Raw genomic sequence first — 72089 nt, 5'->3', positions numbered from 1 at the left:
ATAGTCAAATAAAATTTCACATGCTTCTTCAATTATAGAATAACACAAAGTAGAGAGAATTACATTTGCTGTTTTTTTTTCTTAGATGTATTTTTTAAATCCCTTATGCAGTATACAATACAATGAAAAATAAGTTAAACGTGTGTAATTTTTAAATGAAATTTATTCCTAAGAGATTATTCGCAAAAGTTGGGAGAGTAAAAATGTAATTTTTTTTATTTGGGTAGTATATATAATATTCTTATTTATATATAAGTGGACCCCCAGAATACTTAACTGGAGACCCTACGAAAAAAAATGGAAAGTAGAGAGACCACAAAGGAGATGGACTGATGACGTCGTCGAGCTCGTGGGCCATGGATGGAAACAGAGTCTACGACAGAAAAACATGAAAAACTTTGGAAGAGGCCTATTCCAGCAGTGAAGAGAAACGGGTTGATAAAAATAAGAACATATTTTATTCCCGACACATGCGGGCATAGGTGTGTGGTATGTAGCATTACTTGAAAACAAAGAAAAACTTGAAAACTTCCCTATTTAACTGCAACAAGATAACCTTTTAAACAAACTAAGCACATTAATATAACTGAACTTTTTCAACTAGAATCATTAAAATTTATCCATAAATTAGCCACTAATGTAATTGTAGACGAAGAACTAAAACTTGTAAAAAATTGTAGTCAACATGGACATAATACGAGAATATCAGACAAATACCATATACAACTTTCTAAAACAAGACAAGGACAATCAAGACTAATGAACCAGGGACTGAAATTATACAATAAACTACCAGACTAAACAAAAGACTCAGACAATCTTTTCAAAAGATGTAAAAAATATTATTTTGAACAACAGAGTATGAATGAAAAATGTATATATTATTTTATGTAAAATAAATGTAATAATCCGTAAAGGTTTATAAATAAATTTTCAAATAAAAAAAATTAAAAAAATTAAAAAAAGGCAGTTTAAATATGTCTCGATGTCTAAGCGTTCTTAATCCCGGATTGTGTGTATGTGTTTTTTTATTAAGGAGGTTAGTATTAACTTCATAGTTTAATATTTTATACCAAAAACAGCGCGGTGTTTTGTCACGGAATCAAAATGAAAAAGAGTTAGAAGTTGCTGGTAATTTAAATTCGAATGTGGGTTAGATTTGAGGTTAGATTAGTGAATTCAAGACTTATATAAAAGGTAATTTAAGAATTTTTTTTTAGAGATTCTATCGAGTTTATATAATTTCGATATTACGGACTCCACACGCATGAGTTATACTCAATATTAAATTCATATATGGACATATTTATTCATTTTAAATTTATTTTGTTCATATACGCCCAAAGGGCTTTTACAAAAAATATAAATAAAATACATGCTAACATACTAAAGAGTAAACACAGAATATACAGAAAAAATATGTGAAATTAGTTAGAAAGGATATACTAAAAAGTTTTGTAAAGTAAAAAAAAACAATAATAACAAATGTATGCAAGAAACAGTAAGCATATAAACAAAAAATGCAAAGATATAAGCTTATGAAATAAATTCTGTAAAGCAAACAAAGTAAATAAAGTGTTACGGTCAAGAGAGACACATTTAAGTTAAATTAATAATCAAGCAAGCATATATTATCGCGAAAAAAGAAGAAATAAAAATATGTTTATATGAAATGCGTATCTGCCAATACTACAATGCTATTTGATATGTTAGTAAAAAATAAAAAACAAGAGTAATGTAATCAAAATTAACAAGTAAGTAATTTATTTTTTATTTATATAAGAGTTTCCGTTTTTTAAAGGGATTGGTTACTCTTTTAAGGAATCCCAGGAGTTGTATTGTCCTGGCGATCTGTCTTTCGCGGTCGAGGCTCTTCACGGAGATAAAAAAAGAAAATATTATCCTATATATTGTATAACCTATGTTATAATACGTAGACGTTCTAAGAAGCTTGCTTAGCATAAGTAAATAAATTTTCTAAAAATGTGTTATGATTATATAAAATAGAAGTAATTGTACATTTAAACATTTAAGCAGTTGTTTGTATGAATTATTTTTTAATTTAATTTAAATGCTAATTTGGTAACACCAGAAACTATTCTATAAAAGAAGTGTATCGATTAGTAATTTCCAACGAAATGCATAGGTGCCTATTACAAATTATGCAAACGTGTTTTGTTTTATCAAATTGTAAACCAAGTGTCATGTTAGTCGGTTAGTAATTTTATTACAAATTTATTTATATCTCAAATCAGTGAATTAATAATAACTGCGATATATGATTTTCAGTTTGGTTAATCCGCGGGGCTTCGCGTAGCCAGCCACATTATAATTATTACAAGTTTCATTTACAGCATAAACTTTTTTTGAAGTACACTGGAACCACTTTTTACACGGCTTTGAAATAATACAATACAAAAATGAAATGATTTATTTTTTGTCATTAATTTAACAACGCGTTATAGTATTATAATTATAATAATCATTATTGAATTTCCTACATTGCTCTTTAACTGACTAGGTGTATAATATATAAAGGTGATCGTGAATAATCTGTGTAACGATTTAAAAAAAAAAAATCAATAAAATATTCTCCATCTCTGTTGTAATTTGTTAATCTTAATGACTCCCGAGGGGGTGAAATCCAGTCTTTTGTCGACGAACATTTGGACAAACTTAAATATTGTAATGAAACCAACTGGTCCAAGAAGAAGTTTAAAAATAAAAAAAAAATGATTTCAGGCGTTACCTAGTCTGTGAAATAATTCAGTCTGATAAATCTCTTCACAACAATAAAGGTTTCAGCTCTTTAACTTCACTTAAATCAAGAAATGGAAGAACTGAAGAAATATGGATGTTCAAACATAGGCAAAATGGTGAATGTTACACAGTGTGTAAAGTGGCCACTTAAACCAGCCAATGACAGGTCATAGGCCCTGTAAATGCCTAGACTTCCATAGTCCCTTATTTAAGGTATTCTCCATCACTGTTGTAATTTGTTAATAAAAATAAGTTAAATGGTAGAAACAGTTTTTTTTTAAATCCCGAAATTATTTTTATTTAAGGAAACCTATCCACTATTATTAATTTTTAGCATGCTTTTTTTACGAATATATGTTTTATTTTGCATCTTCGGGTAAAAACCTCTTTATATTTTTCCATTGTGATTTGAAAAATATTAGCATTGTCTATCGCTGACTGTTATATGCTTTAAAATTGGCCCTTCGAACTTCATCAGACAAAGTTATTTTTCTATTGTTTAATGAACCTTTTTAAATATATTTTTTTAAAAGAAATATTAGCGTTCTTATAATTTACCCAAATATTTAAATTTTGGCAGCCATTTTCAACGAGTTGTAAAAATAACTTTTTATTAGAAAATGGAAATCAATTCAGGGTAGAGTAGGGTTCAAACCTCGGATCTCTGATCCGCGAGTTCGCAACACAAGCCACGGGACCACAACCCGATTCACAATTACATTACAATTTTGCAAATACTATTCATTAAAACCACTAACTAAGTTTTGAAACATGCATGAATTCAACGTAATATTAATTTGTGGTATCATTAATCCCTTTATCCGGTATATTAAAGTTTTTTTTTTAGAACACTGCGTTGAAACGATCTAAATCCCCCGACAGATAAAAACATTGCATTCATTTGATTCCATTATACCACATGCCAAATTCGTAATATCTTAACATATTACAACAGAGATGAAGAACATTTAAAAGAAGGTAATATGGAAGTCTAAACATCTACAGGGCTTATGACCTGTCAATGGCTGGTTTAAGTGGCCACTTTACACACTGTGTAACATTCACCATTTTGCCTATATTTGAACATCTATATTCCTTCAATTCTTTCATCTGTTGATGTTTGTGAAGTAAAAGAGCTGAAACCTTTATTTATGCGGGTGAGATTCATCTGATTGAATTATTTCACCTACATACTAGGCAACGCCTGAAAATATTATTTTTTCAATTTCTGTACTTCTTCATGGATGGTAATATGTTAAGGAATTAAGGATTGTCGCCGTTTTTAAATTTTTGTAACTATTTATTTTTTCATGAAAAAAAAAATATTTCCTTAACAAATAAATATTATAACAGCAACAATCCAGAAATTAAAAAATGAACTAAAAAATATGGTAAAAACCAATAAACTTACCGGATGATGTATAATAATAAACCTCAAAGTTTTTTATGATATAATACATTTTTAAAAATACACATTAAAAAAAATATTTTTTTAATGTATTTTTTTTTAATATTCAGAACTCAATTGAAATAATTGATTAAATTGCCCATAGATATTCATGATAACACGTCAGTATTTCGAAAATAGAACGCGGCTTTAAATACTGGAATATTAGTTCAAATACATAAAAAAGTATAGGCCATCACGCCATTGGTAATTGAAAAATAAAACGTTCGACGTAGGTAAAACAATTATAAAAGTCGGTACATACAGTTAATAGCATCATGTGCTAAGTAAAAACAATGTTAACGCTAAAATCAATAATATGCATTGTTTTAACATTATGTAAATATGGTAACCCTACAAATTGGAACCCAGAATATAATTCGCTATATAACAAAATGTTTTATGCTGATAATTTTTTGGTGAAACTTGAAGCAAAATATATTTTTGGTAAATATTTTGGAAGGATATTCAAAACCAGTCAAAAAAATTCTTGATAATAATCCAATTCACCCTTAATAAGCGCATTGAAAATTGTATTATTCAGAATAAAGAATAAGTCAGCATTTGATTCATGAAGAGGAAAACTTGTAGAAATTCGGCGTTGCCTAAACACTACATTTGGAGATGTTCTTTTGCCGTTGCCATCCCCTCTGCCTGAAACCAATGGCCTTCACATTTAAGAATCATCGAAAGTCTCAGTCAGCTCAGATTCCAACTAAAATCTAACTTCTTTAGATTATCATACCCTCAATTTTAAATCAGAAAATATAATACGCCACTTTGGCTTAGTAAAAATGTAAGTTTATGTGTATAATTGTAAAGCCTTAGGTGATTTTTCACAAAAAAGGCGCTTCATGAATCAGCCAAATATAAATATTATTATTATTATTCAACACTTAAATGGTCAGCGCGTTTGCGTACTATGGTCTCGGATTTGATTTTTGATATTTTCGATATGATAAATTTATTTTAAAAGGTGCTCCTACTCTAGATTATTTTATAGTCATGGACTGGCACCCGAAGCGTTAGAATGATCATCTTATCTTCATGTAACATAAATCATCAAGGCACGCTGCGATGCATGTACCAATGCAGTACCCCATGCACCGTTGGTACTGAAGGGAAATGATGATAATGATTCAACATCTAGAAAATCAATTATTTAATTTTTGTAAAGCTTAAAAAAGTAGCGAGTTTTATAAAAGTTTTTTATTCCTTTTAGTAAATAATTTATTTTGATCTCTTTATTATACATGGAATAAAGTTTCTATTAACTATTAAAACGTCAGCACCGTAACGTACTAGCTATTAAAAATCGTTTACAAGTTGTACGACTTGTAAACAAAAAAAATACTATGTTTTTGTTTGGAATAAAGATAACATCGCTTGTAATAATATACCAGCTTAGTGTTACAGCCAGTTAGAGTTCTGTTTCACTTGTTGCAATACGTATTGTGTTCGGATTTAAAAAACATTTTTGAATACATAAAAATGTTGACATTTCTAATTCTTATATTACTAGTTATTGTAAAAGTCGATGGTAATGGAATGGAGAATATTTTGAATATAAAGGGAATCCAACTTAAATTAAACACGGCATCTTGCGTATTGAACATAATAGAAAAATACATTGGGCGCAGTGCTGCGCATAAGTTTACCGGTAACATCATCCAAGTCAAAATCGGCACAAGAACCATAACTACACAAAGAAATCTTCTCAGAAAAATCCACAAAAATGGACATATATCAGTAATGACAAGAGATACCAAAAAACCAATAAAAAAATCTCGTTTCACGTTTTCCACAACTGCCAGCGTCTTACTGATGGAGGAACCGAGTCAAATAGTTCGAGATATACAAGCTCTGAAAGACGACAGTAGCTGGAATCCAGAATCGAAATTCTTCATCATTATCGACACAGCGAACTTACCATCTTCTGAATTGATGATGGTGTTCAATGCTCTGAGGAAACAAAAAATCTTTGACGCTTTCGTAATTCTAACAGACGAGGAAGACAAGCAAGTCCAATCGTTCACTTGGTTTCCCTATCATGGTCGAAATAATTGCGGAAGAACCTGCGAAGAAGTAACTAAATTAGACGTTTGCGTCGACGGAATTTTGGAACAGCTAAACCCAATCCAAAAAAAGATCCCAGATCAGTATCACGGATGTCCTCTTAATCTTGTTGCAATTATTAATGAACCTTTTTTATTACCTACAGTGGAAAATAATGCTTCAAATCATAAAAATAAAGGTATAGAAATCACACTTTTGCAATCCATGGCAGAAAAACTCAATTTGTCACTTATAATCTCTCAATTTTTTTCATATAATGGTGGCAAGGAACTAAATTTCTACAATTATTTATTATCAGAAGAAGCAGATATCGTTGCGGGTAATTTATCTCCCCAGGGCAATTTAAATTCTTTTGGAAAATTAAATTATTTTTTACAGGATAAAATAATGTGGTGCGTACCGTTGGCAGAACCCATACCACTTTGGGAAAGTTTCAAATATATATTTTCGTACGGGTCGTGGATACTTATTGGATTCACAGCGATTGTTGTCAGTTTGATAATTAGTTACACAGATATTAAACCTTCAACTGGAATGCAATTGATTTCATTTGCGACGACTTTCACTGTTGTCTGCACTTTAATGTTGGGAAAAATTATGAGGTTTAAGTCCAAATTACCTTTCCTGAGAGTGACGTTTAGTTCCTGGTTGATCCTTTGTATAATAACAAACGTAATAATACAGAGTTCACTGAGAATCGACTTAATACATCCGCCTACCAAAATGCAAATAGATTCTGAAAAAGAATTGCAAGAATCTGGAATGAAGTACGGAGGCCATTTTTCGTATGTTTTCGATATGAAGATCAGGAATTACTCAGATTTTTTTATTAAAAATTACCACAACTGTAGTCCTGTTTCGTCCTGCATTGAACAACTTGCTAGAGGTGAGTTTGGAATAATTACTCCATTAAGCTTCATAAGGTATTATCAACAGAAATATATGCTCAGTGGATCAGGAATTAAAATACACTGTTTCAGAGAAATCTGGAAGACCTATACTCCTATAATGATGACGTGGAAATATTTCCCCATCGCAAATCAAATAAAAATCTTAAGGTCAAGGATTTTTGAAAGCGGTCTACTCTTCTTGTGGTATTCGAAGATCATCTATTTGAAATTAGACAAATCAGAAAACTTTTTCCTCAGGTCAGCTTCCAAACCAATAGACATGATTGAGTTTCAGGAAGTGTTATACATGTATTACATAATGCTAATCATTTGCTCTGCAGTTTTAATAACGGAATTAATTTATTTTTATATATCAAAAGTATTCAGGGACTATGGATTTTTGTGATTGATTTTACACATCGATATGAATTAAATTTCATCACCATACACATACACCCTCACCATATAGCACTAACTAGCAGGTGCACTGATTGCAGCGTTACCTTTGGTCATTTGTCACGATAAGAAAAACAGTCTCACGCTTCTAGAACCAATTATTGGTAGCATTATTAAAAAAACTAAACTGTTTAATTAAAAATATATGGATTGTAATGGCGTGTTATTCAATAATCAATAAAGAATTCATAAAAATAAACAAAAAAATTACTTTAACCCAGATTAACTATGGTGTTTTATTTAAAAAATAAATAAAAAACAATTGAATTTTTATTTCATAGTGTCTATTTTTTATCAATAATGACACATTAAACAAGGCACAGTCTGAGCAAAGTATATCAATACATGACTAAAGAATCTAGATAAGGACTATATTGTATCTTTCGTAAGCGGGAAAAAGGTCTTAAGTCATAAAATTTTCAAAATTAAATTTATAAAATTAAATGCGAAATTTAAAAAACCCAAAATGTTACACATAGTTTTTTTAGTATGTAAAACAAAAAACATTTAAAACATACCCTTTTGATTTGGCAGCTGTTATTTCGATTTTAAGACACACTCAAAGCTTTGATTGGCTCTCCTGAAAAACCTACTTTTTTTATTTAAGCCCTTTTTCCCGCGCACGGAAGATATATTCCGTTATTTCACCGAGGATGTAAAGTCAGCTGGACAGTTCTTTGAAAGCCATGAACAGCTTAAATATGCTTAAGGTCAATGTTACCAAATGGATAGCACTACAGGACTACGAAAAAGGTTTATGATTTACTCTGGGTGATGCAGTGAAACAATTACTGGAGAAATATTTTTATCTTTCTTTTTGACGTTAAATATGATTTTTCTTTCTGCATTCCTACATGTACATTATTTATTTATTTTATTTTATTTGGGATTTTTACAGCTATTACATAAACAAAATAAGTAGAAAAATCTTAACAATGCTAAAGCCAATTAAAAAATCCACTGTAAATATAATGACACATAATATATAAGAAAAGAAGTTTAGTAATTGTATTTGTGTGACGTTTGTATTCATGTGTATGTGAATGTGTGTATGCGTGAATGAATGAGAGAGGGGATACATGTGCGTGTGGGAATGAATGAGGAAGAGGGCGCGTGTGTGTGGGTGCGTAAGTATAAAAAAATAACTGTTTAAAACTTGTAAATTGTACTAAAAATGTTACAATAAAGAGCTGAGTAAAAAGTTAGAAACCTTTTTGTTAAAATTTAAATGACGAAATGATATAAATAGTATTTTTATTTTTTTAAGTATGTTAGATTTCAAAACCGTATTCCGAAAAAAAGAAAAAAGCATTTTATTTTAAAATTTAACTGATACACATCGAATGAATAATGTGCGACGAGTCTTATACAATACGGTAGGTAACCACAAAATGCAGTAAACACGAAATAATGACAACAATAAAATAAGGTTTGACAATACGCAAACGTTGATTCAAAACAAACACACAAATGCATATTATATGCACCTACATAGTATATAAATAAGAATAACATACAATTTTAATAGAAATGATTCGGATTATAAAAATCAGGTGTCACAAACAGTTGGCCCGCAGTACGGGGATACATAATTATATTAAAAGATCTTCTCACTATAAAACTTATATTTGTTCAGGGATAGAGAGCGACGGAGAGGAGGATGCGGACCAAGACAATTTATTACCTATGGCAGTTTTGATAAATTTAATATTTTTGGTAAATATATCTGTCGTTAAATTTCCTTTTATACGTATCCATAATACGGTTAATCGTAGCGTTTTTTGACGAATTTGTTCTGCATTTAGGTATGTGGAAGAGTTGTGTATAACGCGTTTGTCTCTGTGGTACCTTAAGATGAATGCGGGTAACCAATTCGGGGAATCTATTTTATCAGATATTATGTTGGTAAGTGACACTATATTAGCCGTGGTTCGTCTATCAGCGAGAAAAAAATCGGCGTAAAATGAACACAAATATAATAGAAGATATAAAGTTAGGCTTCGTGTCAAAATTTTAAGAACAATCTAACATGTTTATTTAATACGTATTTCAAATAAATTGTAAATGTATTAAATAAAAGCAGTTTAAATTCGTTTACAAAATAAATAATAATCTCTTGATAAAAATAATGCTATTTTTTATAATAAATACTAACAAGTTCGTTGGTACTAAATTAAATTCTCTTATTTTTTGAAAAAAAGCATCCAATTTCATTCGCTTTGATTGTTTCTACCTTTATTGCAGAATCATATCATAAACTATAAATATTTGAGTATTATTTTAATTTTGATAATAATAAAATAAACTGTATTATCATACTTTTTTATTTTTCTGAAAAACAGAACGAAAAAAACTCAGAAACAATTTCACATACACAAAAGACTGCTCGCGTATACGGTGATAGAATAAAACAATGTGTAAAAGTGTGCCTGCTATTAGAATCGCGGCGCCTACTTTCGTCTGTAGCTCAATCACAAATAACTATCGACGTGCTTAAAAACATGCTAAGCATTTTAGCGATCACAATAAACAATAATGAATATGCTGAAGTTATCGCGGTCATAGGTCAACGCTCGTGTCGGTTTGTTTTTTTTTCCTCGTAAATAAATACAGTTCACTGGTGAAAAATCGGCGTTTACTCTAAAAAATAATACAATTTATTGCATTTGCAAAATAGTAAGGAGTATCTTATACAAAAAAGTGTTTTTCTTTCTTTTCAATGGTTCTCTTAAATATAAAAATACATAAGTTGTTAAAATAATACAAAAACTTTGGGAAATATTTTGTAACTAAGTAAATTGCCTAAGAAAGCACTTGAATGTTTGATTGTTGACAGTAATATTATGTACCTGAAATAATAAATATATGTTAGAATATTTTATTTATGTTTCTTACTTCGGCGTTCTCTGATTGGATGCGCAGATATAACTTTGTAAAGTATCTGAACCCTCTAGAACGGACGTTCATATTTATTGGAACCTCACTGATATTTCAATTTCAAAATCCGTACAAAAATATGAATACATAATTCATTTTGAGAACTATTAAAATATATTCGATAAGTGGTTACGTACAATGTGAATGCTTGAAATATAAATAATTTAAAAATAACCAATCGACATAAACGCACATTTACTTGTTCTTTTACGCCCAAGGAGCATTTATTGTTGTGAATGGACGTATTATATGCACAATACCTACCTATTACAATTAAGAAAAAAAAGGTATATAAATTACAACTTGTGGGAAAACAGTATTATACAAATAAAAATAACGCATAAAAACAAGCAATAAAATGAAAACTTATCACAAAGTAGCAACAATAAGTTGACCTTAAAAAAATACGATGTTTTATACAAACCAAATATTTTAATCAACAACATTTGCTGAAATCCAAAGTTAACATCATATATTTAATAAAATTATAAATACGAAAGTGTGTTTGTTTGTTTGTGTTTCCTTCACGTCGCAATGGAGCGACCGATCGACTTGTTGTTTTGCAAAAGGATAGCCAGAGAGCTAACAAGTGAAATAGGCTACTTTTCATCCCGAAAAAATATCACTCTCTCGAAAAAGTTATTAGTAGAAAAATGAATTCTTAGTGGAAAATGAGTTTATTAAAACAATTTGTAAGACAAACGGGTAGTGTTTTTTTGCATAGTGGTAAATGGAGAGCCGGTATTTGATACAGACTACTTTTTATTTAGATTTTGTAAATAAAACATTGTAAGAATACTTAAAATTGACTGATAGCAATACAATTTTTTTTGAAGACAAAAAGTAGGAAAAATGATCATGAAAATAAAGTCACGTAATAAGAAAAATGCTAAAAGTTGTTTTTTAACCAGTATTTGTCTAAAACAAATGTTTACCTTTAATGCATTGTTCAGTCATTGATTTACATTTGAAAATCAAAAACTGAAGTGGTATTCTTTTGTCTCCGTGTTATGATTGCACTGATCAATATTTCCACGAGATACGTCACAATACACGACCCGTACCCAATGGAGAGGAATATAAATGCACCCAGCACATGATTGATCCCTAGGGGAACCATGTCACTTCGCTCTCCCGATATCGAGGGCTGTTTATTTACTTCATTGTTCCACTTCCAGATCAGTCCGTTTTCTGTTACGCTTCGAATGATCCTGTCGAATTTCCGGACAAAGGGAAACCATTTGCGGTACAAAATAACAGCGCTGTACTTGTAAATGATATCAGAATCTTCGAAACAGAAAATCACGGATTTACCTTTACCGAGGTTCTGGTCTTGGTATTTTACTTGCATTTTGGCTCCGGCGATCGCGGTGTCTCGCCTGTTCCTTACTTTTTCAACACACGTTTGAAACACGTCGCAAGTCTCGAAACGCTTCTCGAGAAATTCTTCGAAATAAATGTTCGTCACCTCGCTTTGGAAGTATTCCAGAATTTCGTGTTTTCCGAGCGCAAAAAACTCCGCTTTCAATATGTCTTCGATTGTTGATACTTGTTTAGTATATTTTGGATGAATCAAGAAACTTCTCAAAAAGCTTTGGTACGATGTGTTAATATTTATGCAGAATTAAGAGCCAGCTTAAAAGCAGGACTCTGGAAAGCGATGTTTTTGGGTTTAAAGAGCGAACCCCAACCGAGAACCATTCCTACCGTCATCAGAATGGAACTAGTGGGCCATTTTGTTATCTTCGGGGATTCCCTGTATTGTAGCCAGTGGAACAGGCCTGCTACAAGTAAAATTGCAGAAAATGTTGTGACCCACGTGGATACAGTAAATATTGTTATCAAATTAGACCACGTTAAAGCTGCACTAGCTTTCGGAACACACCACGTCATTTCATCTTGTATGTATGAATACGACGAATCAAATACTTTTCTCTTTGTTTTATCAGTTTGTATATTCCCAATTATGGCATCGACATCTTCCTTCAAAAGTTTATCGTAAATGCCCGATGCGGAACCGTTTGTGTAAATTTTCCCTAAATCCTCCGATTCATTCGAAAACCGGATGATTAACGACATGTTTGTAATTTCGGTAATTATTTTCAGCAGGTTGATTCAATCCCATAATCGAATTCGTATTCGTCATTGTATACGGAATTGATTGTTTTTCTCTCTGGCGGCATGACGTAAGGTTCACTAATAACAGTGTAAACATTCAACGGACAAGATTTCAAATTTAATAAAGAAGTCATGTCAGTAACAGTGCTGATTTCATTTACTTGTTTATTTGCACATCTGTCCAAAAGTTGGATTTGCTTACAAATCTTCCCGCAGTTATTAGCATCGCTGTACGGATTCCAAGAATATGCTTTTATTTCCTTCGTGTCTGGAAAGTCCACGCATACTATCGTATTAAGTAACTTATGATTTCTCAATTCATTGATCATTTCCGAGACTATCTTCTCGACCGTATCTCGATCTTTGATTTGTAAATAAATGACCGCTCTCGCGTGGGGTTCCAAGTCGGTAGCTTACGTAACTGTTGGATATTCGAACAGAGCTCGGATTGTGCGTCCAAATCATCAAATAGTTTTTGCTTTTTCGGGGAAATGCGACGCGTTTTATGGAAAAAATGCGAGTCTTTCACCATAACTGAATACTTTTTACCACTATTGATGGTTCTAGGATAGTTTGTTGTATGCGCGAAGCATTTGTATTGATATTTATTATAACGATACTTCCCTTGAGTTTCTTTTTATCAACGAAGTATTTTGTCGTTAGTTTAAGAACACATTTAGCGGTGTTAGTGGTAGATTGTCTCCGCTTGTGATTTTGGTCAGGATTTTTTCGACCCATTTTCTGCTTGGCATTTGTAAAACATAAACGTCAAAAGCACAATAGAAGAGGATTTCATATTTGTTCCGGATGATTATGGTTTGTTTCTTGTTTCTGCAGGAGTATGTTAAATAGTTCGCTGTGTTCCCTCGTACAAAGCGGGTAGGTTTGTTGCGGAATAATCCCCGGCGGGAGCAACTGACACTATTTGACGAGGCCACAATTCGGGTAAGTTGCGACTGAAATGTTTCGGTTCCTTTTGACAATTGGACTGCCGGTATCGCACTAATTCGGCAAAACCAGCCAACCTTTGGGTCGCCTCCGGAGTAAATTGGATTTCGTGTCGTGCTTTGGAGAAAGCGACTGCGAATATGAACCAGCCTGTGAATAAATAGAGAACTGTTGTGGCTTCAATATGGCTGTGCAAATTGGGGTTATATTGTTTCTCTTGCATTATTTGCGACTTAATCCATAATGGTAGCGATTGACATGCACTTCACTTGTTATTTTAAGAATTTATATCATTTTAAAGATGTACAGAAAGAGGCCAAACAAAACTCATACTTTGAAATGTAAAAGTATGCATATCATTTGTTTTATCGTTTCAATTTTTGTAATATACTTATATCTACTTCACTGTTTTTTTTAATCAGTTGAACACCCTCACCACCCTCACCACATTTTTGTTTAACTCATTTGCAAGTTCATATTCAAGATCACGGTCATCAAGGTATGCAAGGTCAATGATTTTTAATGTTTTCAATAAAGTAAGAAGATTCATATTTGCAGATGTCACCGCATTGGTCATTTCTATAAAAACTCTTAAGAATCTCAAAATATAACGAAAAATAATGTTAATACATTGTTAAAGTGAGCTTCTGACTACGGTCTAATTATAAATGCAAAAAAACAAAATGCTTGTACATAAAATCTCCACACGAAAAAAAAATGTTTTGCCTAATATTAAGGCTCATTGCACAAATTGCTAACAGAATGATATCTCTAACCCGTGTAATTTCGTACTTATAGCATTTGTAGAGGAGTACAAGTATTTAGGTATTTTTATTGACCATAATTTTAAATGGGGTTGTCAAATATTTAAACTTTGTGATCGATTGCGGACTCTTATGACTAATTTTTATAAGTTATCTTTTATTTTGCCTGGAAGCACTAAACTTTTTTTATTTTTCCTTAGTAGAAACGATTATAATATATGGCATAAAGTCGTGGGGACATTCAACTAAAACTAAAGTAAAAATGATCTAGGGTCCACAGTACTGTATAGTTAAGAGAATTGTCCAGCAGAGATTTACAGACAAAGAAGTGATAAAGTTTTTCTGTACAAAACACTTAGAACTCAGACAATTCAAGGATTACTGGGGGTTTGCATCATTTTAGAACAATTTAAAAATAATAATTTCTAAATTCCTCTCAAACATAACGGTAATACACGATTAACGTAAGTATAGTGATGGTTAAGAAGTCCCAAAAATATGTGGTACACAAGGTAATAATTCTCGTTTCTTAGTTTTTTAGTATCTAGTATTTTTAATTTATTACCAAAATTACTTACATTTAACACACAATGTAAAAGAGCAAAATAAGAGAGTAACTACCTGATCAAAAAATTATTTTTAAATAGTTATTAAACTAGCTTAGGTGTACATATTTTTATTTACATAGCAGGAATAAAAACAGTTTATTTAGATCAATATTACTGCCGGCTGCTAATCATATCTGTATATTCATTGTTTTATAAATTAAGGTAGTATTAAATAAGTTAGTATCAATATAAATCTCCACCAACAAGCCACAGAAAGTGGCTTGGTGGGATTTGAGTGACTGTAAAAATTCTTTTTTTTTTTAAATATGTAAAAGTGTTGATTATTTATGTAAATAAAGGAAATATTGAATATGAAAAAACAAATATTCAGTATTTTTTTTACTACAGCGACAATTTTTTTATTGTAATACTATTTAAAGTAGCGTACGATGATTTGTTGTGCATTTTTTGTAAATTCGTTTTATTGTATTTTGAAATCGCCAAAATATCCCATAAAAGTGTTTTTTGAATTCACAAATGAATATCAATTCATATTAAAACACAGAACACCTTTTACAACTTATAAAACACTTTTGATATAAACACGTTAATAATTTATTATGATTAGTTTAGAAAATGCACATCTAAAACGGCGTCTCTTATTTTAAAAGATTTTTAATTATTATATTATTAATTTAAAAGTTTAACAATAATGATAACATTTTTTAAGTGCCAATGGTTTTAATATTTAAATTTTATTTTTAATTTTCCGAAATATTTGTAATATAATAACTTGTAACCATAAGAACGAATAACGAATTTTACGGGTTAAAACAAGGGATTTAAAAATACCTTCATTTTTCTGTATCCACACACCATCGCTATTAAATTATGACTAAAAAGCTTTGAATTACGTACTTAAATTTAGAGTAACCACTTGATGAAATATTTTATATATTATTCTCACATTCCCTTGGATAATATGCATACATTATTATTATACTTATTTATTTACTTACAGCTTATGATGCATTTTTTCAGACATAAGTCCCATTCCATGGTGCATAGGTCCTGTTTTGAGTTAAAAAGAACATGACCGCAAAAATTATATAAAATCAGAAAAATAATAAAAGCCATTTTCAGGAGAAGTATACGAGTTTGGATTTTGTCAAAGGAAAAAGACCATTGCAGAAGACTGCTGCGAAACATTGCATAGATTTATATATAGTACTACTAAGCGTGTTGTCTGGATGTTTATTAAAATATATTTTTATATAATAATTTTTATTTGTTATCATCATCATCATCATAAATTACAATAACATTAAAATTTTAGAGAAATTAACAAATTTTTTATATTTTTTTATATCTTACATTTGTTATATGATTATATTTTACGCGATCTGGCAACATTACGGGCGACTTAACACATGCGCGCGGTGAAAGTGGGAGAAGGTGGGGTTTTTTTTGGACGCAGTCCGATGTATCCAAACAAGATTCTACGCTCCTTCTGGACTATTCTTAATTCTATGGTTTAATTTTGATGTTTTTAAAAGGGTGTTTTCACACAAGAATATTTCTAGGTGTAATGGAGAGTATTTTTCTTTATGCTCCTAATGAGTGCCTTAGACATAGGCAGCTTAAGCTGTTTTATCTTCCTGCTTGCAGAACTAACCTGCCGATGGTAATGCCAGTAGGAAGAGTCATGTCTTTACTCAACCATATCTCTTCGGATATTGACATCTTTCATATTAGTGAAAAAAAGTTCAGAGAGGATAGCATACTTTCTCTATAATTGCTGGGTATTTTTATTCTATATCTTTCATATTAGTGAAAAAAAGTTCAGAGAGGATAGCATACTTTCTCTATAATTGCTGGGTATTTTTATTTTACCATCTTTGCATATTTAAATTTCAGTATTAATGTTTTCGTGTTATGTTAGCATTGAAATATTTTGTAATGTACATAAACGTTTATAAAATAAATAAATCGAATAGTCCCTGGACTGGTACATGAAGCGTAGGACTGATCATCATACCTTCATGTTACAAAATTTATCAAGATACGCTGCGATTGGTGTACCAACCCAGTGCCCTCTACACCATTTGGTGCGGAAAGGAAATTATGATAATGAAGAAGTTATGTTTAGTGTATTTATGTTCATGTTTATAAAAAGCATTTGTACACTAATAAAATAAACTCCCTGACGGTACAAATATGTACCACTCATAGAATTAAGAATAGTCCAGAAGAAGCGTAGAATCATATTTGAATACACCGGACTGTGTCCAAAAATCCCCCTACTATGCCCTACTTTCGCCACGCGCATTCGTGATGCCGCCGCGTAATGTTGCACGATGGGAAAAAATATAATCAAAACACAAATGTAAGGTAAAAAAAAGTAATCCTTTAATTTCTCTAAAATTTTATTGTGCATGCGGAAATATTGATTGACACAACTGAGTAGATAAGTAAAGGGTCATTTAATAAGAGTAATTGAATTAATGAACTTTGAATTTAAAATATAAAACGAATTTTATTTTACATAAAACGGATATTTTTATATCATGTTAAATAATATTTGTTATTTTAAAGATAATGCCAGTCGAATTTCCACCACAGAGTTGTTTAATCCGAGGTACGATTTTCATTAGTTCTCTTATTAGATGAGCAAAGTAGAGTCAAAAAATTTACTGCCCTGGCAATACTTACGAAATATTCAGTTTGTTTTCTTCGACTATCTAACAGTTGGAAAAATAATTCAATTTTTAAGTTATGTATTTGCTACTTACACATTCATTTGCTAATTACACATAAAATGTGATCCTATCCTGTTTCTTTAAGATCCTAGCAGTATTTTAACACTTTAAAAGGACAGAACAAGGCATAGTTGAATTCAAATCAGTTGCGTACTGAGCGACATCTACAAAGAAACTAATGGGTCATAACGTAAAACTATTCATTTATGAGTAGTTTAGTCGCTTTCTGTTTGATGCTCGTATGCAGTCTCTGGACTATTATTAATTCTATGGTACTGCTATTTTTTTTGTGTTTAAAAAAAAACAAAAAAAATTGTCATTGTTTTCAAGCTATAAATGTTATAATTTTTAAAAAAGTTTGAAAATTCTACTAAATCTATTCGAGGATCAAAGAGTTAAAATGCGGATGAATTTGAAGTAGTTTACCGCAACTTTAGGACGAAAACAACTAAAAAAAAATCAACTGTTTTGGAAATTGCAAAAGAAGAATGTAAATTGTGACACCTTCGTATTCTTTCGTCAATTGTTTCGTATTTTTCGAAGTATGCACTAAATTTTAAGTTAAAAATTACACAGAAAGCTTTCAGCGGTAAATCTATGAAAAAAAAGCGTCAAAGAAATAAATTATTTGAAGTTTAAACAAGTTTTTAATTTTTTAAATGAGTCATTATTAGATTGAAAAAACGAAAACAAAAGCATTTTGATAAATAAGATTATCAAATAATTTTCATAAGGTCAGATCAGGTCACTAAACACTTTTTTCTATTCATGAAATGGCATAAACGTAAATAAGTCACTAAAATTATCAATAATTTAAATAAAAAAATGACATTTACTTAAATAAATTAATTAGATTATCGATAAGTCGGAACGAAACTATCATAAACCTAAATTGGTCGTTTTAATATTTTCAAAAATAAAGTAAACATGCCATTTGTATCGAAATAAAATTGATTTAACCGGCTTTCGGTCACTATATGTTTGTCTGCGTTGCGTCTTTCATACAGTAATGTAAACACAACACTAATTGCGTTGCATCCGTACTGATACGGAATCTAAACACTCTGAGTAATAAAAAGACCTAAAGGTGTGATATTATGTAAGTCCGCGGGACGACGGGGTCACAACCCAACTCGTGTCTACACACATTTGAACGCAGTAAAAAAAAGGTTTTTCTTGTTCCTGTTTAATACTGACATTTGGTCAGCCATTTCCTGCCAGTAATTACGTAAAGTAGGAACGGAGCAATAATGGAGGCATTATTTTAGCCGAAGCACATTTTTCATAGTAATACTAATGTTCATACGCCATCTGTGAACAGTCGGAACATGCGACCACAATACAGTCATAGAAATTATACTTCAACAATCATTATTAGGTTTTTTTCATTCGACTTTCCACACCCAGTGGAGCATAGGCCACTGCATTTGTAATTCAAATGCAGTTTATTTCGATCATATCTTAAATGCAGATGAATTGGTCAGTTTCACGCTTCAGGGGGGCAATTGTAAAAGCTTTTTTCATTAAAAGATGTATTGTGACGGGTCCCTGCAAATAAGCTCTCGCCCTTCAAGCCCAGGTCTTTAAAAGAGCCTGGCTACTGCGTGGAAGGCGAAAGTTTTCATTTTGCTAAATCTCCTTCTCCAAGCCCAGATACATTAACTATTGGGCTATTAGGTAGGTAGAACTCTTGAGTATACAGAAAGTTAAAGAAAACTACTATTTTATCAACCTTATTTACTAAAACCAGATGCCAACTCTGAATTACTCGATAAGTAAGAAGGATTGCAGAATATTTGTATTCGTTATATCTTTGATCTTCGCAAATTTGACCACATAACCGAGTATCGCACGAAACTAAACTGGCTCAGTATCAGGCACAAAAGAAACATTCACATTCTATCACTTCTTCACAATATTTTAAATAATCCCACTTCGCCTGTTTATCTGAGAGAGCTCATTCAACCTCTTTCACAACACGGACTATCTCTTCGTTCTAGTAACGAAAGAACCCCTTTAACACCCTGTCATCGCTCTAATTTTCTTGCCTCCTCTTTCACAGTAGTAGCCGCTCGATTGTGGAATAATCTACCAACTAATGTTAGAGACGCCCCTTCTTTATTAACATTCAAGTCAAGATTGAAATATCACTATCTAAATATTTAAATCGTTCCTTTATCCTACTTTTTTCCTTTCCATCGTGTCTCCTCTCTTCATAGTATAGTGTTTTTTTTTTATGAATATATTTATTTTGTTAATCTTTGTTTTTAATTTTTGAATAAAATTCTACCATTCAATATGTCCATGTATTAAAAATTTTCTCAAACTGAACGGTTTGGGTAGGTAGGAAGAAATTGCATTAAGGCAATATGCCCGCCCTTATATGTATATGTTTATATATTGTATATGTATATAAAGTGTCAAATAAAATAAATAAATAAATATCAAATAACAAAAAGCCTACCCACTTTCAACGATAAAGTATTAACAAACGTTGGTACTCTTCATTATTTTTAATTCAGGATTTGTCTATTTTTTTAGTTAACTCATGTCAAAAACTCTATCAAACTATATAAAATTAGGAATGATTTTTTTAATTATTACTTTTCAAGGCTTTTTTACGCCTTCGTGTTCTATCGACAATTTCTATAAACTTGTTAGATTGTTCCAAGAACGCGCCTCACATAAAACATTCAACCCTTAATACAGAAAAATAGATAATACTATAACGACGTATGGAAGGCCCTACAACATACAGGGTGTAATATTCTAGCTCCTGAAATTTATTACAGAAGCTGCAAAAAGGCGTATAATATTATATAGTAGGTGTGCAATATCCCGAATTTCATTCTTTGTTTTTTATTATAAAAATAAATGACGAGTGATACCTATTTATCGCGACCGGTTTCATCGCTTCCGCGATATCTTTGAGAATGGTATCTTTATTAGAAAAAATAAGATTCTTGACATTGCACATCATTTTTAGCTATTACTTTTCTGTTCAAGGTGCTAGACTTTGGAATGAGTAACCTCTTCATATTTAAAAAAATGCACTTTCTCTAGCCACCGACAAGAAACGCCTGAAACATTACTAAAATATAAAAATATTATTTATTTATTTATATATCAACGGTTCAAAAAACCTTTTACAATGCAAAGTTTTACAGAAATAATCACAGCAGTAACAATTCATTATGTAATATATAATATAAAATATAACTATATAATTCAACTCAATCATTAAAACTAAACAAATTAGTATTTTTTTTTTTTACTGAAAAAAAGTAAAAAAGAAACATACAAATAAAATATAACAAATTGAGTGAGAAAACCTTATGTTCTAAATATAAACATAGCAAATTAAAATTGAGAATAATTTAACATAAACATAAAGTGACTAGTATTTAGCTAGGTTATAATGGAAAAGAAAAATAATGCTACAATAAGATTTTATAAATAATACGTTTTTTAGATCAATGTGAAAGCTTAAATAATCTTAATAACACCTTTATTTTATCAGTTTGTTGGAAGAAGTTGGAATTCGGCAATAAATCCACAAATGTATAATTTATATATAAAGAAATAAACAAAAATACGAATGAAAAAACCAAGTTGAATTTAATAATATATTTTTAAATAAATTCATCCCTTTTCTAAAAAATAACGAGTGAGATTACATTTTAATGCATTTACAGAGTTTGTATTAAAAATATCAAATATTTTTTCAAACTTATTTCCATACCTATGTATTCTGAATAAAGGTGAATGCATTTCGAAGTCGGTACGAGCATTGTTACAATAAAATAATTCTCTACTTCTAGTGCACCTACTAGGTATTTGAATTTAAATTAGTTCAAGTAAAACAGGGCTGTCAATTATTGATTTCATTATTTTAAATAAGAATACCAATTCAGCTATAAGTCCTCGGTCTGACAATTCAAGTAATCTCATGTATATAATTTATATTATATTTATAGAACCCTGACCCCCCATAATTTCATCGTTTTTTAAATGAATATATTTTATTCCTTTTCTTTCCTTGGTTCATTATTCTCTCTCCTTCCAAACTCATAACCTGATTCCACATTACTCATCCTTTAATATGTAAAACATAACGTACTTTTATTTAAGCTAATGAGTGCAACCCTTATCTCCCCATTAAAAAAAAAACAGCTGTAATTCCGAAATAATTAAGTTTTTTTCATGGACGTATCTTTTGAAATTGTTTTTTTTAGTTGGGTGAAAGATATTGTTTTAGCAATAAGTCTACCTAAGTACTTATTATTTGTACTTGAACTTATTTAATAATAAATTACAACAGAGATAAAGAACATATCCGAGAAGGTAATATAGAAGTCAAGGCATCTACAGGGCTACAACAGATAAAATAATTGAAGGAATATAGATGTTAGAATATGAACAGAATGGTAATGTTACTTAGTGTGTAAAGTGGCCACTTAAACCATCCATTGACAGATCATAAGCTGTGTAGATGCCTAGACTTCTATATTACCTTATCTTAAATGTTATCATCTCCGTTGTAATATGTTAATATAAACAGCTGACCAGGGAGTTGAATCCAGTCCTTGTCTACGAAAATTTGGACAAACTCAAAATATTGTTAATGATAAATGATTGAAATCATTCGTACAAAAACGGTAGTAATAAAGATCGCAAAATTGCATAAAAGAAATTGAATTTTACTAAGTGTTATTTGATCATTAACAGAAATAATTTAATGTTATTTTAATGAGTTTAAGTGGACAAGGATGCAAAAAGATGAAACTGGTTTGTATTTATTACGAATTTGTGGATATAAGTGTCTTTTGTCTTTTATTTCTATCATAAATTACAATGAACTTCCCATAACGAGTTTTCACCAAAAAAATTAAAATGTTCATTTTTCGGGATGAAAAATTATTTTCAGTTTGAGTATATGTAATCTGCTAGTCGAAAAACAATAACACCTAATATTATGTAAATAGATCAAATGTTTTGAGATTAAAGTAATTTTACGCAACTGGCTAATAAAGGCCCATACAGACAAAAAGCATTATGTAATTATCAACCGCAGAGATAGATACATTTTACAGCAACAGAAGAGGCCGTAGGTACTCTGGTCGAGAATTGCAAGCGTTAACCGAAACCGTCCGTTACAAGTTTATTGTTTAACTAAAAACCAAACTCGAAATTTGGAACACTTTTGTTCTGTGCTATAGAGCCAATCGGCTTTTCTTTAAACCCTAGCTAAACTCTGCGGTTTTAAAATACTGTCTGTTCAAACGGAATCCAACAAGCGTATAATTCAATAATCCTCTACAATGATTTGTTTAAAAATATTACGTTTAAGTTTATACGTAAACTATTTATAAACAAGAATGTTTTGAATATGTTCAAATGTTTGTAAACATGCTGGATTTACTCCCTACGGAGTTATTAAGATCTAATTTGTTGCAACGGAGAAGGAAAACATTTTTGAGAAAAGAGTAAAAAGAAAGTATGGAAGTATTAGTAGTCAGGGCTTATGAACTGTCATTGGCTGGTTTAAGTGGCCACTTTGCACACCGTGTAACATTCACCATTTTTGCCCATGATTAAACATCCACATTTCCTCAACTCTTCCGTCTGTTGACGTTTGTGAAGTCAAATATAATGTTTAAAATGAGGACACTTATAATCTTAATTGATTTTACTTGATTTTCAAAAAAATGTTGTACTGGGAACAGATTTTTGTAACTGAACTTAACATAAGTATACACAATTTTTGCTACTATTCCTGTTTGTAATAATGGTCATGAGGAACAATAACAATATCTGACATAAACCTTCTATACAATTCGCCAAACTTATAGCGAAAGGGGCAATGAAAGCCGTAGAGTTAATTTCAATAATAATCGCGGTTGATGAAATTGAATTTTTTAAAGTCTAACTAGCTTATCGTCAAAAAAAAATATTTTTGCGTGTGAGCGAAACTACTTGGATGACCCGCGGTCTTTTAAACGGTTTTCGAGAATGTGGAGGGAGTGTTTTCGCTGTGGACTTTGTGAAGTTAAAGGACTACATATTGTATCATTTATAATTTATTGTCCATTCTATATGAAAGTCTTACTTATAATATTAAGACAGCTCTACACGTTGGCCAGTACGTTTACCAGTACGCTGGCAAATACGAATTGGCAAACGCTTGGAGAAGGTATTTGTGTCCGGCAGAGCTGGTTCATGTGCTTGCGCTCAACTAGAATATCGTCGGTTTTTTAACACAAATCTAATGGTCCTGGGTAAACGAATAGTCAAAACTTTCACACTCTCTGCCAGTTTTTAGTTGAGCGAGCTGCAGGAGAGAGTTCACGCGATTTCTTTGTGATTTTTTTCATTGATTTTCTTTAATTTTTGACAAGATTTCGGTTTGAATATGAGCAACGAAGAAATTTTTTAAATTATTGAGTCATACTATTGAGAAGATTGTTTTTAAATAAACTTGTTAATTGTAAAACAAATAACTGTATCCCATTAAATGTGCAATTATGAGCGCTATAAAAACCATTTAATAAGTGAACTACTAAAACGTTATTTAAATTAATAAAAGAATCTCTTCGGTCCCATATTCCACGAATTTTAGTTGTGAATATTTATTTACATACAAAAGGTTATTGTTGACTATTTGAGACCATAAGTTCTAACTCCATGGGACTAAAAGTCCTGGGTTGAGATGGGACGAGCAATTATATGACACAGACACATGAGTATACCACCACAAATGTAGGATTAGAAACATAAAAATAATTACAAAAAATATTTTTTTAAATATGTATACCGCACTCAAAGTAAACTCAAGCATTTGAAAATCAATAAGGAGTTTCCTACTCAAATTCCTCCCACTAAGGAAAATCCAGTCCTCAACTCCTTTCTTGAAAATAATTTTTGTCCTTGAGAGCTTAATACGTTCTTACAAAATATTGAACACTCTCTGTGCGATAAATGAGAGATGTCTCTTGGAAAAAGTCGAATGGGTTGTAGGTTTGACGCAATTCGTGATCTGGGAATTAAAAAAAATACATTTACGTATACAAGTGTATCTGACCACTAATTGAATAATCGGCATATAATTTTGGTTTGTTGGTTAATATCGTATTTTTTGTTTTAATGGCTGTTGGATGTTCGATACCTTCAACCTCGGGACTGTAAACAAGGCCTGCCCTCTCGCGATACGCGTGTTCGAAGAAAACAGGGAACGTTTGATTTTAGGTAAACTAATTGACGTTATGGTTTTGAGTGTCAATCTTGAAATTAATGAAAGAAGTAAGGACTTACGGTTTCCTCCCTTTGGCACTGGTCCAGAAAGACACCGTTATCGTTTGCACTGGTCACTTTGCACGTTTTCTTGTATGTTGGTGATTCGAAATCACTGTCACGCTCGCGGTACGGTTTTCGTTGTTGTTCGCGGTACGGTTTTTTTTGTTGTGTTGTCACGCGTTGCTTTCTTGACTCGACGTCAGGGAGGAGTAGGTACATTGGGATTCAAAACAAGGACCACCGGAATCAAAGGAAGGGCTTGACACTTGACTAAAATAAAATGAATCCGAAACAATGGCTGTTGTTTTCTTTAAACATTTTTTTAACAAGTTATTTGTAATAGTCGTAATACGAAAATATGTTTATTTGATTGATCTGTTTTTCACCAGTCTACTTTTTGGTTGGTTAGAATTTTTTTTAGCAATCAGTCAGCCAAAGTGTACATAATGTTTTACTTGAATTTTAAATAAAAAAATAATCATTGAGGAGCTGGAACAGTATCTATGTCTATCTCGGCTCTTGAGTCACTTATGTTTCGTGCGCTTTTGACGTACGCATCAGAGATTACACACGTCTGCACATTGACCCTGGCTCGCACAAAGAGACACTAAACGACTCACAAACATGTGAGCAGTGTCGCGATTTCACTACCAATACGCGCACCGGCGCACTGGTGAAAGTATTGGCCAACGTGTAGAGCTGGCTTTAGGTGATCAAACGACGCCGCGACGCGACGCCGACGTTCGATTGTTTCTCAGATCAGGAGTTATAACAAAAGAATGTTACACATTGATAGTAGAAGTTCCATGAGAAGTTTCTAGAAGGAACTTTCAACGGGGCGCGGTTATATCTGGAAGCAGACGTTTCATAAAAGTGCGATGGTCTATAAAAATTTAGTGCTAACTTCGTATAACTTTTTAGTTTTATGCACATTTTATCGGTTATTGAATTTCTAAACAACTGTGGAGTAAGTTGTTGTGCTTACTTCCGCATACGTTCCTCCATAAAAGAATTTATTCTTCGAAATGCAGGTGAACGGAAAAATTTCAATATCTGAAAATAATCATAAAAAAAAAAACAACAACAAACATAAACCCTGTCTCACCTTATTAAACATTGCTTTATTTAACACTTTATATATATATCATGGGCATACAAGAGAAACTGACCAAGTGACAAAATCAATAATGTTCAGGGGAAACATTCAAGTATTTTTCTAGAGTTCAATTGCTTCTCAAAGATCAGATTTTTCAAGTAGGTGGTTGATAATTGTACATTATATGTATTGTACTTTCAACTTTAATGTGAAGTATAAACGTATTTCAAAAACATTATCACTTTTAAACAAAATCAAAAATTGAAAAACTTAGTCGATTTTGCCTGTAAAATTTGTCATGAAATTTTGCAGATAAACATTTTTGTTTCTTTCATTGAGGTTGGTAGTATTTTAATTTATTTTATTTTATAACTATAAATTATGATTTTGAGGTTTCAAATAAATTATAAACGGTTTTTAAACACAGAAATACAAAATAAATAAAAAACGAACAAATAATTAAGAAGTGTTACGTTATAATCTAAAGAATAAATTTTATTAATGATCTTTTAGTAAAAAAAAACATATCTGTCAAATACAAAACGTACCTATACTAACTTACTAACTACTAACTCTAACTAACTCTTTACTGGTGACATCTACCTACATGTAAAAGTGTTACTTAGTCAAGTCTTTGGATCTTAAATTTACTAATAAAAGTTATGATGTGTGTTGGTCAGTTTTACTTGGCAAAAATCTGTGAGCTTCTATCAAATGGTCACATATTTTAAAAACTGTTTTTTTTTTGGAGTGTCGGATTGACTTGGTACTTTTACCAGCCAAGCATTATGCTAATACGCTGTCAAAAAGTCAATAACTTCAATTTCGTTATTTTTCCAAATAGTCACTTTTACTTGTATAACCACGATATAGGGCGGGCACCTTAAGGCAATTTCTTTCTACCTACCCAAACCGTTTAGTTTGAGAAAATTACAAGTACATGGACATATCTTAAAATTTTAAACAAAATTAAAAGCAAAGATTAACCAAATAAAAACATACAAAAAATTAACACTATACAATGAAGAGAGGAGAGGGGATGGGAAAAAAAGAAAAAGGAGAAAGGAAAAACTTAAATATTTTGCTAATGACATTTCAATCTTGACTTAAATATAAATAAAGAAGAGGCGTCTCTAACATTAGTTAACATTAATAAACAGTTAGTAAATTCATTATCTTCATTCTCTTTTCGCACTTAATGGTGCATAGGGCTTGCATCGGTTCGCCAATCGCAACGTATCTTGATCGATTTTGTTACATGAAGGTAAGAAGATCAGTCTTACGCTTCAGGCACCAGTCTAGGGACTATGAAATATTCTAGTATAAAAATATCATTAAAAATAATATTTCATGCCAACCATGTCGGGAATCGAACCCGAGACCTCTTGCATGGTTGGTAAATGCGCTGATCATTACGCCACGAGGCCGACAAAAGTTAGTAAATTATAAGGATTTATTATTGTTGTATAAAGATATTATATGTGTTACAGTGTGATCACAAAAACCGGTTTTAAGCTATTTAAATTTTAAGAAAATTTGATGTAATATTAATATAAATATAAAATGTCTTCCTCGGCACGGGACAACCCAGTGAGAGAACATTATCTTGAATGAAAAATGTTGTCTATAAATTGTAAAAGAACAAGTAAATAAATAAAATATCTGAGCCCCGATTACAATAAGAAGTTAACAGAGTTTTATTCAAAATTTATGTACGAAAATAGGTATATTTGTATGAATATTTTGAATATCTTCGTTGGTTACCTGTAATTCAACAAGCACAGAAAAAAACATTGCATCCATGTGATATTTTTCGTAGAAAAAACTTATCTTAAAGAAAAAAATTAAAAAAACTCCTAACTTTCTATTGTATAACGGGCCCTAGGCCTCGATTATGATGGGAAGACAAATACTTCATTTCTATACCTGGACGGTAAAGTTGAAGATAAATTCCCTCTAGTGATAAAAAAGATACACTACCGACCCCCCACCTTCAAGTTTTGGGTAGGTACATCGATTTGAAACAAGGGAAAGCGTACGTCATGGAACACATATCTACGCTCTCAAATAACATAGCTCCAGTACGTCAAAGTTTAAAATTAAATTCTCCCGACCGACTACAAAGACATACTACCGATACCCCCACCATCATGTTTTGATGTAAGTACAGTGGTTGATACAGACGGGTCTAGAACCCCTCGATACGTTTATCTACGCATTAAAAGAGTCAAAAATTTTGTTTTACCGAGCAATTTTTCCTTTAATTATGGTTTATTAAAATTTTTAATCGTTTTGAGGCTGGCAATTTTTTTCTTTTGAGAGAGAAATAAGTTAATTTTGAATTAGAATTAAATTTCGACATAACCGTCAGCTTAATAAAACGAACGCCTAGATGCAAAAATAATATCGTTAGGTTCTCTACTATTAAAATATAAGAGTATCTAGGCGTCAAAAAGTTGTCATTGTAAAAAAAAAATAGTTAATACATTTTTTCCATCTGTTTTACTATATTTTTTGGAGAACGTATCGAGAGTCGGACTTGTAATCGCTCTGTACTACCTAAGTAGACAAATGCAGATGATCGTTAGGCATATCGTTTTGACAATGGTTAAAAGTCATATAAAAATCGAATTTAAGCGAGCTTTTTTTGCTTGAGTTGGGCTTTATGGGAGTTTTTAATCGCTTTAAAGTGGGTACTTTCTATCACAGAAGCCTATTTAAAACATAAATACAAACTATTTTTAATGTTAATGATAAAAGGAACGCCGAACAATTGTTTGCGGTCATTATTGGCTTGTTTAGATCATATGATGCCGATATGGCAGTAGGTAGAACATACCGGGGAAGATAGTACAGAAGTTAAGTATACCGTCTCGATATATACAGATGAAGATAGCGTTCATAATCGAGGCACTGGACGTTTAAACCCATTACCAAATTGTTTAGAAGAATTTTAACGTAATAAAAATAGTAAAATTAATTTATGAATCAAGTTTGGAAGAATCTAAAAATATGATAACGGTCGTGTTTGTCTTACAACACATACCAATGACATTTTATAATTTAGGTTTTTGAGAATCCCCGAGTTTGCAAATGGTGGGGGTTAGCTCCATTTTAAAACGTTCCCACGCTGACCATGCACGTTTTCGCTCGTAGTCAAAGTTTGTCTCTGGCACGACGTTCTGGTGGTGCCTCCCCCTAGTGACAGATTTGGTAGTTAGCAGCCCGATACGCATCGTCCGGGTAAAAACCTCTGTCATTTCGTTATTTATATGCCAAAATATGCCTCGAATAAGGACGTGTTTTTAAAACCGAATCAAAGAAATCTTATGGGATTTTGGAAATAACTTTTTCATCTTTCAAAATTTTCAGAGGATCTTTAAATTTTTATCATTAATTTATTAATAGACTATCAGACTAAGCCATTATTTATTTATATTTAAATTATTAACTTTTTGGTTAAAAATTTAACTAAATGTTAATGAATATTTGTATATAACCACTTGGCGCTGTTTATATGTCTACTGGCTTCGAGACGTACCCTACCGACGTTTAATTGGTGTCCTGACAATGAGACGGGTAGGTCTAGAAACCGGTAGACAAAGCAAAGTCGGTTAGTGGTTATGTACAAATATTTAACAACATTCAGTTAGCCATTTTTTTTTTAGTACCGTATTATTTTTTAAAGTTTGCAAAAATAGCTTCTGTCCTATTAAGAAGTATTGTATCTGTGCTAAAGAAGTTCTAACCATTTGTCGGAAAATCAAATCGCTACTGGAACTCCGAGTGTCATAATGATAAAAAATTGATTGGTGTTAGTGTGAGTGACAACCACTGCTCTCAGTAAATATTGTTGTCTGATATCAAGCACTGCAAACTCCCTAAATAAAGAATCACTCTGATATCAAACGTCTTTCAGCAACACTTCCTTCTTCATGTTGGTATTTAATTATTAGATAATGGGACGTAAAGTGTTGTCTTCAAGTGGTTTAGTATGGGCTCTATATGCAGTTTCCACATCCAGGCAGTTATCGATGTTTTAATAGTTTTCTATATTCTCGTGAAGCTGTCCATGATGTTTTCGCTTTTGTCTTTTATTAGCCCTGTTATTTCAATGTTGCAGGATTTCTTTTCATGTTTTGTACATCGGCAACTCTCAGTTGAGTTACTCTGTTTTCCAGTTCCAGATTTTTTTTTCAATACGTGAATAGTTTTTTCCGCAATTTTGAAAATTTCCAGTACTTCGTTCCATCTATCCCCATCTTGTGCCAAGTTTTGTTTTGATTTGGTTGAGGATTAAGCATTTTTTTAAACTAAATGTTATTTAATATACGTATATTACCACTTACTGACTTTTCTATGTCTACCGGTTCGAGACGACGCGTCTCTTCGCCAGGACACCAATTAAACCAACATGCAAACCAACATGCAAAACCCACTATACACCTTCACCATAGTTGTTGTATTACGATATAAAACCAACACGAATGCATTTTAATAAGCACATGCACTGATTAGGACAAACATGCATTGATTAAATTATGAAAATATTCTATGTTGTTTGAAAAATAGTTTGAAAAAGGTAGAGGTAATGGAGGGAGGTGCTGAGCTTAGTAAGTTTAGGGTGACCACTACAGTGGAACACCGTATAAAGAACTATTTTGAAAGGTTGTTTGATTATTGATCAAAGAAACATTATTTTTTAAAGCTTTCCCAATGTGAAATATTTCCATATTATTTACTTTTAACCCTTTATTATTTGTTTGTAAGAATTCAACTCAGGTTTTTTTTATTAAAGTCACAATTTAAATTGATTAGGTTATTTGTGCATTCAGAGAAATTATTATTAAGACACCTCATATGTTCTCGTATAGTGGGTTTTGCATGTTGGTTTACATATTAATAATTCTTTTAACTTCACCTTGTAAAGCAGAAATTGTATTTCCTACATCTCTGCCTATAGAGAACGGTGGTTGTGGAGAATTAGGTTGCACCACCAAATCTTTGATTCTTATATCTTATTTGGGAGCCATTAGAATTGTGGATAATTCTTTTAATGATAAAAAAACACTTTAGTTTCGAGGAGTTAAATGTAAGCACTCGCACCTGTCACAATAGTATTGTCACTTTTAAACTAAGTTGCACACTTTTTCTAAATTGGCCACGGCCGATAATCAACAAAAAATAAGTAAAATTAAAAAACAGGAGAGAAGAGTAGTGTAAATAAATAATAGAAACTCTTATTTAAAAACGTATCCTCGCCCGCTCTTATTCGTGTCAGATAAAGACTAGGTATATTTTCATAACTACCTCTTTGCATATTTACTGCTTACGTACTGAGTTTTCTGGGGTCTGCCAAAGAAGACGGTGAATGTTCGTTTTGATTTATTTATTTACTATCTATATACGCCCGGAGGGCTTTTACATGACAGGTATAAAATTAAAACCCAAGAGTTTTAAGGTACGAAAAGTAAAATGTAGGGACTTACATATATAATAAACGAAAATAAGAACAAGCATATAATATCAAGTACAAGTGGGGTTCAAACTGTCAGTAGGGTTGCAGTGAGTGAGGGTTTGCTGGAGGGTGTGATTCTAATGAATGCTGCAAACGCCCAGTTGCATTCCGCCGGCAACACTACGACTCCACGTCGCGAACCCAGGGCGATGGGATTACTCTAATAACGGTGTGATCACAGCAGATAACGAGAGGATGAAAGTCGAGTTTTTGGCACCTAGAAACCAAAACCAACTAGCTAACGGAAGGTGACCTCGACAAAAAAAATCCACCAGAGAAGGCAACAGGAAACCATTCTGGTCATCTTTTCCCAAGAATCACTATGGCGAGTACATCCAATAAGCAGTTGTTCCAGTTGTGGAATATAAGAGTACCGCAGGACCAAAATGCTTTCGCTGTAGTGATCGCCAACGTCGGGGGGACCTGACAAGGTACCGCCAGAAGAAGAAGAAGAAGAAATAAACTATCAAATGACGTTATGCTTTATAGACATAAATATACAATGCTGTGTACAGGTAGGTAGGTACGTAATTAAATGTGTTGAAAAATTAAAACAGTTTTATAGAATAAAAAAAAATACATTAAGTATTATTTAAGCGTAGATAAGCAAAACATAAAAATGAGAGCGATTTTTACAGTATTCGAATAATGAAATCGATTTTATCTCGGTAAGAGTTTTTACTGTAAAAACTTACAATGGAAAACAAAACATCAATTTCTCCACACTCGTTTACGAGCCAATGTAGCCTGACGATTATATAAATTACATTAAGTGGTTTTTAGTATTAATATTCCTTTTCTGGGCATATAAAAAAGAAAGTTATGTGTGAAAAATAGAACCGGAGTTCTGAACGAGTATTTTTCACTCAAAAATGATTAGGATCCTGATGTTCGTAAAAAGTCCGATCTTTTTGAGTAGAAGTGTCAGGAAACCATAATATAGAAGTCTAGGCATCTACAGAGCCTATGACGTGTCATTGGCTGGTTTAAGTGGCCACAGACCTGTGGCTCCTATATTATATTTACTAAAATGTTCTTCATCTCTGTTGTAATATGTTAATATTAACAGCTACCCAGGGAGTTAAATCCAGTTCTTGTCTATAATTTATTTTTTTAATAAATCCACCTGGTCCTTTAAGAAATACAGAAATTGAAAAAATAGGATTTTCAAGCGTTGCCTAGTATGTAGGTGAAATAATTTAATTAGATAAATCTCACTCGCATAACTAAAGGTTTCTGCTATTTAACTTCACAAACATCAACGGCTAAATAATTAAAGGAATATAGACGTTACAAATATGGACAGAATGGTGAATGTTACACAGTGTGTAAAGTGGCCACTTAAACCAGCCAATGACAGGTCATTAGCCCCGTAGAAAATTTTATGTGTAAGCCTCTTATTGGACTTGATAATAAGTATTTATGATATAATTGTATCTTATGAATTTATAAATGTCTGTTTGCTTTCCAATGAAATAAAATAAAATAACGTTCTTTTGGTGGTCTCAGCATTTGTAGCCACTGCTTGAATAGAGGTGAGTGGATCCACCCTGCAGAAGATTGGAAAAGTTGGAGCTTTTTAGGGGTTGCCATAGGCTTCATGCTTACATGGATCTTGATTCGTTATTGACCGACTTAAGTGATAAAAATCCTCTGCAGGGAGATCAGACAAGTTCTATCAAACGAGTAAACAATAATAAAACAATTCACCTTTCCTTCTGTGCCAATGTTTATTGTATAAAAATACAAAAAGGCATATAAAAAATGTTACGGTACAATTTTAAAAAAAATTACAAAACAGGAGAGATGTCAAGAAATACAAAAACAGTACTAACATCATATAAAGCTACACGGTAGGTCCTTGAAATTAAAAATAATACAGTATATTGTGGTAGGTAGGTATCTAGTCGTAGAACCCTCCAAATTGCTAAGCTATGTGATATAGACGGTACCAACTGTTTCATGTACCAATAAGTAAAACATCGTATGTTAAAAATGCTTTTTTTCGTAGGACTTTTTCAATGTACAATACAAAATTTAAAAATATAGATTACACAAACATTTGTCAGATTTAAAATTTACACTAAAATGTATTTTGTAACTTAGTAGACATTATAATAATAAATATGTACATCTCCCCTTCCCTCCTTATCCTCTCTTTAAGCATTTTTGTCCTTATCCCGCCCAATTTACAGTAACTTAATGTTCTTAAAATAAATATTTAAAAAATCTTTGATTATCGAGTACATGAAAATAACATTTTTATATGTTTAAATTGTATGTATTTATTTGATATATAATATATTTTCTTTACTAACTTTGTATACTATGTGGGAATCTGTTATTAGTTCTGAGTTTATACATTATATCTGTTTGTTTACTAAAAATATGTATGTAGAACTGTTGATTTCCCAAATAAAATAAAATATCACTAGATATGAGTAAAAAATAAATTATATTAAATACGTAATATTATTTATTTGAAGTTGATAAAATGTGAGATCCAGGCGGTGAATCTGAAAACCAGTATGTGAGATCTACATAGAAAAAGAAAAACAGAAACGATAAAGCATTATTATTTGTTAAATGTATGTGAGAATAAAAATAAACTTAAATGTGAGAGTTTAATTATTAAATTATAAGAAAGTGAACCATAACACAAACAAATGTGAGAATCATGATTAAAAGTAAAAATTAAGTTTGTACATTTAAATGAGAGAGTAAGAACAAGAAAACGTAAGTGTGAGAGATTTATTATGTATATGAGATCAACATAGGAAATGAAAGACAGAAATGATAAAGCTTCAATTTGAAATAAAATGTAAATGAGAATGAGAATAAGTAAGCTTAAATGTGAAAGTTTAGATTAGGCTAAGACTGAGAAAGCCCCAATATAAAAGCAAGGGAATATGAAAAACGTGAGTAAAAATGTAAACTAAGATGATATTTCTGAATATTAGATTATTAAGAGTTAAAATAGAAAAATGTGAGAGATTTAATATGAGACCAAGAATAATAAAGTCTCAGTTAAAAAGCAAGGGAATATTAGAATCGTGATTAAAACTGCAAATAAAGTTAGTTTATATATTTTATTGTGAGAGTGAGAATGGAAAAACTGAAATGTGTTAGATTGATTATAAGGCCAAGAATACAAAAGCCATAATACGAAATAAAGGAAATATGAGAACATTTAGTGAAAATGTACGTAAAGTTTATGCCAAAGAATGTGAGAGTTAAAATAGAAAATCTGAGATTAATATGTGGTTGCTGGAATTTGAAATAAATAATACGAATTTGGAAATGTGAATGAGAAAATGGGAAAGCATATTTTAATATTGAAAAAAACTAAGTCACAAACACATCTTGTTAATAAATGATCAGGTTGTGGTCCCGCAGCTAGTGTTGCGGACTCGCGTATTAGAGGTCCAAGGTTCGAACTCCACTCTACCACAACTGGATTTCCATTTCCTAATAGTAAGTTATTTACAACTCGTTGAAAATGGCCACCAAAATTAAAATATTTTTGTAAATTATAAGAACGCTAATATTTTTTACCTTTTGTAAAAAAAAAAACAATAAATGAAAATACAAATAATTTATGCCTCATTTAAAAATGAATAATTATTATATGGGTTTTTGACCACAAATATCCTTCATTATAATCCTTAATTATGCACTTGGTGAGTTTTGATAAATCGGTTGCATATTTTAATAATAATTTATAACAAAAATAAACAAATGCTGTGTACTATTGTACTAATATTATCCATCACATCTAAATGACGAGGAATAAAACACATCTTTACTATTAAGAAATTTGTAGAACAGAAACCTGATAAATAATTGTTACAAAAATGCCGACGTCGTGGAAAATCAGATAATTTGGAGGTCAAATAATTAATAATAAATTCGAACTTGGATCGAACCAAGAACTGTTTTGATTGATCGAATAAACAAGTCGTGGTATCTCATATTTTGTATATTAAACTTAATATTTATAATCTTGTATGCAAATATGTCAGTTGGTATCTTCTGATATTTTTCATATCGAGTTTAAATTGAGGGCACAAGATTCATAATTTTTTCATTCAAACACGTTACACAAAACGTCACAAGTTATTTATACAAAAATTCTAAGGCGGCTCTTTACGCTGTCCTATACGTTGGCTAATACGTATTCGCCAACGCATTGGCCAACGTGTAGAGGGGGCTATTATTTGTGGGCGGCAGGGCTGGCACACGCGCTGGCACATAATAAACTAGTTACGCTGTATGTATACAAGTCGGACAAATCCAATTTCGCTGTGTCTGAAACAAAAAATACAAAATATATATTAAATTCAGTAAAATATTGATTTTATTTAATATTTTGCTGTGGTAATAAAAAATATTATTAAACGTATTAAAGTAATATATAAAAAATGTCATTTTAATCTCCCATATTTTATTTATTAAAACTTGAGTTCTCATGATTTACCCAAATATTTAAATTTGAGGGCCAAGAGTTGTAAATAACTCACAATAAGAAAATGGGAATTCAGTTGGGGAATAGTGAGATTCGAACCACGGACCATTGAGCCGTAAGTCCGATACATTAGCCACGGGACCACAACCCGATTCTATATTCCCTTCTAAAAAATGTTTTCCCTCTGTTGTAACAAATTTAGATCTATTTACTTACATTTATTAAAGTTAGTGCCTAAACATTAGTAATATGGAATATTGTGAGTTATTTAATACATACTGCTTCAAATAGTGGAAAATCATTATCAGGTAAACAATTAAGGTGATACACGTGTCTGCATAAATTGCATTCCCACATATTTACACTGAGACCGAGCTGTCCACAACTCTGAAAATAAAATAAATTAATAAATAAAACCGTTAAACTATCAATAATTAATACAGTTATGTGTGTAAAATAGGACAAGAGCCCTGGATAATAGTCATGAAGTCGATGGCGACTCTCGGATAAAAATCCCGTAAAAGAAAATCGGGTGGAGTTTTTTTTATTTGTATTTTCTTTTATTCAGGAAACCAACAGTACAAATACATGGTTTTAGACTATACAAAATTAGACGTAATTTTAATGGACGAGTGAAGTTTCTGTATTATATTACACGCTTAGGTTATCAATTAAGCATTTTTATTATTTCTTGTACGATAATATTACAATGGAAAATAACATAACTGACAAAAGTTTAAAGATTGATTAAAATTTAAATCTTCAAAAACACCCAATTAAAACATGCTCAAAGTAATTACATATTTAAAGTATCCAAAAAACAACGGCTTAAAAAAAAAATCTTAAAAGTATTTAATCAGTATTTGCATATGAAAAAGTAGTATTTTATTGTTTTTAAATTCCAGAAGTTATTGAAAAGTAAGAATTTAATTAATTAAGAATAAAAAACACGCAAAAAACCTTTTCTAAAATGAAATATATACATTTGCATATATTTTAAGGAATTTAAAAAGAACCGGTAAGAAGCAACAATAGAAATTAAAGACAATAAATAAAAGTTATAATAAATAAAACAACTTTGATTTTCAACATTTTTTTTTTCACCGACAAGTTTCTAAGCTAAACAAGCTTCTTTCACAAGGTTTACTTAACTATTGAATTTTTTCATATTTTATTTTAGCAGTTTGCTGTCAATGAAATAAATAAATCAAGTATTTTTTCTTGAAAGGATAGTTATGTGAGATGGATACGTTCGAAACTAGACAGGAGTGAACTAGTATAAATATTGTTAAGAAAGAAGCTTGCTTAGCTTTAAACCGGTTGGTGGAAAAAAAGTAGTGGTTTAAAACAAAGTTGTTTTACTTATTATAAGTTTTATTTATTGTCTTTAATTTCTTTCGTTGCTTAATTTTATTTTAATGAATAACGACAAAGTAAGTGCTTCAAACAAAAAATTTAAATTAAAGTTTATTTTTAAAAAGACTTTTAAAATAATAGAAAGAACATTTAGAATAGTAATATTTTATTTTAAAAAAGCAATTGTAAAAGTAATTAAAAGTTCAATGTTAAATAAAACGACTTTGTTTTTTTTTTATGTACGACTTTATTCTTAATAATTTATTAACCAACTAGTTTCGGCAAAAACACCATGCCTTCTTCAGGGTTGATTACAAACCAACATAGAATGAATAAAATTTTCACAGTGAGTGTGTTTTTGCCGAAACTAGTTGGTTATTTAATTGTAAATACCCACAAACACACCCTTTTCTAGTAACATAATTTATTATGTATGATTTTTATTTAGAACCTTCGCTGGTCTGTCTTTAAACCGTATTTTTATTATGTCATTTAATCATTGTTGACTGTATGTTTCTGCAAAATTAATAAAATAAAATTCAAAAAATAAAGTGGTACATAAAAAAAACTTATTTCATTTAAAGATATTGAATAAAAATGTTCCATAAAATTAGTGTGACTAGTCTAGTGAGTAGTTTAAAAATATAAAAACATGCTTAGTAGTGTAGTGGTTGGCGCGTTCAGCATCTATTTTTGGAAAGGAGGATTGTGAAATATTAGTTTTAAACATTGAGGTATAATTAAATAGTGATGATGCTTCATAGAGCAATATTTTGAAATTATGTTCTGAAAAATGAAAAATGAGCATTGTAGCGTTAACGTTGGCGTGCAAGAAGCGTAGTAGAGTAAAAAAGTCCAACTGTGTATGCCAGTTTACTATGAAGTCGAATCTGTGTGTTACACCTTTTAACGCTGCTTTACGTTTACTGACCCCAAGTTACTTTCCAGAACTTAGGTTAAATGGAACACGAGACGAGTGATTAGTACTGCCCCTAGTGTAAAAAATATATATAAATGGTTTAAAAGACCGTTTAATATTGCATAATTGTTTCTGGACTGGAACCGAATACTCTAGTCTAGTCCAGGGTTCCAGGTCTATTTCAGCACATAATTATTTTATCAAACTTCTACTACTACTTTATCATCACGCCATTCCCCCGTAGGGATAGGCAGAGATAATGGACCACCACACACGTCTATCCTTGCATACAGTTCTATCTTCTTCCACATTCATACATCTTGTCATACATGCTCTTCGATTCTGCCTGCTTTTGATATGACCAGATTTAAGATTTTGGTTCATCTGATCATGCCACGTCTTCCTTGGCCGTCCTTGTCTCACGTTATCGTTCATTTTCGCCATAAATACTAATTGTTTTACCATTATTTTGTCATCCATTCGTTCAACATGACCAAACTGTCTCAAATACTCTTTCTCAATCTTATCTCTATACCTTACTTAGATATACACTCTCGCCTGATTTCATTATTCGTAGCCCAGTCAAACATTAATTTCCCACACATACGTCTAAGAAACCGCGTTTCAACTACGTTTACTCGTTCCAGTTCCATGTTTCACTTCCATACATTAGTGTTCGGAATAAAACTCCGTTGTGCATTGCCAGTTTAGCTTCGATTGACATATTTTTACTAGCAATTACTGTGCTTAGTCCGCCGTTCATTTTGTTGCCCGCATTCACTCTCCTTTTAACATTTTTTTTACTCTTCCATCTCTTGAAAACATGCTTCCCAGATACATAAATTCTTCTTTTTGTTCGAAACATTCGTTGTTTACATTTATTATGCAGTCAGAAACTTCACTTCCCCTTTCAACTGCCATCACTTTTGACTTACTTTCGTTCATCACCAATTCGCTCTCCAGGCAAACATCTAACATTCCAGAGACTATTTGTTGCAAATCATCCTTGCAGCTTGCTAACAGAACTGCATCATCAGCATACAACCAGCAGCTTACTGAAAAATTATACATTTTGGCTCCAATACCCATACATTATATCTCTTTGATACAGTTGTCCATGGAAAGATTAAACAACCATGGTGACAATACGCACCCCTGTTTCACGCCTTTTAAGATCGCAAACCAAGATGTGAATCCCCCATTAACTCTTACACACGCTGAACTCTCCTCATAGAGAGATGATACTGGATGTATTAGTTTATTGTTTACTCCATACTTTTCCAACACGCCCCACAATGTCATTCTATCTACTTTATCATACGTAAAATATTGTTAAACTCACATTGCAAATCGAATAGAATTCGGACACCCTATGAACTGGTTTTATATGCCGCTTGGATTTAATTATGTTTCTTTTCTGGTTCCAAATTAAGATCGTATGGAAAGTCTTTCGGTCCATAGGGCAAGTATTTTTCTGTTTTGACCATTTTGTCAAACATCCCGGGCAATATTTATGTTCGCAACATGCTGGTGTTGCCACGTTCATTTTCCTTTCTAGCGAGTCATAACATATGGGACAAACATCGTCATTAGGGCGAAATCTCTTAACTTCCGAATTTAAGTCGTCAGATGTAGATTTTCTTTTATTCCTCGGCAATTTTTCCATTTTGAAAGATACTTAAAATTTTGCTTTGTAATGTAAAAATAATGACTTTTTGACTGGAAACAAATGCTTCGTTCATTTTTAAGTTTGGAATTTTAATGACATTAGCTAATAGCAGTAAAAAATAATATATATCAAATAAGTACCTCGGTACTAGTGGTGTAGTGGTCAGGGCACTTGCCTACCATGCAAAATGTTTCGAGTTCAATTCCCAACATGGTTTACATAAAATATTTATTTTAAAATGTGTTTCTACACTTGAATATTTCATTAAAATATTACAACAGAGATGAAGAACACTTTAGAGAAGGTAATATAGAAGTCTAGGCATCTAAAGGGCTTATGACCTGCCTCATTACAATTTATAAAACTATTTGAAATATCAACAATATTTTGAGTTTGTACAAATTTTTGTAGACAAGGACTGGATTCAACTCCCTGGGGAGCTGATTATATTTACATATTACAACAGAGATGAAGAACATTTAAGAGAAGGTAATATAGAAGTCTAGGCATCTACAGGGCTTATGCCCTGTCAATGGCTGGTTTAAGTGGCCACTTTACACACTGTGTAACATTCGCCATTCTGCCGATATTTAAACATCTATATATCTTCAATTCTTTCATCTGTTGATGTTTGTAGTAGTAAGTAAAAGAGCTTACCTTTTATTTGATGTTCTTAATCTCTGTTGTAATATGTTAATATAAACATCTCCCCAGGGAATTGAATCCAGTCCATGTCTATAAAAATTTGGACAAACTAAAAATATTATTGATGAATCGAATTGGTCTATGAAGAAGTACCTATAGAAATAGAAAAAAAATAAGATTTTCATGCGTGGCCTAGTATGTAGGTGAAGTAATTCAATTACACGAATCTCACCCGCATAAAAAAATGGTTTCATCTTTTTAACTTCACAAACATCAACAGAAGATATATAGATGTTAAAATATGGGCAGAATGGTGAATGTTACACAGTGTGTAAAGTTGCCACTGAAACCAGCCATTGACAGGTCATTAGCCCTGTTGATGCCTAGACTTCTATATTACCTTCCCTTAAATGTTCTTCATCTCTGTTGTAATATGTAAATATAAACAGCTCCCCAGGGAGTTGAATCCAGTCCTTGTCTACAAAAATTTGGGCAAACTCAAAATATTGTTGATATTTCAAATAGTTTTATAAATTGTAATGAGGAATCACTGTATAAGATTTTTACATACATTTTAAAAATCTAGACATGTCACAAATAATCTTGGACATTGAATTCATTAATGTTATTGTTAAAACCCCCATTTTTATATTCTACGCATATTATTTGAATTATAAGTCTCTATTTAATTGAAATATAAGATTTTGTTTCCAGAGATATGTATTAAAATGTTAAATCAAAATATTTATCAAGAATATAAATTCACGTTCTTTTGTAATTAATAAAGCAATAAGCTTTATCTACCGTATCTTTATTTAAATACTTCATTAGGAGCAATCAGGGTTATGTAATGTTCATATGGGTATTATTAAAATAAATAATGTATTACGGCTTTTCAAATTTGAATATAGCATTAAGTTATCTTTGTCTCTATCAGGATCTATATCTTGTTAATATTAAAATAAAGCAAGTTTAAATTTAAGAAATGTGTTTCAATTCGAGGATTCGGGTGGTGCATAGGTCACTTGGGATGAAAGGGATTTGCCTTGGTAAAAGGTTTTGATGGTCTCATGTTTTATTCGGCTCGGCTGGTCGGTGGATGAAAAGGTTCAGGTGGGTGCTTCGCCCCCTGGAACTTATTTATCACAGTACTAAAATGTAAAAAACAAACAAATTATTCGAATAATAAAAATGTTTATTTGCTACAAAAAAAGAGTTTATCATCTATATATAATCTATATATATAATTCTTTTCTATTTCAAAACAAATCTTAAAATAATATTATTTCTACGCCGTTGTTTAATTTAAAAATGTATTTTTGTATTTTTTTTTAAATAAAAAAAAATATTTGCGTTTTTATGAATTACCCAAACATTCAATTTGAGGGCCATTTTCAACGAGTTGTAAATAACTCACTAATATAACATGGGAATCAAGTTGGGGTTCAGTAGGATTCGAACCACGGACCTTTGAGCCGCAAATCCGAGACACTAGCCACGGGATTACAACCCGATTTAAATTTCAATTCAGTTGATTTCTATACTCGTATTATTACTACAGAAAAATATGACAGATCGTGGGCGTTCAAAATATTTATTTATTTATCATACGGTACAAGTGCCTTTTACAATATAAAATATAACAATATAATGAGTTAGTAAGATATACAAAAAATAAAAAATAATATGAAAACATCGGTAAATCGAAAATAAAAAAAAACAAGAAAAAAATATATATAGTACATGTATGTATGTCAGCATACAAAAGAAATAAAAAATTGGGTATAAATAAGTATAAAATGAGTTAATACCAGATCGTTAGCATAAGTAGCTTTTGCAAATAATTCGTTAATTGTTACTGTTGAACATCATAAAATATTAATAAAGAGATGATTTAAATTTACAGACACTCGAGTTAAAAATGTCGATGTGAGGTTCATTTGAGATTAATTTCATACGAGATTCATGTCCTAGTCAGTGTATACGCGGTAAAGGTGAGCGACAAAGATAGTTGGTTTGAGAAGGGTGACAATAATATAGAGTATTTTGTCTAGCTCTACGTGTTGGGATATTAATATTTTTTAGATCCAAAATATAACAAATATTACAAAATATAAAAATGTTGTCAATAATTTACCAGTCCCGAAGATGCTTTTTTAGGCTTAAGCTCCCGTCCGTCAAATTAAATAAAAGTGAAATTAAACCTAGAAGCTTTATTTATAATTTTATCTAAGAATCTTTAAGTTAATAGTGTTTTTTATTTTAGTTTCTCCTACTGCGGAATTCTTCAAAGACAATCTGAAAATAGAGATGTCATCATTTAGGGGATTCTTAAATACTCTTCCCCTCTTCAATCCAAGCGACAAGTCGTCTATCTTAACAACACTTTTGTACTGGAATAGTCTCGAATTCCCCTCTAAAGGCCGCATTACACGGATCAGATAGCCGAACATGAAATTAGACCGATATTTCAACAGAGATGAAGATCTCTACAGAGCTAGTATCTCAACAGAGCTATCTCACACGGTCAAGTTAGTGCGGGATATTGGTAAAATAAACCAAAGCAGGGCTGAAATGCGGAACACTCTTCTAGTGGAACAAAAGGTCTTTCGATGATTATCAATAGGCCGGCTTCTTATGAAGAGTTTTAAGTGGTATCTTCCTCACTAGAGCACATGCTAGAGAAGTTCCTGATTGGCTCACTCAAGAATATTTCGATCTCAACAATTAAAAATCAGAAGCTTATTAAAAGCAGAAACATCTACTTTTATGAATTGTACACCCTGTACACAATAAGCAACGTAAATAATAAATTCAACTCCCATATGTAAAAAAAATGATGTGGGAAATTTCATTGACAGATCTCATCCAGGATAAAGGAAATATCAGTAAAAAACCTTATTATTACCAATGGATATTAAATCATTTTCTTTATAAATACTAAAAGACAACACGGTCATTTTATAATGTTTTTTGGGAATATGAACACTAATATGTATAAAAATATATAACCAACAAAATATTCAAAGAATAAAACCACTCACATATATTCACAGAGATACACAAAAAAAACATAAATCGGTTTCTTTGTATGTGTAAATATTTAGACAAAGGGTGAAAAGGTTAGTGTGTTAGGGTGAGGGTGTAAGTGTGTGAGAGGGTAGGTGAGAGGGTAGGTGAGAGGGTGTTATAATTATATGAGGATGGACACGTGTATTGTATATTTTTGCACAAGTGTAAAAAAAAAAGTATATAATTTATTGATATAAAATTGAGAAACTACAAAGCATAATAAAAAAACGTGTGTTTTAAATATCAATTTATAACAATCAATTCTAAAGTTCAGACATTTGAACAAAAAACCTTAGAGACATACGGTTAAATTTCAATAAATTAAATTAATCGGGTTGTGGTCCCGTGGCTAGTGTCTCAGGCTCACTGCTCTAAGGTCCGTGGTTTGAATCCTACTCTACCCCAACTTGATTCCCATATTCTAATAGTGAGTTATTGACTATTTTTTGGGTAAATCAAAAGAACGCAAATATTTCTTTTTGATAAAAAAAGAACAAAAAAATCGTTTTCCATAATTTATAAAAAAAAACAAAAAATTAACCCTGTTTTGGCAAAATAAATTTAAAATCACAAATACACCGGTCATTTTACGTACGGGCGTGCATCCCCCACAACTGTGAATACTGAATCTTTCCTCACAAACACCGGGCACAGAACAGCGTCTCTGTCTTTTTAGTTATGAGTTATACCTTCGTGCTCTCTCTTTTCATATTTGTTACTGTATTAGAGTCACATTCATTCTTCGCGTAGCGAGGAAAAATAGTTTTTGTTTTAAAAATCGAGCGTAGTTTCTAGAAATTTTACTCTAAAAATCCGATGTAACAATATTTACTTGAAGATTGCAAAAAAATACAACATAATTATGTAAAAAAATAAGAGAGATATATCAAGTCTTGTATTGTTTGTAGACTAGTGTGACATCACAGCCACATAGAAGTTAAAAATCATTAAAACTAGTCAAATACAGATTTTTTTTTGTCTTTTTGAAAAAAACAATGTATGCATTATTTATCATTTGTCAAAGTAAAAAACATTTTAATCGTTGTGTAGATTTGATTATTCACTCTTTTCACAAAAGTTCTATCATCTTAGTTTCACTTTTCTATGGCTGGCTGCTTTCTTCATAACTACGTTAAATTTTAAATTCCTATGAGAATACGGACTCAAATTTGCACTCCCGCCTGATTTTATCATTTGTAACCCTGTCATCTATTGATTTCTACACATTCGTCTAAGAAATTGCATTTCGACCGCGTTCACTCTGCTTTAATCCTTCCTCTGCCAGTTCCATATTTCACTTCCAAACTTAAGTGTTAGGACTAAAACCTCGTTGTGCACTACTAGTGCTTCGATTGACATATTTTTATCAGCAATTACTGTGCTTAGTACGCCGTTAATTTCGTTGCCCGCATTCAGGAAAAAAGTTACAAAGCTTTTTAGCCAAACTTCGGTTTATCAAATAGAAAGAGGCGTATTAACCTCAATACGCATTTTTCTCTAAGGATTCATGGTTTGATTAACATTTCACGCCATCTGCCTTCATCTGCTACGTGCTATGGCTCCAAGATATTTTTTTCTCTTTTTATTTCTCGAAATACAAAGCTCGTACATTATTCATGAACCACCCAGTCCCCTTACCAAACAATAATGAGCCTTGCGTATAAGTACGTAAATACTAATTTTGTATATTCGGGAAGAATTTATTGCACCCTTGTTGATCGTATGTCTTTATTTTTTACAGCCGCTCGACGTGAAATTCGGTTTCATTTCAAGAACACCATATGATTTGATTAATTAAAGTTTTTTTTGTAAATTGATACAAAGCAGTCTTGAGTTACAGTTTTTTTAAATTCTTAAATTATTATACCCAGACTTCCTTTTATTTTGGTGCTGAGTCCAACGCGCCCATACCATATCGATTGTCTTTCCTCCATTTTAATATTGATATCTGTGACTCGGCTTCAACGAACGCGTGACATTTTAAATATTGTTTTTTTTTTGTTACAATGGCTGTTGTTTTCTTTTAATAAATAAACAAATTTCGTTGTCCTTTCTCGGGGTTTAAACCGTCAGTAGGGTCGCAGTGAGACATCTTGTTGGAGGGTGTGATTCTATTAAAGCGAATACCCACTTGCATTTCACCGGCAACACTTGTGACTAGTCTAACTTGTTATCACGCTCATAACGGTATGATCACAGCAGATAAAGAGAGGATGAAAAGCAACTTTATGGCGTTTTGAAACCAAAACTAACCAGCTACGGAAAGGTTACCCCGACAGAAAAATCCACCAGAGAAGGCGACGGGAAACCACTCCGGTCATCTTTCCCCAGGAATCACTATGGCGAGTACATCCAACAAGCAGCTGTCCTGGCCTCGGAGTAGCGCAGGACCGAGATGCTTTCGCTGTAGTGATCGGCTATCCCTTTGCAACAAATTATGTCTATCAGACGTTCCGTTAAGACGTGTTAATAATAATATTAGTATGGATATTTAGAAGCAGTATGTAGGTGTTACTGTCATTAATAAATATGTAAATTAAAATAAATGAGATACAATTAATTTTATGTTAATACTTAGATGCTAATGGTTTCTTATAGGTATAAATAGCTTTGGCTTTTTTTTACAAAAACTTGTTTTTGCTATTGTAGCAATGAGGAATTCCACTGTTTTATAATTTTTTTTTCTATTAGCGCACTATTTAACTAATCGAAAATATATATTTTTTTTGTGCTTTATTTACAAAGATATGATTTTTTAAAGTTACATTTATCAAATACCGCGCCAAATGACTGTAATCAGTGTGTCACTTTTCAGTAGTGACGTCATGAAACGGTTGGCGTTCTTACTTTAACTGACCGCGGTAAGTTGTATTTCTCCAGCCAATAACAAAACTGACAAGAATCTATGGAATATTGCTTTGATTACTTCATTTACTTGATCGTAATTTGCTCATTTCTATGTTATGGTTGTTTTTACAAACGGTAGATCTGGCAACGCTGTTGAAATGTCAAAACTTTTCAATCACAAATTATGCTCTTTTTTTTCCATGGTCAAAACGTTCCTTACAAGGTGCGGGGGCTTTAAAGCGGAAACCGGAAATACTACACGTAGATATAAGAGTTACGTCATTATTTACGATTTTAAAATGAATACTATTTTCAACATTTTTTATTTATTTTTGCGTACGTTTTTGAGATATTTCATCCTACTGCAAAATTTTTAAATATTCACGTGTACACGAAAACATTTTTAAAATTTAATTCCGGGTTGGGCTGGAATTCCTCATTATAAATTCGTTTATATTGAGAATTCACAATAATAACGTTTCATTTCTAAATTAATCATGATTATATTTTGAAATCAAGTATATCTATCACGTTGCTGTTCAGGGTGTGTTTCAGTAAACAATTCACTTACACTTTTATTTAACCCTTAAAAGATAACCTAGGGGTGAACGCTTCACTTGAATTTACCTCGGTAAACTAATGTTTGTCGCAGGAAGTAAAACTAGCAGTTAACAATGGAATGGTAATCACCTTTATGTATTAGAGCGAAGTATGGAATTGGAGAAAAAAGCGAAAAAACGGGTTGTGGTCCCGTGGCTAGTGTTGCAGACTCACGAATCAGAGGTCTGAGGTTAGAATCCCACTCTACCCCAACTTGATTTCCATTTTATAATAATTAGTTATTTACAACTCGTTAAAAATGGCCTGATGCGCTAATATTTCACTTTTCAAAAATAAAACGGCAAAAAGTTCTTGCGATGCGAATGTCGATGGATGCAGAAAACGAAGAAGACCGAAAAAGACATGGCGCGATCAAATCCAACAAATACTTGTAGATAGACATGTCGAGAATAAACATTGTTTTGAGTATGTCCAAATGTTTGCGGACCGGCTGGAGGGCAGAATGGTGAACGTTACACAGTGTGTAAAGTGGCCACTTAAACCAACCAATGACAGATTATAAGCCCTGTAAATGCCTAGACTTCCATATATTCCTTTCTCAATAATGTTTTCCCTCTCTGTTGCAACAAATTTATGTCGAGAACATAAATGAAAATTATGGAAGCGAGGTCTGTATGCAAAGACAGAGTGATGTGACGTTCTATCCTCTCTGCCTATCCTTATGGCGAAACTGGGATTTTGTTTTTTAACCATAAAAAAAATAATATTTACAAACAACAAACCGTTGTTTGTAAATATCAAAGGTCCGTGGTTCGAATCCCACTCTACCCTAACTTGATTTCCTTTTTTAATATAGTTAGTTATTTACAACTCAAAGTGGGCCTCAAAATATAATATTTAAGTCAATCGTAAAAACGCAAGTATTTCTTTAAAAAAATAAATATTCAAGGCTTACGTGATGATGCTACTTAAGAATTAATCACGTACGTCAATTTAACTAAATTACAAAAGTCCGTCTTGTTAAAGGCCTGTTTGCCGAATCAATTAAACAAACGTCTGAGATATAATTTATTTATACGTATCTAAATAATCAGCAAAAAATTAGAATCTTAAATAAAGTTAATAATGTACCTTTCTTTAAAAAAAAAAAAATGGTTTTATGCCCATTACAAAACATCCGAAATGAGTAAATATTTACCAATGATTAACTCTATACATACTTAAGCATTTTACGTTTATAAAAAGTACCTACTATTAATTTGACGTCGTGTTAAATTACATGGTGTAATTTAGTATTTTATATTAATATTTATAGTGTTTACTTTACAGTCAAACATTTTGTTTCTTTATTATTATTACAAATACGGATAACTTATAAAGAACAATATTTTTATTGAAATACCTCAAGGGCGCTTCACAGAGTGATTCTATGATTATTAATTAAATTTATGGTAAAATTTTATCAAAACAATTTATTGATTTATTCAAATGATAACAGGTGTGTTTTGAATTTCTTTCTGAACATCATTTCAATCTTACAGTTTCGAACCTCTGCTGGAAGAGCATTTGCCATAGTGCCTTCTACCGAAAATTTAGTGCGCTGGTTACCGTCAGCTAGTTTATCTGGAATGCAAAGATCTTTCTAAATATTCCGGAGCAGAATTGTGCAGCAACTTACTCTGCCGTGATAAGCAAAAAGGCAGCTTTTTGACAAAAGTCACAAAATGAGTTGAATATGTCACAATGTTCTACAAAAAATTTCAAACCACATTTCCACCGTTTTTGCTCTGATTAATATCCTTTCTCTACCAATTTTATGTAACACTTCCGTACATGAGTGTTGGGACTAAAATCCCGTTGTGCGCTGCCATGCTAGCTGCGATTAACATATTTTTATTAACAATTTTATTAAATGTTAGTAAATTTCCTGTGTCTTCCGATTTCGAGACGTACCCGTCTCTTCGTTAGGATACGAATAACACCGACATGCAATCCCCCCTATAAATCTATGCCGTAGTAAAAGTTAGACAAAAATAAAATAAAACTAATTTGCTGACAAAACACATGCCGTTAATAGCTCACGCTTACATGCACTTTTTTATTTTTATTTTTACATAAACGGCATAAATTGCCTTTGACATATATTGAACATAAATATGAAGAAAAACAAACATAAATAAATACATAACAAAAAAATATTAAATTGCATAACTGTAACAATAGTAAAAAGTAGGTAAATACACATAAGCAGCCAAAAATATTAACAAAATGAATACATAAATATGAAAAAACAAAAAAGGAAAACGTTTTAAAATACAAAGAAAAGTTAAAGAATAATATTGCGAGAGAAAAAAAGAAATCAGACTCGTTTTATAACTATCAAGTCCAGAACCAAATATATCAGCCTTGTCCTCATACTGATTGTCATATCTGTGGAGCCTAGGGATAGGCAAGTGCATGTGATAGTTGGTCCTAGAACTTGCAGAACCAAATGGAGACCTGTGGCGGGTATGTCGACCAGGTATACGGAAACACACCAACTCCAGCAAACCTAGACAGTCAATTAATAATTGAATCACTTTATTAAGTAATATAAGGTCAGTTAGGATTCTTCTATTGGAAATTTATAAAAGATTTGCTGAAGATAACAATATTGATGATAATTAAATAAAGCAGCTGGAATATTTATTTTTTAAAATTTTTATTACATCTTTTACTTTATTTTTAAATATGCTGTTTTTTTTTTTCTTTCTTTAAATATGCTTTTTGCTATACAACATACATTCATTTTTTTATTATGACTTTAAATATGTTTCTTACTATGTATTCTGTTCTTATTTCGCATTTTACTAAGTTTCAAAATATTTTTATAGACATATCTATATATTTTCATGGTTTTTTTTTACTATGTTTTCACTGCATTTATTACTTTGTTTTTATAATTTTTTTTTTTTGCTACGTTTTTTTTACTACATTTTTACTATGATTTTATTACATTTTACTATGTTTTTACTACATTTTTTACCATGTTTTTACTCCATTTTTTACTTTGTTTTTCACTTTGTCCTGTATCTTTATAACTGTTTCTATAAATTGATTACTGTTTTTTATATTTTTTGACTGTTTTAGAACGGGGTAAATAACCCTAGTTAGACAGTCAAAGCAACTTTACATAAATTATGATTTTGTGTATGTAATATAATGATAATAAATAAATAAATAAAATAAACAAATAAATGTGTAGTTTTAAATTAATATATTTTAGAAATTTCTTCTGGACGTGCTCGAGTGAATCATAATGTTCACTATAATGGGGCGACCAGAATGGAGAAATATATTCTAAACGACTTCTAATCAAGGAGCAATAAAGTGACTTAATTGGTGTTATATTTTTTAATTTGTTAGTAGTAATCCTACAATTAAATCCCAACATACTTAGCGCTTCATTTTAAATCTTGTCAATATGTTTGATAAATGTAAGTTTATCATAAAAAAATACGCCAAGATCCCTAATGAAATCAACTTTTTCAACTGTTGCATTGTTCAACAAATAGTTAAAAATAAAAGTTTCTTGCATTTAGAAAAGGAAATAATAACCTGCCATTTATCTATATTAAGAAAAATATTATTTTTATTGCACCACTCGTGAATTCTGTCAAGATTCATCTGCAGGGTATTGCAATCATCAGTATTATTTACAAATCTATAAAGTTTGAGGTCGTCAGAAAAAGTAAATATTTTACATCGCTAATAATTTCAACAATATCATTTTTATTAATTAAAAATAAAATAGGTCTTGATAAAAACAAATAAAATATTTTATTGATTTTGCTGCGAAAATGGTTTAAAAAAAATGGATAAAGTTAGGAGCATGAACTTACTAGGTAAAGGGTGATCGTTACAATGGAACATAGTATGATGAGCTTTATTGAAAGGTTATTTGATTATTGATTTAAGGTATATCTTTCAAAAGCCTTCCTTCCTTCAAAAGCATATGAATTGTTTCCTTTTTAAAATTTATTGCAACAGAAGCGGAAGACATTTTTGGGAAAGGAATATAAAAAACTAGTCATTTACAGGGCTTATGACCTGCCGTTGACATTCACCATTCTGTCTATGTTTGAACATCGACACTTCCGCAACTCTTCCATCGGTTGAATTTTTTAAGTAAAAAAGCCGAAACCTTTATTGCTGTGGTCAAGATTCATCTGGATGAATTATTCCACCCACTAAGCGTCTGAAAATACTTTTCAATTGCCAATGACAAGCTATATGCCCTGTTATTGCCTAGACTTCCATATGCCCGTCGATTTTTAACAAACTGTACTTTAACTCTTAAAAGACTGTGGTAAATAATCCCATTGCGCGCGGTGATGTAACATCGTGTTACCACTAGTAAAAGACGGAATATTCTAAAGTTCAGATATTTGAAAAAAAAACATGGTCACGTACGGTTTGAAAATTCTTTATCAAGATTTTATGCAAAATATCATATAATTTAGCTCCGTTGTAGCAAAATAAATTCAAAATCACTAATACGCCGCTCATGTTAAGCGCGTGCGTCCCCCATTACTGTCATCAACCGACTGAAGACTGGATCTATTTTAGACAACACCCGCCGCAAAACAAGGTCTCTGTCTTTTTTGTCATGACTTATATCTTCGTGCTCTCTCTTGTAAAAGGTATCTGTATAGATGTGTTGCTGAATTAGCGGACATTCATTCTTCGCGTGGCAAGGATAAATATTTTTTGTATCAAAATTTAGCATAGTTATACACACTTTACTTTCCAAATCGGGTGTGAAAACGTCCATTTGAAGATTACAAAAAATTAAAATTCATGATTTAAAAAAAGAAGAGAGATATGTCAAGTCTTGTGTCATATGTCGACTAGTGTGACATCACAGCCACACAAGAGGTAATTGGACTTCTTGGCCTGATGCGGTGCAAAAAAAGAAGCAAATCTAGATCCTTATATCTCCCTGAAGATGAAATCCGGCAAACATGGTTTATTTCCGTATTATTTACTTCAAATTCTTTATTTTGTTGTTTATTGTTTATCTATTGTTTGACAATTCGTGGCTAGTCAAGCGAGGATTTAATTGTCTTTGCTGCATTCTTTTTCGGTGATTTAGATAAACATCAAACCCTCAAAGAGCGATCGAAATTCTCAACCGTAATAACGGTATTGTAGTTACCCCACAGTAAAAAAAACACGTTTAAAAATAGCACTAATATTTAACTTGGCAGTGATCATGCCATACGGTCGAGATATTTTTTTCTTAAACGTGAAATAACATTATTTATTTGTACTTTATTATCATTAAATCCATAGAAGAAAACACTGCATTTTTAACTAAATTAAGCGTATTTCAACCGCCCGTTGCAATGGTGATGTCATGACGCTTCAGATGCAAGTCCAAAAACAATAAAATATTACAGTAAAAAAAATCTGCTTCGCAAATATTCCACATCGACCCTACCATAAATCGAACCCAGACCCTTTTGTTATACTAAGATACGATAATTCATGTTTATGGTTTACAATATTTTTTGTTTTAGAAGGAACCAATGAGAAATGATTATAGAAATGGTAATGACAGGCGTCTTCAATAGGTACTCAAAAGTTTTGTGAAGATTGGCAGATGATATCTAAATGTTTGTTCTGAAAATTAATGGCAATTTTCATAAACAATCTGTTCTCATAGTACAAATAATAACTTCAACTGGTTAATTTTTATAAACCATCAGTTTTTATTTAATTTAATGCAACAAAGAGGTAAAACCATTTGGAGAAGGGACAATAGAAGTCTAGGCATTACAGAGCATATGTTCTGTCGTTGGCTGCTTTACGTCATCACTTTATTTATTTTATTTATTTATTAATTTACGCCTTACGGGCTTTTACATATATTAGAAATTACATTCAAGTGCAGCAGTGAAACATGAGTATGTAACTTTAGTTAAAATTAAAGATAACATGAGAAAAACTAAAAGATACAATAATAAGTAAAAATAAGGAAATGTACCAACATAGGTATATGGGTACATAAAAAAATATTTAACAAATTTACATATGAAAACATACACACATACATATACATGCATATGCATACATACACACACACACATATACATACATGCATGTAAATATATATACAAACATATACACATACATGCACCAATTATTCAATATGGATTAAGAATATGGGGACTAAGTTTTAAATCTTATACGGATAGTCTTGAACTTACAGGTACAAATTAAAATTTATCGTACCTGTAAAAATAAAGAATGAGGCAAAAGACAACAACAAAATATTATTTGATTTTGTTAACGTTTTGCCAATAACCAAACCGTATCAGTATAAGATAATGCCAGATCATATCCTCGATTTATATTTTAAATCCAAAATAAACCACCAGATCATGACCCGACAAGTATCGGCACAGCAGCTGATGGTACCACGACAAAAAAACTACTATGGTGACAGAACAATGGGTAGTGTAGTACCAAAACTGTACAATTTAATACTAGCCAAAAATCGTGAAGAAAAAAACTTAATTTCATTTTAAAAAATAGTCAAAAAATTATTAAACAGCAAGTAAAACTTAAGTGTATAAATATATTTTATTCTTCAATTATTATTAAACTATGTACTTACTTATAAATTTTTTAAAAAATGTAATGTAACCCGCAGACAAGCTTTGAACAAAAATACAATTATGTATGTTACTTATTTGTTAAAATGAATAAAACTTTAAAAAAAAAAAATACATTTAAGTTTATACATTATTATAGAGATACATGAGAAAAAAATAGTAAATAAAGAACAACATTAAGAAATATGTGAAAGTCCAAAGACCAGTTAATGACAGGTCGTAAGTCCAGATGGCAGGTCGTAAGTAAAATGGCAGATGTCTTTTCAGATTGGCTTGATCTTACCGCCGGTGTGCCACAAGGGGGGGTACTTTCTCCACTTTTATTTTCCCTTTTTATCAATCCAATAACAAAAAACCTCCCCTGTTCGTACCATTTATATGCCGATGATTTGCAATTGTATATTCATTTCGAATCCGTTGAACACTTTGCCTGTTTATCTGAGAGAGCTCTCCCAATCTCTATCACAATATGGACTATCTCTTCGTTCTAGTAACGAGAGAACCCTTTTAATACCGTTACACATTTCTAATTTTCTAGCCTCCTTTCACAGTAGTAATAATGGAAATAATCTTCTTACTTATATGTACGCGAAGCATGAATGTCCGCTAATTCAGCAACACATATATACAGATACTTTATACAAGACAGAGCACGAAGATAGAAGTCATAACTAGGAAGACTGAGACGCTGTTCTGCGGTGGGTGTCATCTAAAACAGATTTAGTCTTCAGTCGGTTAATGACAATGGTGGGGGACGCACCCGCGTAACATGAGCGGCGTATTTGTGATTTTCAATTTATTTTGCTATAACAGGATTAAATTATATGTTTATTCCCATAAATTATGGAAAAAGAGTTATTAAACAGTAGTCTCCATGTTTTCCATTTTTTTCAAATGTCTGAACTTTAGAATATTCCGTCTTTTACTAGTGGTAACACGATGTTATATCACCGCGCGCAAAGGGATTATTTACCACAGTATTTTAAGAGTTAATTAACCATAATTAAATTCAAAGATGATATTATTTCAAATCTAACTGTTGAAAACATGAAAAAACCATTGGGTATCGCTAATGACTCGGGCGAAACGTGCACCCGCGCCAACTTCCTGAGAGCTACTAAGTAGCTAGTACTGGACGACGTGACTGGACATGTAGTGGACGTGTAACGCCAGGTTTTATTGGTATAGCGTGAGTATTATACTTAAGATGCTATTTGTAATTTATACCTGATTTCCGATAAAATGCTTTTTTGTACTAATTATTTAATAACAAATTATTTCAGTCGATACGTAAATGTGTGATGGAGAAATACTGAAAATCTTAACCCAATATTTATTATATTTATAAAGATATTAGTTATTAGACGCAATGTGTACTAGCTACAAGTCACCGGGGAGGGAGGGTTAAAAAACACGCCTTGGATTTTTATTTTTATTTATTTAATGCACAATTTTACATAAACACAATTATATGTTTTTTATGTCCCGACTTGTTAGAAAATTCCGTGTTAAGTCGGGACTTTTCGATATATAAATCAAAAATATTTATTGACATATTAAAACAATATGCAAAATATACTAAATAATAATAGAAAAATAAAAATAATAAAAATTTATAATACATGTCGAAAATGGAATCAAAAGTTATATAATAATACGTATGACAGTGATGACATACACATATACGATATACGTATATGGATAATAATGAAAACTGCAGCGATGTTATGCATTTATTCCCGAAGCAATCTCATACAGTGGTCTCTACCCCTCGATACAATCCAATGATGGATCTTCATCTTAAATATAGACGTTGTTTTGGAGAACTTAATATGTTCATCCAAGACGTTGAACACTCTTGGAGCTATAAATGATTAAATGGTTTATAAACTGGATGGTTAAGTACTGTACAAACGTACGTTTCTTGTGTTTGCTGATATTTAAAGTTTTTTGTCCAGATTTCTGGTTCATATACACAAGTAATACGGGTTTAATATTATTTATGAAATAACGCATGAAACATATTTATATCAAAACCGCATGGTTGTTTTTTTCAGTAAGAAATCATTTTATTTTAAACTGTTTTTGTTTGCGAATCCTGGTTTACTAAACCGAGGATTATATTTAATATATTTACCGATGTTTCCCACATATAATATTTTATTCGTAAATGATAAAATTCCTTACGTCAGAATTTTATTTTTGCTTATTTTATGGCGAAATACACCGAGTAAATGGTATGAATTAAAATTTACACAGATAAACAATATTTAGCGGATATGAAATATTTAGGAACCGGTTATTTTTGTTGTTATAGAATGCTAGACTTAAAAACTAATTAAGAAAATTTTTTTCTACGTAAGTGCTGTATAAATTTAGAACAAAAAAAACACCAAAAAACAAACCATTACGCCATTTCCTCGTAGGGGTAGGAAGAGAGGATAACTCTAAATAACTCTATCTTTGCATTTAGACCTCGCTTCCTCTACATTCATACATCTTTTCATGCCCGCACGTTGATTATTCCTACTTTTGAAATGTCTAACTTCAAGTATTTGATGGACTTGATAGTGCCATGTCTTTCTCGGCCTTCCTCGTTTTCTCCATCTATTAACATTCGCATATATTTTTACATTACATATATTTTTATTGATTTCTTTCCTTGGTTCCTCTTTGTCTCTCTTTTCGAACTCATTTTCTTATTCCACATTCCTCATGTTTTAATATGTATAAATTAATGTACTTAAAAAAAAGGTAATGTGTGCGAGCTAAAGAATTTATAATAACAGAAGGCAACTAAACTACTCATAAATGAGTAGATTTACGTTTTGACCTATTAGTTTCTTTGTAGACGTCGCTCAGAACGCAAATCCTAATTTGAATTCAACTATGCCGTGTTGTGTCCTTTTAAAGTGTAGAAATACTGCCAGGATCTTTAAGAAACAGGACGCAATCACAGTTCATGTGTAGTTAGCAAATGCATGTGTATGTAGCAAATGCATTACTTAAAAATTGAATTATTTTTCCATCTGTCAGATTATCGGAGAAACAAAATGAACATTTCGTTAGTGTTGCCAGGGTAGTAAATAGTTTTACCCTATTTTGCTCATCTAATAAGAGAACATTATTTTTAAAACATAAAATATTTTCTAACATGATATATAAATATTCGTTTTATGTCAAATAAAATTCGTTTTATATTGTAAGTTTAAAGTTCACTAATTCAATTACTCTTATTAAATGACCCTTTACTTATCTACTCTGTTGGCCTGTCTCCTTTTACATGTTTTTAAAATGATTATCTGCACCAAATTTAAGTACAAAAGTAAAATGCTACTAAGGGAAATGCAATTTTTTTAAAGACACAACACCAACATTAGGGTAAATGATAATGATGTTATAAAAAAAAACCTAAGAATACATTGGTAACATTATTTGGGAAAGGGCCGCTACACCAAATTTGTTCCAAATGGTCCCCAATATCTACATTTTATTTATCCACTCATAATTGAAGGCATTGGAAGCAAAGATAGCAAACTCCCGTTTTGGTGTTTTCGAGAAAAATAACAAAAACTGTTACACTAATGTCAAAGAGAGTCTTCATGTTAGAAATGTTTTTTTTACTAAACTTAAACTTTAAGATACTAATAAATTAGCTTTAATTGAAATATGAATTCGAAAAACTTTTTTATTATTTACAAATATATATATGGCACTGTCATTTTGAAAATTTAAAGCTCAAGCCTGTCATTGGTCAAATAAAATGGCTGATGGATATTGCTATGCTTCCAACCACTATTTCATACCATCAGAAGTATGATTTTTAACTACACGCAACTCAGCTCATGATTTTTATAAAAATGTTGTTGGTAAACTACAGAATGACATTATAATATTAAAAAAAAATTTGCAGGTGGCTATCTTTGCTTCCAATGCCCTCAATTATTGTCGCCAACAAATCCTTAAATATGTAAAGTATTCAACGAAGATGCAATCCTCCTCATTTTATATTTGTTTTACAAATTATTAAAATAATATTAAAACTGAAGCCCATAAATAAATACAAAACTCACTTAATCAATGATTCTGTCACAGGGGAATGATTGATACCCCACCCCTATATGTTAAAACAATTACATACATTTTGTTAACTGAATTAACAAACATGTACATGTCCCCTAAATCAGGGTTTTTAAAACTGTTATGTGGATAGTAAATAAATGTAAATATTTGACAAAGGCGTAGATTTGATTTATCGCAGATATTAAAATTTTTTTTGTTTTTTTTTTTTCATTTTAGCGCTGCAAAACAGCGTTCATTTGGTATCTTTAGTAAAACACTATGATTACCTACTTAGTCTAAAGAATTTTTGGTGGGACACATTTTTTTAAGACAGATTTATTTGACACACTTACATATCTTAATATATATACTTTCTCTGTACGTGTGATGTCACTGAAATCTTCCTAAACAGGTTAACCGATTTACGTGCGGTTTTCAGAGAAATATAGATCTTTGCGCTGTGCGTGTTCGTAGATATTCAAATTTTTAATCTAATATGTAAAAAAAAAATAAGGAGCATAAATGTTTTATTCGTCCATCTACCAGAGTTGCTTTGAACAATCTACAATACATAAAATATGCGACCAATATAACATTAGATTTACCGAGGCTGCTATTTTTTGTGACATATGACACATTTTGTGATATTTAACTTTTTTATTATACGCATATTTTTTCTTTTCGTTTCTTTAACATTTATTATATTGATCATAAATAAAATTAATTTTATTAAGTGTAAACAGTTCGTTGGTGTGTGCGTGAGTTTCTTACAATAATAATAAAAACAAAGAAATTGGCTATATTTGTGTACATACTGTTTGTTTACCTAATAAAATAAAATAAAAATAAGGTAATTTCTCAAGTCTTTTTTTTTCAATTAAACATCATCCATGTTAATCAATGATAGTTTGCGGCAGATCATTGAACAACCTTGGAATAACGCAATTTAATGTTCGTTCTCCGAAGTAATTTGTAATTCGAGGAACGACGAAGGAATTTTTAGTTTTTAGTGTGTCTTTATTTTTATTTTCCGTTTGTGATTGATCTTCTTGCGATAAATCAGTATCATCGCATTGGTTTTATCTGATATTTTTGTATAACAACTGTGGTAAAGGTAATGAGATTTGCACGTTACTTTTTTTATTTTATTTTTTATTTATTGGGGATTTCAACAGTAATACGTGTAAAAAAGTCATAATCATAATCATCATTCTCTTTCCGTACCTAATGGTGCAGAGGGCACTGCATTGGTACACCAATCGCAGCGTATCTTGATCATTTTTGTTACATTTTAATGATTTCCAAACCTTTTAAAAAAACAAATACATTAAAAACTTTATACAAAAGTTTTGTACGCAGTTGTGGAGCCCACAATACATAACAAAAATTGAAAGGATTGAAAATGTTTAACGAAAATTTTTAAAATACCTAGATAATAAAAACAATAACACGATTTGTATTTACAGCCAATCTGCCAAACAAAATGGATTGTTTACCCTTGAAAATAGACGCACTATATCTGAATTATACTATTTACATAAATTATTAAATAATAAAGTAGACTCTTTTAACCTACTCTCTATAATTAATCTGTATGTCCCCATTCGCGTAACAAGAAATAAGTATTTATTCCATCTGCCAGTCTGTAGCACTAACTATGCACAAGACTCTTTCCTTTATCGTTTTTGCTTTAACTATAATGTTTTTTTTCATCTATTGATATATTTTACATACCCCTAATTTATTTAAAAATAAACTAAGACTTTTTATTTCTGGCTGCGATACGATCCCACTTAGTATTTAATGATGCACACACCTGAGCACTTACTCCCACACAAATACACATAAACACACATTTACACTTACTCTCATATAAATACACATAAACACATCATTTTGTTGTAACACAATTTAATAATGTTTATGATTTTATTTAGAAGCTTCGCTGGTCTGTCTTTAAACAGTTTAAAAAAACGTTATTATTTCGTCGTCCATTATTTGTTTCTTAAAAAAAATAAAAAAAATAAGGTGATCAGTCTTACGCTTCTGGCACCAGTCCGGGGACTATGAAATATTCTTGTGTAAAACACCTTTTTAAATAATTTTTCATATCAACCATGTCGGGAATCGAACCCAAAACCTCTTGCGTGGTAGGCAAATGCGCTGACCATTACACCACAAGGTCGAAAATGAAAAAGGTCCTGCTTTAACATAGGAATTTGTAAAAAAAATATTACCAATAAAATATACAGAGAATAAAACTAATGATAGATATCCACAGAAATACATGAAATACTCGTACAATACATGTTAATGTGTTTGTGTGAGTGTAAGTGTGTGAGAGGGTGGGTGCTATAATAGAATGATGGCGAACGTGTGTGTTAATATTATAACACAAGTGTCAAAAGTGACAAAAAAAGTCAACAATGTTTTTGAGTATGTCCAAATGCTAGGAAGTTATTTATATTAAAATTTACCAATGACGGGTCATAAGCCCTATAAATGCCTAGACTTCTATAGTCCCTTCTCAAAAATGTTTTCCCTCTCTGTTGAAATAAATTTGAACAAAAAAAGTGTTTAATTAGTGTTCTTACGAAAAACGTTTCAAAGCCAGTAGACATTAAAATGTCGGTAGGTGGTTATATCTTAACATTTACAAACTTTGAGTTAATTGGATTTTTCGACTGAAATATCTTAATTATAATATGTTGAGATTGTCTAAATTTTTGATGACAAGGACTAATTCTTCATGTCTGTTATTATAGGTTAATATCAACAGCTCCCCAGGGAGTTAAATCCAGTCCTTGTTTACAAAAAAATTGGACAAACTCAAAACATTGTTGATAAATCCACCAAGTCCATAAAGAAGTATAAAAAATGAGAAAAACATAATTCTCTCACGTTGCCAAGTATGTAGGTGAAATAATTCAATGAGATGAATCAGTTTCAGCTCTTAAACTTTACGAACATCAACAAATGTAAAAATTGAAGGAATATAGATGTTCAAATATGGGCAGACTGGTGAATGTGAATGTTGTAAAATGTTGATTATAATTATAAAAAATTGTTTTAAATTCTTCTTTTATTTATAATTTTTTCCAGTGACCGAGTTTTGTCATGACCAACATCGTCAGACTGGTAATTTAAAATTATAAATACTGAAAAAACGTGTGTGCGCTGGTGGTTGCCAATTCAATAAATATGGCGGCTATCTTTACTAAATAAAAGATTTTGATAAAAGTGGACTGTATACAATTTATTTTAAAGCAAAGTGCGCTCCGTGACGACCGAAGACTCCGAGAAAAAACGAAATAGAGAGCGCTAATAGCCCTTGTGCCATCTTTATATAGTATTCTATTAGTACCCACCAGAGTAACAACACTGGTGTGGCACGCACCAAAATCAGAAAGAATTTAAATTAGGAACTATTAAACTAAAAATTTAACAAATACATTGGCTTAAAACTATACGAGTATTTTTATTATTATAATTTTATTGATGTATTAATCAATAAATTAAATGCAATAATATTTTTTAATTGACTGTTTATCTCTCCTTGACAATAAACTGTTTGAAGTTCTTTGGATCTGTACTAAAGGAAGTTAGTATAACCGAAAATGAACAATTAAAGCCATGTAGCAATGGGCCTCGAAGTTTGACCACTTAACGTGGACCACCGCCATAGATAATTATGGTTAATTATTATGGGGATCCATATCCTTGTTCGCATCACACCATGCCGGGCTTACCATGGAATTAGTTAGTGTCATGTTAAACGTATATTCATAATATGGTATCATCATATCACTGACTGCTTTCATTAGAGAAATCGGTTGCAGAGAGTCTGAATGGTTGATGATAGTTAATAAATGATCGACTCATATTCTTGTTTAAATCGCTGTTTTAATGTATTTATTTTTAAAAGGTCTTTATTGTTTTTACTATGTAACAACTTCTTTTCCAAAATTTTATTTTTCATGTACATTAAATATTAAAATATATTGAGTTTTTTTTCATTTTTTTTTTCATTACTCCGCGCGTGACGTCACTAGTTCTCTTCGGCGAGTTATCCTAATTGGTGGGTTGGCTTCCAGGAAACCAAAAATCTATGACAACACTCTTTCATTAGTTTATCTATGAGAACTTGTGATGTCATTTAAAGTACTTCGTTTTTATTAAAAATATATATTATTATTTTTTCATCTATTTGTAAGAAACTTCTAGATTGGATCGTTTCTGCGAATTACTTGATAATTTACAACGATTGCAGAATATTTGTAAACGTTATATCTTTGATCTTCGCAAATTCGTCCACATAACCGAATATCGCACGCAACTACACTGGCTCAGTATTAGGCATAGAAGAAACATTAACATTCTATCACTTCTCCACAATATTTTAAATAATCCCACTTCACCTGTTCATCTGAGAGAGCTTTTTCAACCTCTATCACAACACGGACTATCTCTTCGTTCTAGTAATGAGAAAGCCCTTTAAATACCCTTTTATCGCTCTAAGTTTCTTGTCTTCTCTTTCACGGTAGTAGCTGCTCGATTGTGGAATAATCTACCCATTGATGTTAGAGACGCTCCTTCTTTATTTACATTTAAGTAAATATTAAAATGTTACTATCTAAATATTTAAATTGTTCCTTTATCCTTCTTTTTTATTTTCCATCTCCTCTCCTCTCTTCATAATATAGTGTTAATTTTTAATATATTTTTTGTTTCATAATCTTTCTTTTTAATTTTGTACAAAATTGTAAGATTCAATATGTCCGTGTACTTGTAATTTTCTCAAACTGAAGTGTTTGGGTAGGTAGGAAGAAATTGCCTTTAGGCAATATGCCCACCCTTATATGTTTATAAATTGAATATGTATGTAAAGGGTAAAATAAATTAATCAATTAATTTTACCTACATACTAGACAAAGCAAAATTTAAAAAATATATATATAATTTCAAAAATTCGCATTTCAAACAAACATGTTATTCTGTAAAGGTATATTTTTTCCTCTTCTCTTCATAGGACAATGTAGATTTTTAGTTTTAATAGTCAATTTTAGTTTCTGCAAAAAAGTGTATACTCATATATACTGGGTAGTAATAAATTAATAATAAATTTTGCCAATTTTCATAGCGCCGTTTTCGTGAGTAATCACTTCAAAGGTGCTGTAAATTATACTTAATGATAAAATAAATTGAGACATATTTACTGACTTATACTTAATTACTGTTTACTTACAGACAAATTTAAAAATCATTTAATATTTACTCATATTATGTTTGTACTTCTAAAAATTACACCTAAAAAGTAGCATTTCACCACCACAAGTCAGGAAACAATTTCACAAATAATCTAGTTTTTTTTTTCTGAAAAGCGATTCGGTTGCACAATTTCAAAATTCTGGAGGTAGGGTGTTCCTCGCCAATGGTCCGGGTTTTGCAAAAGACCTATTGTAACTCTGGTTGCGTGTTAAATATTATAATAAAATTTAAAGATTCAATAGAAGTATACCAAGAATATGTTTATATATTATTGTTATCAAAAACATTTTTCACTTTGTGGTATGACATTTTACACTTATTTGTTTATAAATTTGTATAAACCACTTAATTTTTTAAATTTTTTTATAATTACACTTCGACCGGTTTCGAGGTTACTACCTCATCGTCAGGAATTTAACTAACTTATAATTACACGCGTTGCTATTTATATAATAAAATATTGTATGAAAGAGATAGAAAATTGAAAGAAAAAGAGAGAAAGAAGATAAAATAAATCATAACGGAGTCTTCTTTTAAAACTATTCCCGTTATGATTTATTTTATCTTCTTTCTCTCTTTTTCTTTCAATTTTATATCTCTTTCATACAATATTTTATTATATAAATAGCAACGTGTGTAATTATAAGTAAATTAAATTCCTGACGATGAGGTAGTAACCTCGAAACCGGTCGAAGTGTAATTATACAAAATAAAAAAAATTAAGTGGTTTATACAAATTTATAAACAAATAAGTGTAATATGTTAATATACCTATTTTTTTTTTTCTCAAACTGAACAGTTTGGGTATATTGGAAAAAATTGTCTTAAGGCAATATGCCCGCCCTTATATTTATATAAAGAATCTAATAAGTAAAATGGACACTTAAACCAACTTATATTAGACCATAAGCCCTTTAAATATCAAGAAATCCATGTTTCCTTCATTAAAATGTACTCTTTCTATCATACTTGTGGTAGTTTTTAAATTTATTATTTCACAATGTGGGTATCTTTGATCCCTCACTGTATCCCTCACTAGAGTGTCCCGTTCCGAAATTTTTTTTAAATTTAATTTCGAATCATTACATTATTAAATTATAATTTCAAATAAGTGTTAAACATAATTGTACACGTAATATGCTAAACTTGGTTAATATTAAGATTCCCTTTGAATTGTTATCCTATGATGTCCTTGTAATTTTTTTCAATAGATGTAATAATATCGTTATTGTTTTAAAAAATAAATAATCATACCATAACAATAAAACACATTAAACAAAACGTATGCAGAGTCGTTTTTAATATTTAGGAATTTTTAGGACACAGTTCTGACTCAAGGAATACACAAAAGGTTTATGAATATTCATACTTCAGCTTTTGGTAGTATGGACATGGAACTGTCACTAACCGAGTTATGATGAATGACATTTGTTTACCGAACAAAAGATTACTTTTTGGCATATGTGTAGGGCGTTTATAATTTACCGGGATCGAGAAACACTCTGGTATGTATAGAAAAAAGGTACGGTGTCGAGGAAATACGAAAGACGAGTGAATAGTAAATAAGTTTGTTATGTATGTGATCTCTCTTGGTATGAATTCCGAAAGAAATGTTATTCTATGGTAGTTATATGTTATTTTAATGACTATTAAATTAATCCAAAACATTAAAAATGAACATTTATTTATGCCACTGTAATTTAAAGTAGTTTAAATTTCTGGTTTTCGTCTTGTATCTTTTTAAAATCTAGTGAAAGGTTTCAGAAACACATAACTCCATAGAAAACAATAAAGTCGTTTTGTTAATATTTTGAGTATTGTTCAAATATTTGTAGATCAATCCCCTTTCCACACCTTCTAGTGCGTAGGGCACTGCATTAGTACACCAATCACAGCGTATCTTGATCACTTTTGTAACATGAAGGAAAGATTATCAGTCTTACGTCCAGGGACCATGAAATATTCTAGTAAGAAAACACCCATTTAAAAAAATGTTTCATATCAACCATGTCGGGAATCGAATCCGAGTTTTTTTGCATGGTAGGCAAACGCGCTGACCATTACACCACGAGGTCAAAGATTAATTCTGGAAATGAATCATTTTGGTATTCATTTAAAGAAATAGCTTTTTTTTTTTTTAAATACTCACGAAGAGTCAACAGATATTGTCTGTGATAAAGCGTCAAATAATGTTATAAGAAGCCTGCTGGGCTTTCATTCGCCACTATAGAAGGGCCTACGGGCCTGTTGTGGTGAAAAAAAAACTTAAAATTGTGCAGATTTAGAAATCACATGCATTAGGCAGAATGGTTGATCTGCTCAGTGATAAATTATAATTTTCTCTATTCATGATCCAGCCGATGACAGATCGTAAGCCATATGCCCAAATCTCTAGATTTCCACCTTCACCAATAATTTCTTCACCTCGGTTGAGGTATCATCAAAGTTGTTTACTTTATATCTGTTAAGATTCCGGTGTCTTAACTGTTTAAGTGTGGATATTTTATCTATATCTCTTTTTATCTCCTTATACTTTCATCATTTCATGTCTGCTACCTAGTTGGAGCATGTGGTGTCCACAAAGATCCACCATGCATCTTTGTCGGCTGCCAACTTCCGTGCATCCTCCCAAGTCAGGTTTGCGTCCCGTAGTTCTGACATTAACTGCCGACGAACAGTCAGCAGTGGTCGTCCAGGACGTCGACAACCTGATGTAAAGTAGGCAAGCGGGGTTAAGGCTCTCAGGAGGCATCTGCAGCACATGGCCAAGCCAACCGAAGCGCCTCCGCTTAGGGACAGTCGTCACCGGAGTTTGCTGCATCCGATCTCTTTTTACTTTATTCCTTACAAAGTCAAACCACCGCACATCTGAGACACCTATTCTCAAAACTCAGAATTTTGCTGTTTTGGGCCTTTGTGAGGTGCCACGATTCGCATCCACGTGAGATTTCATTACTCACACGAAAACACTCGTTCAGTATCCTAAAACTATTTCAACACGGACACAGATATTTTTTTTTCTAGTTTTTTCATCCCTCTTAAAGCTCAACGAATGGGCAGCCTACAAATGTGACAAAAATAACCAGCCTCGTAGTACAATTTGGCGTGGTAAATACATATTTGCATAAGAAATAAATATTGTGTACTTACGCCGTTTGTTATTTTTGCCAGTTAGGAAATCTAGATAGGTAAGTTTGTATCGTACAATACATTTCTTTACATGTAAGTAATGGCAAGACTGTGGTTTTAGCATTTTCATTATTGTGATATTTTCTAGTATGTAAACCCGGATAAAAATAATGGTCAATTTTCTGAAATAAAAAAGGACTAATTTAAATTCCAACCATACCTACGAAAATGTCATACTTAATATAGGCAAACTATTTTTCATTTTATTTATTATATATTACAGAAATTGCATCTCAGTGTCAGCTGGAGAAATAAAAACATCCTTACCGAAAGTAAGGTCAGGATTTACCAAACATGTGTCCCACTCGTTGTGAACCCCCTTTTTTTACAATATACATAAAAACAGAGTATTTAAAAAATAAAGGATGATAACATAGCAATGAAATGCGTATAAATAGTAAAAATAGTAAACATGGCCTGTTCGTGGGTATACTAGAAAATGTTAATTAATTTTTTCTCCTATAATAAATAGACAGATATAATATTGTTGTATAACATAATAAAGAGAAAATAAAATATTCTGTAAAATATTATAAGGTATTTTTATTTATAGTAATAAAGAAAGTAAATAAAAAAACATAAAAATATTCCTTATTATTAAAGGGCAACAAAATATATCATATTTCATTCTTTGTTTATTTGATATTTTTTAAATACATGTCCCATTTTTTTACCCACTAAGTCTAAACACTTTTTGGGGAGAAACATTTTTTTTAAGACAGGTTTTTTGTACATACAGTCGGCCTTGTGGTGTAATGGTTAGCGCGTTTGCCAACCAAGCAAAAGGTCACGGGTTTGATTCTCGACATGGTTGAAACGAAATATTTATTTAAAAATGTGTTTTCACACCAAAATATTTCATAGTCCCTGTACTGGTGTCTGAAGCCTTAGACTGATCATCTTATCCTCATGAAACAATTTTTTAAAACCAAAATACGCTGCGATTGGTGTACCGATGCAGTGCCCTATGCACCATTGGGTGTGGAAAGGGAATGATATGTCCGACCCTTCATAACCTGCGGGATGGAAGTGAGAGCCGACACCTACAGGACGAAAAATCTTCTCAGAGTAGCAGAAATAAAAAGCCTACCTTCCATCGCAGGAAGAACTCCTAGAGATCGGATCAGAAATAAGACGATAAGGTCTGTCTATGGTGTTGAAGACAAAGTGATGTGGAAAAAGGCAGGGGCACTTTGGAGGGACCATGTGGACCACATGGAAGATACCAGGCTTGTGAAAATTAGTGAGTCTGAAAAACCCTGCATCAGAAGACTATCAGGAAGGCCGCCAAAAAGATGAAAGAACAGATGGACGTCATTATCTCAGGACAGCCCACCGTCACAAATAGGTTACGGTGACCAAGATCAAGAGGAACATGTACATCTCAGTGTTAAAAATGGCATAAATTTTAATTCTCATAGTTTTTGACTAAAACATATAATATGTTGTGGACTACATTGTCTACCCACACTATTACAATTCTATATCATAGAATTAAGAATAGTCCAGAAACCGCATACGCGCATCAAACAGAAGGTAACGAAACTACTCTTATACGAGTAGTTTTACGTTTTGACCAATTAGATTCTTTGTAAACGTCGCTCAGTACGCAACATAAATGCAACATAAACGCAAGTATAAATGCTGCTGGAATCGACAAAAAACAGGATGGGATCACATTTCATATATGTAAGTTGCAAATGCATGTGTAACTACTAAATGCATTACTCAAAATTTTAATTTTTTTTCCACCTGTCAGATTGTCAAAGAAAACAAAGCGGATATTTTATTAGAGTTGCCAGGGTAGTCAATTTTTTTACGCTCTTTTTTAATAATAAGAGCATTGATTTAGTGGAATTTTATCTTCCCTGCTGTTAAAGAAGGAAAACGGAGTGGATACAAATATTACAAAGAGTACGCCGAGATGAGTTTTGGAAAAGCGCAGCTTAATTCGCCCAATGCATTTAGAGGAGAAACGTTTTTATGACACAAAAAATCATTTATCTAAATGTAAAACTTTAATGATTAGTTCTGTTTCTAAAAGGCAATATTTTTTTTGAACTTTTTATTTTTTAATAGACTATCAAACTAATCCAAAAACAATAAGGGTATTACTTATAAACTTGGTATAAAGTTACACCTAGACATAATAACAAAATAAAATACTTATTCTACCACTATACCTAGGCGTAATTTTATGTCAAGTTTAAAAGTAAGGGCCTTAAGTTTTTTACTTTTTTCATCACTCCGCGCGTGTCGTCATATGTTCTCTTCGGTGAGTTTTCCTGATTGGTGGGTTGGCTTCTCGGAAACGGGAAATCTATAAATCCACTATTTCATTAGTTGATTTAAAACATCTTATGGCGTCATTTATATTAGACTGTTTTTATTATTTTTTTCATTAAATTAAATTTATTTAGATGAAAAAAATAAATTATTTCTTAACTAACATCACTTTTGATTTTTGTATTTATAAGTAATACATATTTTTAAATATCATTATCTTATATCATCTGTACTAATATATGTCAGTAAAAAATTATATGAAAATAAAAACAAAATTAATTTAAGGTGCACAAAATCATATGATTATTACCTCGATTAAAAGTGCTTTACCGACACTTATTCAAAGGAATTTTTTATGTCGTATTTTTTTTCGGTAATTACCGACAAGTGTGGCTATTGCGACTGAGCAACAGATTGCAATGGAACCAATCGAAGTGTTTTTTTGCATTAGAGTTTTCACATTTAGCCTTAAGACTAGAGAGGTGTCATAGGCTACTTTTTAGCGCAAAACATTCATGTTAATAATATTTATTAAATAATAAAATATTTCCACCCATATTTTTTTACTAATAATAACCAAAGAACTCGTCCACGTGTAAATTTATTCTCGAATGGTAACGTGTTTCGAAATAATAACTATTTTCAGAAACAACGCTCTTGGCTTTAGAAATAATTTTATGTGCCTATAAAAACAAACATTTCTTCACGGAATTTATTATTTGTTTACAAACTTCTACGCGTAGAAGCTTAAATATTATATTTAGGATTATTAAATATTTATAATCTTAATGCGTATTTCCTCAAATAAATTTTTCTTAAAACCTAAAAAGAATCATCCGCAATTAAAGACATATGATTAAAAATACCATAGATTATTCACGTTTAAATATAATTTACCTTTAGGCCTGAGACACAAACTAACCCACTGCTAACGATTGGTGGTTAATGTATTTAGCTTTTCTATAAAATATTGTTTTATTCTCTCTGTAGATATTTGTTTTTTTTTGGTATTTTTAATGTTTTTTTATCTTTTGTATTTTTTTATTATATCATTTACTGATCAACTGATAACTAACCCACAAAATTTATTTAATTTTACCGAAACATATGTTAAACTTGCCTGACGCATCATTTATAAGAACAGAAATTTGCTACAAAAAAACAAACCAGCCTTCTAGCTAGTCGAAATAACATATAGTTATTTTAAATGTAGGATTAAATATGATGCAAATATTATTTCAGGGTTGAAAATCAAAACAAATTAAAAAAAACGAATGTTCCTCATGTAAAAAAATTATAAAACGCTGATTTTAAAAAGTTTTTACTTAAAATATAATTCTGAAGTAGTCATAAAGAAATATCTGTTTTTGTTATTTGAACATAATTCCAAAAAAAAAAAACAAATTAACTTTAATGTTTTTCATTGATCCATAACACAGTGACATTTATAGTGATACATTACCACTTACACAAGCATATTATAAACATAATATAAAATATGTGTTTTCAAACATATGCACGTCGAAACGACGTATGATTATCATTAATGTACATGCAAAATAAATTATATCTAGGGTTAAAAACTTTTGGTTCATGTATGGAAAAAATATATTATTAGTTAGCAAACGACACTGTGGGTAGTGTGAGCACCAGGGGCGAACCGTTAATGAAAGCGATTATAGACAGCATACCATTATAGTTGACTATCCATAATAATGGTTTAGAGTAAAATTATTTACAGAAAAACAAACAAATAAAAACTATATCTTATAAATCTTTACCAACATTTGCATTTTTCTCCAAATATAAAAAAAAATATTTATAAAGCGCGCCCAGCGCCAGCAATGAGCCAAAAACTATTCGATTACTCCAGCTTATTTTTTCATACAAATAAGTGTACCTACTATATCTTGAACATCTTAAACCCAGTGGCGGGTTTTTTTTCTTAGAGTAAACTTGCAGATTACACAAATTCTCTGAAGATTCTCGATTTGGAAAACAGTATTTCAAACATTATTTCTTAATGACTATTTTTCTTTGAAATGATACTTTTGGCATATGACTGGCAACACATGTGGCGCTCGTTGCGGCCGTATTTGGCATTATTCATTTCTAGAATAAATCGGTCAGTTGACATTTTGATGGTAATGAGAATACTTTGGACTGACTGAATTCATTGTGCTATTTTTTATAAATTTTTATAAAAGTTAGGTGTAAAATTACTTATTTATTTAAAACTTCAAGTACAGAGAATAAATACTTTGGCAGACTTTTTGCTAAAAGCAATTACTTGCAGTCAACCAAAATAAAGACTGATCAAAAGAAGAGATTAGTCAAAATTTTGTACTTAAAAACCAAGAATATGTATCAAAAGATACAAACATATGTTAAAATTAAATCTTAAAAAACCCAATTAATTGAAAGTAACAGCTGCTTTTTAATTGGGAGATAAGGCTTGAACATATTAACATTAATAAAACTATTTAAAAAAATACATAATGTTATACATATGAAATGATGATTGAATAATGAGTTTGGAAGGAAAAAGAAAGAGAAAGAGGAACTTAGCAAAGAAAAAGAGATAAAAAAATATAAATAAAGTATTTGAGATAAAAAGCAGTAAAACTCAAGGTCTTGAGGATTCTGTGTATATATATTAATGTTTCGGGTGTTTTTTGAAGGTGGCTAGAGAAGGTGCATTTTTTATATGAAGAGGTAGCTTATTTCAAAGTCTAGCAGCTTAGACGGAAAAGGAATAGCTGAAAAATGATGTGCTATGGTCGAGGAATGGAAAGCGAAATGATCAGACCATGATCGGAAAGGTATATGAAATTTTCAGCAAGATATTTTGGAGTGCAAGGATTATTAAAAAGAAGTGAGACAGATTGAAAGTTTATGTGCTGATAAAAATGAAGCCACTTTAATTCGGAGTGAAAGAGTGATACAAAGTCATACTTTTTGAGATTGAAAATAAAGCGGATGCATTGATTCTGCAAACGCTCCAGACAATCTTTAAGTTTCGTATTGGTGTCAAGATAGCAAATATTAACATAGCCCAGATAATACTATAGAAAATATCGGGACAGATTTTTTTTATTGTAGTCGAAAGAAAATTCTGTCTTTTCAGTGAATGGAGGGTGCCATGAAACTTTTTCCCAACCTTAGTAATCTGTTCTTGCCACGTTAAGTGTTAGTCCATAATAATGCCAAGATTTTTTAACTGTTTTTGTGAATGGAATCCCATTTTGGTCAATCACTAAGGCAGGAAAAGTTGAGAAATTAATAAGGGAGATTTGTCTATGGCTACCAATTATAATCGCCTGAGATTTAATGGATAATATAGCTACACACTATAATGTATCACAAAGTTACGTCGTAAAAGTTGATTTCATAGATGAAAATTACAAAAAAGAAAAGAACCAAAGAAAAAATAGCAATTTATAGTATATTTATGTAACTTACATTACATTGTGTACCTACT

General features: G+C 31.2%; 1 protein-coding gene and 1 pseudogene across 1 annotated transcript; both read right to left on the bottom strand.

The window, feature by feature from the left end:
• Positions 1-11527: 11527 nt before the first annotated feature.
• On the bottom strand, positions 11528-13422 carry LOC148272227 (uncharacterized; annotated as a pseudogene).
• Positions 13423-33337: 19915 nt separating this feature from the next.
• Positions 33338-40053, bottom strand: LOC148272226 (PHD and RING finger domain-containing protein 1-like). Its single transcript, XM_088240331.1, has 3 exons — positions 39693-40053; positions 36355-36462; positions 33338-35918 (listed from the first exon to the last, which is right to left on the bottom strand). Exons 1-3 carry the CDS (start codon positions 40014-40016, stop codon positions 35874-35876), a joined length of 477 nt encoding a protein of 158 aa, XP_088096457.1. The 5' UTR covers positions 40017-40053; the 3' UTR covers positions 33338-35873.
• Positions 40054-72089: the final 32036 nt, after the last annotated feature.

The sequence above is a fragment of the Micrasema longulum genome, unplaced genomic scaffold (assembly GCF_059751315.1).
Source record: "Micrasema longulum isolate JH-2025_06_02 unplaced genomic scaffold, ASM5975131v1 h1tg002427l, whole genome shotgun sequence".
NCBI lineage: Eukaryota > Metazoa > Arthropoda > Insecta > Trichoptera > Brachycentridae > Micrasema > Micrasema longulum.
The sequence above is the reverse complement of the archived record's forward strand: the minus strand, read 5'-3'. Positions and strand labels throughout refer to the sequence as shown.

What these genes read in the sequence shown, in the direction of transcription:
- LOC148272226 (XM_088240331.1), bottom strand. Translation starts at nt 40,016, where the DNA reads ATGGAAAAATTGCCGAGGAATAAAAGAAAATCTACATCTGACGACTTA. An exon ending in AATTCTATTCGATTTGCAAT is followed by an intron (nt 36,463 to 39,692) that starts GTGAGTTTAACA and finishes TTTTATTTTCAG; the next exon opens with AGTTGTGGACAGCTCGGTCT. An exon ending in ATTTTCCACTATTTGAAGCA is followed by an intron (nt 35,919 to 36,354) that starts GTATGTATTAAA and finishes TTTTTGTTTCAG; the next exon opens with ACACAGCGAAATTGGATTTG.